The sequence below is a fragment of the Tetrao urogallus genome (assembly GCF_951394365.1).
Source record: "Tetrao urogallus genome assembly, chromosome: 6".
Classification (NCBI taxonomy): domain Eukaryota; kingdom Metazoa; phylum Chordata; class Aves; order Galliformes; family Phasianidae; genus Tetrao; species Tetrao urogallus.
In genome coordinates, this window is record NC_136819.1 from 28,054,918 (window position 1) to 28,117,782 (window position 62,865).

Here is a 62,865-nt window from a genome sequence, read left to right on the forward strand (position 1 = left end):
TACGTTCCTTGAGTCTCTGACGCATATGGAATGGGGAAGCCAGCACTGCACCAACCCCACTGGTGCATCCAGGAGGCAACCTGGCGACATCCTTTGGATCTTCAGCTGAGGGCATCTCTGCTTAGAGGTATCCAGGGCACAGCTCGCGAGGATGGGGAAGGCTGCACAGAGTGCTTCTGTCCTGAAGGCAGGGAGGGGAGAAGGAAGAAATCCAAGAGCGAGAAGGCTAGACACGTACAGCAGGCCTCATGCTTCCTTCAGTAAGGGAATATCTGAATGGTGGGGAGAGAAACAAAGTTAAAAAAAAGTCAAACTTCTGTCATTCAACACACACCATAAAAACTACTCTTGCAAGACAGGGTCCCATTTCCATTATGTGGTAACAGCACTCTTCTTGTCATTGTAGCATAGCAGAAGGGACCTCTGGAGGGCCAACCTGCCTATGCAAGCAGGACCATCATCACCTCCAGTCTTAAAAAATCTCAGATGTCTGGCCCTGCACTGCCCTCCTAGCAGGAAATATTTTCCTAGTGTCCAATCTGACTCTGTCAAGTTATACTTCATGTTTCACCAGATTAAACCCAGCTCCCTCCCAGCCTCAACTGTCTTGGCAGGCTTCCAGCAGTGCCTGTCCTGTTTCCTCCACCTCCCTCTCAAACTGGAAGTCCCACAAGAAGAAAAAAATATTCCCACTAAAGCCTCAGTATTGTGCAGGGAAGGGTAATAACTTCCTTCTCTTTTTTCCCCATGACCTCATCAAACTCTTAGTTTTTCAACATGTCTGAGACAAGTAGTTTCTTGCTATGTCTGGGGTGGCTGAGAATACACATATAACACCTGCCCTTATCTGACTCCTCCAGTAGCTGCAGCTTCCTTATCTTTGAACCATAAGCACAAGCTTTATGGCTTTTTGCTGTATAGGGCAACCTGTTATTGTGCAAGTTATATCAGAAGGAATATGCGTTTCCAGGCAGTGACAGAACATGACACAGCACAGAGGTAACACACTGTGATAAGTATGCTGTGGACTCTTTTGAGTAAGCACCACTTCTAGGTTTCACTGTTTACATACTGGAGGTTTAATGCCCATCTCGTTACATGTTGCCACTTCCATCCTTCAATGGAAATCTCCTTTAATTGTCTTCATTGCAAGGCTTCTGGATGGCATTACTAAGGCTGTAGGGCTTGACACCACAGAAATGAGTTCTATCCTGAGCTATCTACAAGCCAGTTACATCTTTTCTTGTCTGAAGACACAGCAGTCTCTGCAAAAGCAATCTTAGACTGCAGCTTCACACCAGCTCTGCCATTGTAAAGTAACAGCTTCAGGGTAGAACAGTGAAGTTAAGAACACAAGATCCTCTAACTATTAAAAAGATTTGCACCTCTGCTCTGTACAGTAAGTTCAAACACATTCCTTGTGTTTTCGTATGTTTTCCCACATGCTTGGGCTGCAGCACCCACTGTACTGTGACAGTAAGCTGCTAACTAAAATCATCTAAAAATGAAGAAGCTTAAACATTACAAGGGCTTTGTATTTCAAGCATACCCTCCCACTTCCACCCACTTGTTTTGCATAAATGCAGCTATTTTACTGCCTTTGCACAATGATGCTTGAGGTCAGCATTCCTCTGCAAATCGCTTGCTGAATCAAAACTGAGAAACAGAACCCACAGAGGGTGGTGACGCACTGGAACAGGTTGCCCAAGGAGGCTGTGGATGCCCCATCCCTGAAGGCATTCAAGGCCAGGCTGGATGTGGCTCTGGACAGCCTGATCTGGTGGTTGGCAACCCTGCACGTAGCAGGGGGATTGAAATTATTTGATCACTGTCTCCTTTTCAACCCAGGCCATTCTACGATTCTATGAACCCCAGCATACTCTTTTAAGAGTCTCATATAGCGCTCCTTGCCCAAGTCACGTACCATCTGTGTATTCCTCAGAGGAAGTGAGTGATAAAAGGCTCTGTATGTCACTGCTTTCTGAGTCTTGGAGTTCTTTCTGTACAGGTCTACTGCTAGCCATCCCAGCTACCCAGGAAGAGGTAGCAGCCTGATGCACAAGAACAGTTTCAGAACGCTGAGAACCACTAGCTTCACACAGTCCAGAGTGTCCAGGGGCTTCATCTTCTCTATCAAGGCTACTGCGAACCCCTTGGTCCTGTTGCTGCATCTCTCTGGTTCCGTTCTGCCCAGCTCCCTCTGACAGCACAATTTGCACCCGGGAGTCCGAGGGTGGAATGCAGTTCCCTGTGCTGCCATACACTGCTTCTTCATAAGATGGCAAGGCCACTTGGACACCATCCACCATGATAGAGACCTGATCTCCAGACACACCTTGGTCTCGCCTCAAAAAAAAAAAAAAGGGGAGAAAAGTTGAGCACTTATATTTTATATGTGTTTTCGTTACCAAGAACCCCGGTAGCCTCCCACCTTCACCACAGCAAAATTATAATGCTCACTACAAACATGAATGCTGGATTACTGAAGTTAAACAAGCATGGCTTTGAAGCTCTACTGTGAACTGCCATACACATGATTGGGGCTGTAATTCGAAGTGACGAAGGTTACACTGTCTCCCACCTCACCTGCCTCAATGGCTAAATCTGACAAAGATCATGAATCAGGGCCTCTGCTGTTGCAGTCTGCAGACAAAGAAAACTCTGACCACTGTTGATTTCAGTTTGTTATAGTGCTCTGCTCTGAAACACCAAATGCTGTTCTGCTACCTATGCTGCTGGTAAGATAACTGGCTAGCACAGGTAGGTCTGATAGCTCTTCAGTTGTCACAGTGTGGATAAACCTAGGTCAACGGGTGAGAGTCCTGAGACTGAATTTGTATTTTCCACGCTGGTTTAGACTTCTGCAGAAAAGGACAAATTCCTGTACCTGGCCCCTGAACCTCCCAGTGTTGGACAGGCACATCTCTGCTCCTATTTATGAAATATTATTCATCTGTTGTGAAGAAGGACTCCACAGTGACACTTTTGACATCAGCTGGCAGCAGTGTTACAGCTGGGTCCCTTCTCTCATCCACAGACTTAGGCCAGAAGGGCTCTCCTCCCTGCGCAAGCAACCATGGCATATTTGCACATGTACATCATCAGCAATACTGGCAGGATTCAGGACCATAGGACCACTTAGACAGACTTGGGGAGATGCATATATACCCAGACACCTACTTCAGTAACTACCCATGGCTAGAAGAGACAGGAGATTGATCAATAGTAGGATTTATAACTTTTAACATTTAAGGCCACAGAAAAAGGGAAAGAAACCACTAATTAGGTGGTATGATAGAAAAGTGAGTGCAGATGGGTATTGCTGGCCAGCGTTTTAGACTACTGCTGGAGGACCATGGGGCAGAGGTGCCAGTGATTTGAGGAATACAGCAGTGTGGGGTGCAGCATTCATACACAGGCACCTTATTTCTGGGAAAACAGAAGGGAGGCAGTGAGGCCAGGCTGTGAAACCCAGACAGCCCTCTGCCTACTCAGGTAGCTCACTGCAGCAGGCTAAAAGAAGTCAGCCATGGAGATCTACAGTCTATTAGAACAATAGCTTAGATATGACACAGGAACACTGCCTCTTCTTTCCTGGAAATTAGACTGTACTGTTGCCAGGCCTTGTCACCAACCTGCCCTTCATAATCCAAACATAGGTTCTAGTTTACCTGAAGTTTCTGACTGAAAATAGCCTCTCCTGGGAACTGCCCTGACTCACAGGGCAGAAGTAGGGCAGGGAAGTAAAATGAAGGCCCAAACCAAGCCCCTTGTTGAGTTTCTCTGCTGCAGAGAAACAAAATACCTGGAGCCTGTCTAAGCCCCAGCTACACTTACCTGCTGTGATGGAACGACTTCAGCTTTGGCTGCAACAACACAAACAGCACAACTAAGAGAAGAATCAGAGCGACAGAGCTCGCTGTGGAGGCTACTATGGATAGCGTGGGTACTCCAATCGTTGGCGGGGAGTCCTTTTCTGCAAAATCAAGAAGAACACTAAATGATTCACTCTCTTACATTACTACTGTAGGAAACGAGTAACATTCATGTTGCCTTCTTTCCAGAGCTATTTTTGGGGGCAAAGGTGAAGAGCACAAGTTTCTGGTAAATCAAGGCAGAGCAGTTACATCCTTCAGGGCTTAAACTGATCCCTCTCCATCAACTGCAAAGGAAACATGAAACAAAACATGCACATATAAGGGTATTTTGGAAAAACATATGGCACACACACAAAGAGGATGCAAGCTGGTCACATACAGACAGCAGGGGAGTGGTGGTAAGGGTCATGTTATATTTACATCTGATTGAGCAACAGCTAAACAAAAAAAATGTCCTGATGTCACCACCAAGGTCAGCAATTGTCTAGCACAAAAAGCAGGATATTCTAAGGCCAAACAATAGAAAAAGTTCCAAATAATGGATTTTCTTGACTAATTGAACAGTTTCCCAAAGAAAGGGAGTGGAATTCACCTGGCCTGCTATTATTTGAGATGCAGAAGTATTCGATTTCTTTCTCACACAAACACATACTGCAGGAAATGGAGAAGGAAGGGAGCTGTTGCTTTAAGACACTGAGTTTTCAGTATTAGATACACATACTCTGTCCACATTATCCCCCCCTTGCCCTTTCCTCATCTGTGCTGCGTGACTGTACAAGAAACATTTTGACTTTTAAAGGTCCATTGCAAGGCACAAATATATTAGGAGTTGGCAGAGAAGGGCCTGGAGCTGGCATAGCTGAGCACTGCATGTCATGCCTAGAATGTCACACTAGTTCTTTCACCTCCTTAGAACACATAATTGCCTGCACATGTGCTGTCTCTGTCCTTAATTTATGTCTCTGTTAGATGTCTACACACCTCAGAACTCCAGCAGCAAACATTACTGTCCATTTCAGGAAATTCCCACCTATGCAATTCCACAATTTCTTTTTGCTACACTTATCACATTCTCTGGGGAACAGTTGACAAACTGCAAAATAATTATCATACAGAGATAAAGAGGAAAGAGAGCAAACAAGAAGAAGAAAGCTGGAGGACCATTGTTTTTAAGCTATAGCCTGGGTATAGCCTGATTGGTATACCTGAAGCAGGCAATTTGGAAAGACTGTTAGCATTTTATCTTATTTTAGGACAAAACTTACGGATTCAGTTATTCTGAAAATTTTCTTGAAACAAGTTCAAAAGTAGCTTGAAGTGTCCCCAAGTCAAAACTGCACCTACTACATTTTTCCTTCTGGTAAACAAGACTAAGTATTTCCATTTTCAAGATTACTCAGGGCACTACAAATACACTGACAGGGAAGAAGGTAGGCAAACAGGAGTGCTCTACATTCAGAATTGATATACAATTCCGCAAGACTACTCACCACACAGAGTACAGCTCAGCATATTCACCACCTCAGATTTCAACAGGATGCTCACAAGAAGCTGTCAAAAGGCTGCGAGGCTGACAGGCTCAGAGCTACAGAAAATAGCTGATAATTGCCAGGGGTTTCATTTGTTGTGTATGGAACAAGAGAGATGCTACCCACCATCCATCATCTTAAGACCTATCCATTTTCTTTCCACAGTCTTCCTCCTTTTTGTTTTGCAGAGGACTCCTGTTCGTTAAACCTCAACTGACTGAGCAATTGTTTCAAAGCCAGTACTGTGAAAGCAATAGCTTTATCACTCAGCCAGGCTTTTGAAACCCCACACATTTTAAGGCCACCAAACCTACAGGATGTTAAAGAAATCTGAGGGACTGCATCTCATCACAACACAATTCCTTTAGCCCTGAGGTAAACCAAGCGCCATTGTGCCGGAACACCATTCAGAGCTCCACTTGCAAAGCTTTCTTCTGCCGCCTGGGTGCAGCAAGGGGAAAGGAAGCCTGTGCTGAATTTAAAAGCCTCTTCAGGATCCGGTTGCTGCCAGGTGAACTTCCAGTCCCACTTTCTTATACGTCACAGGAAGGAGCTGTTGGAGTGGCCGTGACAGATACTGATAGTGTGTTTGGGACAGGACAAGATGTTCTAGAGTTTTCAGATATGCAGCTAGCTCCAAAAGGACCTTGAACAAGCTTTTGTGTTTATTTCTGATTAAGTTAACACATTCTGCTTTGTGGATTACATGACATAACCTCAGACTGCACGCATCTTACTGACTCTAGATGACTGAGCAGTTAAATTCTAACAGCAGGCCAAACTTGAAGAGCAAAAGGATTTTCTCTTTATCCAGTACCCATGCTTTAAATCCAGAAAAGCAGGTGGCAGATAAGAGCTGTACAATGAATTTTCCTGCAAACCTTTCTACCTTTTTCCTTTCATGAAGGAAATCCCATTCAACTGGTAAAAACCATAAAACAAAAACTGCCCACATTGATTTGGAGAGAAGCAGACACCATTTGTCAGCAATGTCTTTTCCTGCCAGTACAGTGTAAAGTAGCACCATGAAGCTCTCTGCCACAGGAGGCCAACAGTTAGTTAATTTGCAAAGAAGGAGATCAGGTCTGTGTACTGACATGCATATACACGTGGACAGAAAGGTACACCACTGAGGAAGATGCACTGTCAAACCTATCAGGAGCAGGGAAAATGCTTCAGTTTCAAGGCCTCGCCTGTTTCTGAGATGAGAGCTGTCAAAGAAAGTGTCCACCTAAGTAACTTTATACTACTCTCCATAGGCTTTCTCTTTGCAGGAAGGACTCCAGAGTTAGCATCTGATGGGCAGCTAGAGAAGAGGCATTTCTGACAAAGAGCTATGATTGTGAGCAGCATTTAGAAAACTGCTGAAGCAGTAAGCACAGCAGTATGGGTTGCTTCAGCACAACACTGTCTAAAGTGAATCTGAAAAGCTAATGTAAAGGCCAGTGTAATTCTGAATGTCCCGCTGAATAAAATGAGTACTCACCCGGGCTGAGTCTGCAGCTAACTTCCATGGCAGGGTTCCACTCTCCATTCTTACAGGTCAGGTATTTATAGTCTCCTTTCAGCATGTAGCCTTCAACACATAGATACTCTATGACACTGCCTGAAGTCAGAGGGTCATTGCAGGGACTAGGATGGCATTTGTAGCCTCCATTCTCAGGTTGTGGTGGCTGGGGACAATCTGGAAATGAGAGAAAGCATCATAGTAGTTGTCTCAGAGGAAGATGTCTGCTGCATATTGCACATAGATTAACTTCCACTTAAGAACACTCGCTAAATTGAGAAGAAACTACTAAAAACAAGAAGAAAGACTGTCACACAACAGCAAAATATACTGCTTAGTTTCACCTCTGATATGTCTTTTGTGACTGCTAAGTAAGCTTATTATCCCAGCCATACAATCTAGTTGGCAGGCAATGAATGGATGATATTTTCACACAGTGACATTTAAGTTTGTTACAACAAGAATCCTGCATAAGAGAAGCCCAGAAAATCCTTGATGTTACCCTTTCCCCACAGCAGCTTCATGAGTGACTAGGGGTTGAAGTGAACAGCCAGGATCTCTGATTAGCCTTCCAAACCTCATATGGAAGAAGGGCAAGACCATCTTCTGAAATGAATGAGGAATGCGAAGACCTTGTTGTATACAGGTACAGTGTCAAGGTACAGAGCTGACCCAGAAGTTACAATCCCTGATTTTACATACCATCCCGCATTAGAGCCACATTTTCTAGCCCATTAAAAAAAAAAAAATCAACTAGTTACAAAGATATTTTTAACATAAACCACTCATTTATCTACATGAAGTCTGCAGTGCTGAAAGCGCTTTGCATTTCTCTTTGTATCCCCTCTATCCTAATAGACACAGACATACTAAGTGTGAGAAAGTTTCTCGTAGAATTTTCAATAGCTATTCAAATAAACTAAAAATGAGGAAACTGCACTAGAAACAGGAGGATTGTGCTTCTCAGAATTTCATCTCCTTTGGCAGCTCTTGATGATTGCAGAACAGCCTTAATACGTCTTCATGCCACACACCCATCTGACTATAAGGGAGAAATCTGTAAAATTGGATCAACTTCTCTAGCTTCACAAGAGAAAACACATGAAACACCCCTCCAGATGTATTCTGGGGCATGGAGAACCAAGCAACCCACCAACTCTATTCTACCACAGTGCAATTATCCAGGCTTGCCCCTAATCCTTGAATGTGAGAAACCAATTGGGCAAGCTTCAGTTAACTGGATTCAGTGCAGGGCCTAAAAAGACTGAGAAAACTTTGGAGGTACATTCCACTACAGAAAAATCTGCTACACTGCTGCAAGTGACCCTTGAACCTAATCACATGTGTGAAGGCATCATGGGCAATGCCTTGTAAATGCCAGTAAAACCCAAGACGAAGTGCTGAGTGAAGCCAAAAGCCCTGTGGTATGAGTTCTGCCAGCTTTATAACTGCAATTCAATTTACTTTTTGAGAGAAAACGTTAACAGGGGTCTAAGAAACAGCCTCTCAATAAAACTTTGTTCTCGATGAGATTTATTCTTAAATAAGCTTCAGAGAAGCCACTGTCCTGTCCCTCCTGAACACTGATTTGCAGCTTCTAAGTTTATTTTTTTTTCTGTGACCATTTCCAATGTTGTAAACCAAGGTTTTAACTCTTTGCCTTACACAGCTAAAACGTGCTTTCACTGAAAGCCCATCCAATGCAGCTGAGTGACAGATTCACCACACACTTCACATCTAAGCACTTTACAGGACAGAGGTGCTTCCTGCTAAATTGTAAGGACCGATTTGAGCACTAGAAATATTCTCAACCACACAGCAAGTACCTCTCCAAGCAATGGCAGAGAGCTGTGGGAAAAACCTCCGTTGCCACAGCAGCAGGGACAGCTTCCGCACATGTCTGATGCCACAGGAGGCATCTGGAATTGCTTAGGGGCCATCTGAGCCCCTTGCCACGCTGCCTCGCACCAGCAGTTACTTTCCCACACATGCACACAAGTTTCCCATTTCCGGAGGAGCCTAATAGGCTGTTGGCCCCTCTGTTTTAAGGCCTACATTAGCCAGCAGATGAGATAAGGAGACATGGCTAGCACAGCTTCCTGCAGGAGGCTTGTCCCTTTGGGTGCTGTAGAGGGTCACACAGAACAACACATTCTGTTGAGGACCCTAAAATCAAATCTTAAGCTGGTAGAGCCAGAGAGCTGCTGTTCAGAGGGCTGAGGAGCAACCAGCTCAGCCCAACCCGGCAAAGGAAGCTTGCTGTTTCTCAGCAGCATTCACATGGTCTCTGCTCTCCAGTTGCAGCCAGAGCTCCCTTTGTCACCCATGTGTGCTGAGTTATCTGCAAAAATCAGCTAGCAACCAAAAAGGGACTCACATACGCCCGTAGTGGAACTCTCAAAGGCCTGCAAATACCACGGCATAAGCAATCCCATGGGGCCCTAATTTGGCTTCGTTGTGCAGGTGCTTTAGGTTCAGATCTGCAGGTATGCCACTGCAGACTGGTCTGCTCCCCACCACCTCCACAGGCTGCTCAGCAGCAAAGGAGAGGGGCAGCTGCTCATTATGTGCTCAGCCCCTTGACCTAGAGCCATCTTCATCCATGAGTGCTTCAGAATCAGTCACCCCCTTTTCCTCCTACCTCTTCCTGAGGGCATTTGACACCAAAGAACACCACAAACACTTCAAAAAAAGACACCTTCACTCTGACAGAACAGGCCTCTCCTGGCCACACACATGGATGGACTACACAGGCAGAAGGGAAGTGCTGCCGATCAGCAGCCTGGAGCACGATCATGCTGTGAAGGGGCAGTGCAAGGTTTGGGAGCAAGGAACCTGCCCCAGTCCTTCTGCCAGCTCCCATTCCCATCCAGGCTTCGTGCTTTCAACCTTCAGTGAGGTTTGCATGCTGCTGCCCAGCCTCAAGCTAACATTACCTCGGCACACTGCCCAATGCTTTCTGAGCCACACCAACTAAACAACAGAGGAGAATTTTTCAGTACTTCAGCCCCAGCTGGGGCAGGACAGATTTCGAAGGACATTGCAAAACCAGCATACCCAGATACACTCTTTGCAAGTTTTCAAAGGAGGTGGCATACAGTGGATACATTGAAGCTTCCCAAAAGGTTACAAAAATTCCTCTTAAGTTGTGGGACACTTAAGAACAGATATTGTAACCACATACTCCCCAACATCGAGGGCTTACGTTCTCAATGGCATTAGCTTCTATTTGAAATACAAAGAAACACAGAGGAGCATCATCATCTCTCTCCCTGAAACACAGGGTTCTCGGAAGTACTCCAGAGTTTATGAAACTTCTTGAAACAAACACATGTGCCAGGCACCGAGGAAAAACAGAGACAAGTCAAGAAGTTATCAACTTCTTAGAGGATTACTGACATCCCAGGCTTGCAATTGTTCTCAGCAGCATCATTTGTCATGATCCAAGGATGCAAGGGGACAGTGGTTTTGAACATCACAGTCTTTTGCACAAAGAAGGGAGAATTCTACTGCCTGAAGCCCAGTTTCTAAGAGGTGCTGACGTTTGACCTCTCCTGAGAGCTGGTTCTCTGCCAACACACAGGGCTGGAAAGCAGGCAGGAGATAACTGATGAAAAGACCAAGCGTTTTCTGCATCACTGAATTCTGTTCAGAGAAAAAGCAACTGATTGATGGACAAAAATAAAATCATGTACTGAAGTTTCTGCAGATGCTATTCCAAAATATTAGGTATTTAATATATTGCCCACGAAAATGCAAGACAAGATTTTAATACGTGAATGAAAAAAACGCTGTGCCAGTATGAACCTCCATCCAGCTTCCTATCAAATCAAATGGTAAGCACCATTTCTGTGTCTACGTCACATGAGAAAATACCACCCTCCTTGAACGGAGCATTAACCTGTTCTTTGGATAACAGCGAGCAACTAGGCAACAACCAGTGTTGCGTTGTGCTGCAAGGAACTGCTTTTCTGTTGTAGCTACAAGCAGTGTCATCGCACTGGTACCTTCACAGGCCTCCTCACTCATGGCTTCAACAATACCCACTTGCTTCCTCTTAGACCAGACGTGTAGGCAGCTGCAATGGGTTGCAGGCAGCTGTGTTGGGCTTCATTTGGGAGACAAAAAAAAGGACGTCAGAAGGCCAAATTGATTAACCCAATCACCAAAGAATGAAATGGATCTTCCACAGCTTGGCTGCGCTGAAGCCAAGCCATAGTCCTGAACTCTGACCAGAGACAGCGCTACAAAGTGCTCTTTACGCTACAAAGTGCTCTTTACAACTTAAATGCTACACAGAACCAAACACAGGCAATACCACAGATGCAAGAAAATAACTTTGTGGGATGACAGTGAGGGAGTAATGTATACAAAACACAGAAGAGGCACAGCTGAGCCCTGATCTCTAAGAGCAGAATTCAGACATGAGCAGATTTCCCAAACCCACGCATGATCAGACTACCGTGTTAAGGAACAAGTGCAATACAGTCCACTTACACATACAATATAAAATTAAAATATACTTGAATATGACCAGACTATCACCACAGATGTATGAAAGCTCCACAGTAGCGACCTGCATAGCGCAGACTCTGTATACTCTGGCAGCATTGATAAAGGCATCTCACCAGAGCTGTGGGTCTTTGCACTCTTTTCATTTCTTTTTATAAGCATCATCTCTCAGATCCTAGCAGGGGTCTTACATCTCCTTCTGCACCAAACGCTCAAATTGTATTTCAGCCACTCACCTCCTTTGCTGAGCAGTCTGACCTCGCAGAGATGATGAAAACCAAAACCTCCTCAATGCAATACATTCTTACAAGAAGACAAATACTAATCATCATCTGCTGGAGTGCGTAACTAGGTTTGTAACTAAGCGATAACAAACCACTGCATTGCTCACCTTATGTGGGTGGACAGATTAGGAAAACATTGCTCAACAAAGGGATGTTATGCACTGAACGTAGTAAAATTTATTATACTTCTCCACAGCAAGGCACAAAAATCACTAAAGGTAGGACAGGAAGAGTTTTGACTAATCAAAGTTACTGTTCATATTACATCCAGTCCAAATTCCAATAACTTTAAGAGGAAGCAGGACTAGGCCTCATGTCAGCTCCTCACAGACTACGTGTGTTCCAGCATATTAATCCTCATAGTGGCATCTTAGAATACTTACCAGTCCATTGAGAAGCATTTTGGAAACAGCATGGGGGGAGACTACGTGACTTCTGCAATCCCCAGCAGGAAGCTAGTCCTTTTCTTAAGAGAGGTGGCTGAGATTGCTGCCCAGCCTTCAGATTCATATGCTGCAGTTCCCCACCCCCTTGATACCAGGCAAAACAAAACCCCACCGCCAGGGTAAAGACAACTCCTCAGCTGGCTCCTTTAACAAGTGCCCAGCTCAGATCTGTCAGCATCTCCTTGCCTTCCATAGGTAGACCAGGAGATGCTAAGCTGTTCTTTTTCCTCATATTCAAGATTTATTCCATTTAACTGATGTTATAAAGACTCAGAGGAAAAACATCCTCCAGACAAAAACCACTCTCCTGGTCTAACAAGATGCACACTCCCCTGGACAGTCTGGCTAAACCTGTTGTGATTGTTTCATACCAGTGCCTAGGTGTCCAACCTGGTGAGCAAACAGTTTTGTGAAGGAGAACACAGAAGCACCCAGTTAAAAACTGTTCCTGTACTAGAGGCCATATGATTGGCTTCAGCTGCTATTCTCTCTCTCAGAAGCCTTACACTAACTTTCTTGTGCTATACTGGCTTTCCTACAGTGGGATTTTCATCGAGCAGCTTAAGGAAGATTGCCTTCCCTTTTTGTCTCTGTTTATATCTCCTGTCACACAGATGAGTTTCCCTCCTGGCCTCAGTCTCTGCCTCTGCCTATTTACCTTATTTGCTACAGCAAATACTGCAGCAGCAGGAAGCGCCTCTCCACAAGCCTCTGGTTCTCTGAAACACGGCCATCATTATTCTCTCAGGCAGGACTCTCCACTAGCTATAGAAACTGCACTTCTAGTAAGGCATCCAAAATAAATACAAGATAGGGATATCATCCAATTACTTGCCCCGGCCGTAGAGGCCTCTGATTTTCAAATTGGATAATTTGTGTGTCCGCATCATTTCAGTAGGACAGAAGGAGCTGCAAAAGCTGTTACTAGCTGCTGGCAAGGATCTTCAAAAGCCCCAGTCTCAAGGGCACTCTTGAGAGTAATCCTCCTCTACTCCTCTCAACCTGGGTCCTGCCAGTTAAACGGGTGGGCAGAAACACCAGCTGAAGCCTTCTCCAGACGCTGCCCTTTTCCAGGACCTGAGACCTGAGGTTCAAGTTTAATTAACACCACACTGAAAATAACAGAGCCAGTTCACTGTTTCTCTCCAGTTAGTGCCCTGAATTGGCCTACAGCAATAGCTTTTCTTTTTTTCTTACAATTATTATTTAAGTTCATCCACAAGCTGCCTTTTTTACAGAACGCTTTTTATACAATACAAATGTGACAGCCTGATGCAGCCAGCCAGATGGAGGGCTGAGAGTGCAAGTCAGAGAGCAGCAGTTGTGCTGGTTTTGGCTTGTGGAGGGTCTGGTAATTCAGAGTGCTGGATCCTACTCAGGAGTGGCACCAAACATTAGTTTCGCCTTAGGAAGCCAATGAATGAATTTGCTAGCAAGAGCTCTGGCTGTATTTGCTATTTGCAGAAGAGACATTGTTTTCTCTCTTTTCAGAGTTTCAATTATTACCAGCAGGGCACTACCTGACCTCTGCACTAGTCTCCTGGTTGTTTGGTAAGCCAATAAGGAAACAATTTAACCCATCCTTTGCCCGTTCCTGGATCTCTTTATTTATTGGATGTATTCCCAACCTCTGTCACTGGTATTCAGAGAAGCATGAACGTGACCCAACCAGATAATAGTGTCACTGCTATCCTCAGCCACAGCAGTAGGTAACCAGTCAGAGTTGCCAAGCTCACTTAGCAGCTTCTTGAGCAACAACAAAGGCAACAAGCCTCTCAGAGCCTGCAACAGACTGCAGTGCCTCAGCCTCAGCTGATACCTAACTGGAGGAACTGCAAGTTCTCATGCAAGTCAAAACCTGTTGCTTTTTAAAATTTAAGCTCCCCCCCCTCCCCCCCCAGGATAAGTGATTGTTTCATACCCTCCCACATCACTGTGGTAGGGCAGACCCATACCTAACAATGTGATGAATTTAAAAAGCACAAAAACTAGCCTATGAACAGCAGAAAAAACTTGTAGAACCCTCTTCTGAAAGCTGCTGCTTAATTTCAGCAAGAAGCAAACCTGCATCAGTTCATACCCTCTTTACAGCTAGCTACGTCAATAAACACCATCTTATGCCAAAGCAAAACCGTGTCCCAGGCAGCTGGTTTGCAGAGATGAAGCACCTAGATAGGCTTTGATCACACTGCTGCATCTTGCTTCTTGTTGAGAAAGCAATGACAAGGAGATGTGTTTAGGAAAGGCATGAGACGGTAAATGCAAAAACCAGTCACCTCCACCCACACACTCCAGCAAGTCAGAGAACAGCTCCATTTCTGAGTGCTAAATACCTTCTCATATCCATCCAGTCATGTTTGCCTGAATGCACCGAAAAGCCTTCAGCAGTTTCCCCTTACACACTTGCTGCTCCAGCACTGTTCTCCACGTGTTCAGATTAATACCAATACTAGGCCAGGAAATGGCTCATCAAGAATTTGATGGATAAAAGCCACTGCAGGTAACAGCAGGTCTGTGCTGAACACAAGAGAGCCACGTGGTCTGGAGTGGAGTTTCCCCTGGCAGGCTGGCTCTAAGAAGCTCGGCAATGATCTGCTCTGTGGTTGCACTCAGGGACTTGTACTTGTGATGCAACCCTTTTCCAACATCCAGCATTTTGGGGACTGTTTTTAGCCCAAGTAAAATTAACTTCAACTGCAGTAGACAATTGTGTGTTATTAGAAAGTCTCTGCCCTAACAAATGGATAAGTCTTCCAGGTAGAGATAAAACATACTGTGCTGACCTCAAGAATTTGTTTTTTTCCACATTGCTCATAAGTGTGCTAGCCTGCATCTTTTAGCTATACACACAGAAGCTACAGCTACAACACCTGAAAAGAGACCCAGGCTCAAGCTAGCCTCTGCCCCTCAGAAATAGTAGCATTTCTAGCCGGAGGCTAAACATGCGCACCATAAAAGACAGACAATCAGATGGCCAAGACTTTCACTGATCTGCAATTTTTCTGACAGAGATGGGGCCAGGAACCAAGGCAACAGATTTTGAACCTTCTCCTTTCCAGCACACTGGCTCTCTCTAGCACATGAGCAGATGGGTCATTTCCCAGAGGGGCAAACCCGAGACAGCAGCTGCTGTCAGAGCCCAGTCACAACAGCTGAGGCTAAAGAACCCCTTTATATGCTACTTACAGGAAGCAGAAGTCAATAAAAAGCCTCTATTGTGAGCACACACATTTCTAGTCGACCCTGTCCCTAAAATATTTTAAGCCTTCCTAAAAACACACTGCAAAACATAACTCTCCTATGGGCTCAGTGCATTGAGCAGAGGCCAAAGCTCACTGAAAAAGTCAGCTCTCTGTCTTTACCAGCTGCACATGCTGCTTACTTTAAGTCAGTGATAGAATATCAAACTGAGCAGGACAGGAACCTTTACTGGGACAATACAGTTCCCCTAGCGAAGACACATTCTGAAGAAGAGGCTTATTTTTCTTAATGTCATAACGTGGCTAAATGAGAAAGAAACAAAGCAGAGATTATACATATACATGTATGTATACATAATCATACAGCCACACATCCATACAATTAGACAAGCGCTCACACAGCCATCCTGTATATGCCAAAGCCGCCTTTTACTTTTTTCCCCTCTTCTTCCTTCCCTGTTGCCCAAATGCCTTTTCTTCAGGGCAGGGGGAGAAAAAAGGAAGAAAGAAAAGACTAATTGCAGCCTTCCACCAATGCAGTCACCATCTGGTAACTCAAGAGACACATGGAGCCAAATTATCTTAATTAACATGTTACAACAGTATTTAAAAAAACTCTATGCTTATTAACACTCAGCTGTGATTAGTCAACCATGGAGGAAGCCTGCTAATGCCACATTAATTATGGGTCTTGTCTTCCTTTCCATTATAAATATGATTATATTTTTCCAGTGGCTCCTCTCTCTCCTAAAAAGAGCACCATTGGCATCAAATTTTGATCTCAAATGCAAATTCTATTTACATTCTACTAGAGTCAAAATGTTTAGGCTATGTGAAGCTTCCACTGGTGCTCTGAGGCTGCTACAGACTTTCTCAATACAAAATAGAGCTTTCTGTGTTTGCCCCTTGGACAGTTCTTCTTCATTTAGACAAATCCCCCAGTAAAATTCAAGCAAATAAAAAATTATTTTGTGTCATTCAAATTCATTTTTCCCTCCAAAACATGGGACTTCACTGCATGCTAGACCAGATAAAATAGGACAAAATCCAGAGCTAAAGAAGAACCAGCTGGCAACAACTTGCAGCTGGGGTGCAGTTGGAGACAGCAGCACAATGGCTCTGAGCAGTCAGTCTAACAAAGAGATCTGCTCTCCCAGTGGCACAATGGAGATTTCCAAGTGACATGCATTACTTTTTTTCAAATTTTCCAAGGCCACTTCCGGCCTCCCTGTGCCTTCTTCCAGCCACCCTATAATTATTGCCACATGTTAGGAGAAGGAAATTAAGGAAGTGCTGTAACAACCTTAGACGATCCGCAGAATCCACAGTTTTGATCTTGAAACCTCAACCCTCACAATTGCATGAGAAACACTCAGCTAGGTTCTATTTTCTTTCCTCTCTTTCTTGATTGAGGGGGAGCCCCTAAGAAAGCTACATAGGCTTTAGACTGAAGCTCTAAGAAATTTCACTAAGAAATGTGAGGAGCACAAAAGTGTTCACCACACTGGGCAAGGGCAGTTAACTTGCCAGGTGTCTCCTTTCCTCTCACTGGCAGCTCACTCAATTCTAAATCTTGTTTTACATTGCAAAAAGAAAAACATTATTTAAAAAAAGATAACAGAATTGTCAAAATAATTTGGTATCCTTTCAAAAAGGGAACAGGCAGTAATGGCACCTATTGCGCAGAGGCGATTTAGTAGAAAAGGCATTAGCATGGTACTTGAAGCCATGTAACATTCACTGTCCTCGATTACTGGGACTAATTTTAAACTCCAACTTAGATCTTCCCACAGCCTTGCTTTCTCACTTTGACCCTGCTTATTTCCTTCCAGAAATGTACAAACCTAAAACTTGCTCATAATTCAGACATAATCTGCACATTTACCCTGCTGTTTCCTTGGCAGTTCCTATGTGAGTTTTCCATCTGGGTATAGCAATGGTGCCTTCTTAGGATAAATGCCTGACAAACACTATGTTCTCTGGTGTCAGGAAAACCACCTGCAGAACCAATGAGAGACGATAACCTAGAAAAGAAAGTAACTGCCACGTGCTCATGCTGATTTTGAGGACTAGATTCTGAGACTGCAGAGACAACTGGTTTGTGCTGACCTGCCTGACTGATAAATAAATACCATTATTGATGCTTAGTGGGCAGTTCTTTGAAGGCAACACACCCTAACAACACAGCAAAGCAAAACTCATCTCAACCAGCACGTGACAAGAGACCTGCAATTAAGCCTCAGGAGGCACCCCAGATGAAATACGTCACATGGCTGGTAACACTAGCAGCTGTAGGACTACACTGCTCCCCTTTCAGCACAGGGTGAAATTCAGAAAGTCACTGCTAACCTACAGTACACAACACTGGGCTTCTCCTTACCCAGGCCTTCCTTCTAACCCCAATTCTGCCATAGCTCATTTTGTGACTTGGCACTGACTGAGGTAGTCCTTACCAGAGAGAAGGCAGAAACCCAGGATTTTAGAGTTTAGAGAGAAGCCCTGTCTTCCTATGCTTGCATGAGAAGATCCCTATGCTAGCCAAGTTGCTTTAAAGCTCTGTCCTGGTAGGCCTCCTTCGTTCACTAATCAGCCTTTTGCAGCAGATTCATTTTTCATCCTTTCAGCAGCAGCAGCTGTTGCCTCTGACTCAGCCTATCCAAAAAGTACTAATATGGAATTTTGGCCAAGGCAGATCTAGTAATGGCATGCACACAGAAGACTGCTTTGTGCTGTGTTGTTCTACTTTAATCTGCGTGGAAACCTAACAGGAAAGCCCAAAGCCTTAGGTGGCTGAAATTGCTCAAGTTGCTCTCTGCATTAGGTCTAGCTTTGCTATGGTGTGGTGGGTAAGGAGAGCAATCGTGAAACTTCAAGGTTGTTTTGTTTTTGTTTTTTAAACATCAAGGAACACTGGAGAATACTTTGTGATTCTGCCAAGCCATTTTTCTTCTGACTTTTGGATCTGTTCAGGACCGTTGAACAAATCAGAATCTAATATCTGGGCAGATCTGTTTATCCTCCAGGAATGACTCATCTCTGCCAGGGGACTTGTCAGAACAGGCACTCAAAATTTACCATTGGCTGGGTAGAACTGTAAAGAGTTATTAGTCCTGTCTCACTGGAAAGCCTCTCAAGCACACTTCATATTTTCACCCTAGATGTGGTTAGCTTAGTTGTAAATATTAGGTCATGTTTTCTACAGGCTTTACAGGAGCTCAATATCGCAAGCAAGTTCTCTGCACAGTCTGGCAGGAAAGCAAAGATAGCCCCACAGGGACATTCCCCAGGTCATTCCATTCAAAGCTGGAGGCACCTCAGAATACAGAGTGACTGAAGTACTATACGTGGCAAACCTAGCTTTCCCAAAGATGGGTGTCCTATAGCCTCCCAGCTACACTACAAGTTGAACCATTCTCATCTTGATTTTCTTACGCTTAGCTGAATCTCAAACTGGACTAGACTGTAATTCAAAAAGCTCCAAGAATGAAGTTGAAGAACCAAGCTTCAAAATACAGGAAGAATTTTCTTCTAGACAAGAGTTATGTACGACACACCTTTCTAAATTGCCCAACATTTTAACAATGTTGGACAACCTAAGTACTCACATGGTGGCAGCAGGAAAGGCGGTGTCAGGCCCCATATAACCTGCTCTGAAACTCAGCAGCTACCTAGTACCTGGGCTACTCTATATAGTAGCAATGCAAGTAACTGGAGAATATTTGGAAAGAGGGAAGATAACTCAGTGAAGCTATTGGTAAGTTACATGACCTAAGTTTGAACAGCTAAAGGCATCAAGGTCTGATGGGATGCTGCTGATGCTTTGATTTACAAGTCACAGAATGATGGTGGCCATCAATTCTCGCAGAGCATGCTAAGTCCCACACATTCCACACACTCAGATTCCGCTTGGGGTCAAACGGCATATCATTAAGTAAACAGCAACTTAGTATAACACTTACAAACAGAGCATATAGAAGAACTCATGTTTCCAGTTCTCCCCCTTGAGAAGATTATTTCATTATACAGACATAATAGCTTCAAAGTGTTTGGTTTATAGTTCCATTTACCCAGTACCTACCAACAGCTCCAAGCAAATCCAAGGATATGAATTTGCAAATTGCCTAACAACATGTATCAGGAAACTGTCAAAAATATACCTCGTAGCAAACACAAAGTCTTCCTTTCTGTTTTTCTGGCTCCTCATTCAAAACCCTTACATGATAAACAAAACTAAACTGAAACAAACCAGGCTTGGAAAAAAGGTTCGAAAACCAAGGTCCTTTCATAGCTGGCAACAAGTGTTCGGAAAAAGTGTGTAAGAAGAATTCTCACCCTCTGAGATACTACTGTCCTTTGACACTTCCACTGTAGCCACTGGAACTGAAGTACAGGCCAGTCAAAATACCCAGCTGAAAAAGCAGATAATAAGGCTACAGTAGGTCCTGCTCAGGGAGAATCTATTTGTAGCTCCACATATGACAAAAATTCAAGAAGAGATGAAAAACCATTCCTTTCATTTGACTAAAAGAGATGATAAAATACATAAACAAAATCCCATAGTATAACTATTTTTAAAATAAAATACTCATTAAAAGGGCATAGAGCCCACCAACCCCTTCCCCCACCCCAAACTCTGCTATACCTCAGACCTGCCCCTGGACAGCTCTGCTTGACATCTTGCTGCTTCTGAATGAGAAATACAAGGCTATAGATATTCTTTGCCCCTTATCTATATTCCTCAATCATAGACTGCAGTTTAGCGGATGGAACTAAAGCCAAGGCATAGGGGCACAGGCCTAGACACAAATTACACTGCTACGTAACTTGTTTTTGCCTCCTTGTCTTGGCTTTTCTTTTCACAGAGCTTTCCTGTTTGCCTTTGAGAATATAGAAGTTCCAGTAGTCTACAGAGCCCTGTGTAATGACTTAAGGATTCTGGTCAATGAAATTAATTACACTGGTGACAAAGATTTACAGATTAATTTGGCTGTTGTAATAGTTGGGTCTTTTTTCTTATGAAGAAAGTCAAGCCAGAAGCGGAATTTCACAGTTCAGTAGTTCTTTCACACAGGTCTCTCTGGCCAGGAATTTACTTCAGGCTTTACTGCAGTAAAGGAAACCAACACATGGCTAGGGACACATATGCTGCATTACTGTCTTGCAGCGTTACCGTCTGGTTTTAACTCAACAACATTCCCTTTTCTATTAGCTGGAGGGTTTTGTTGGTTGGTTGGTTTGTTTTGCTGCTTCTTGGAGGGGATTGGAGTTTTGGTTTTATGTGCATTTTGATGTTGTTTGTGACATTTCATTAAGTTTAGCTTATTATTTTGAGACACTTGTTTGCTCAGCTCTTTCTAGTGGCTTCTTTCATCTATGTATTATCTATACAGCACCATCCATCATGTCAGAGCAGTTACTAGAAGAGCAAGAGCATTTCTCAGTACAACATATAGTTAACAAGATAACAGTGTTGATAATAATAACAATGTTTGATTGAGCTTTTGCTGCATAAAGTAGCCAGATTCACACCTTGAGGTAAGCATTTCACTTGGATCGCTCTTGACTTGGACACCAAGTCTAAATCACCACTTCAAGGGACTAGATCTTGGGGTCAAGGACTTGCCTTATTGACATGGTTCTTCCTGGCAACTCAGCTGATTTGCAAACACTGTTATGAAATCTCGTTTCTTTGAACACCCTTGTTCCTTGCTGTCCTACACACTTTCCAGCCAGCGCTGGCATCAAGCTGCAGACATTTCAAGTCTCTCTTTAGCTTCTCACACTCACCATACTGTCATTTTTCTTCATAGCCATCTTCCATACTCCAGAAACCTCCTGCTAAGCTCCCTCACACCAGACAATAGTTTCTCCAGTTTCAACTGCCCACCTCCATAAAAAGAGATGGTGTGGTTACGTGGGTTTTTGGCACGCTTTTGTTGCTGTTGCAACTTTTTTTTTCCAAAGACAGTTTTTGTATCTTCCAGTTTCAATGATGTTTAGGCTAAAATATTAGTGGATACTAATACATGGACTACATTACTACTTACTGCATTTTCTCCAAGTTGTCAATCCAATCAGGACAACATTTTAAATTTGGTTCCAGTAGGTGTAGAACCACCTTACCTCTGCTGGGAGAGCCAGAAAACTTCTGAACAAAAGCCTAATTTTATGTTATAAAATTTATTATAATAACTCACTTCTACAATATTTTGAGAACTAAAATGAAGTGGGAGGACAGATTATTCTAAAATACAATTATCAGAGTATAAAGAAAAACTTTGGCGATTTTTTTTTTTTTTTTTTTTAAGCTCATAATTCCATAGAACATAAAAATCTTTTCCACTGCTCTGGTCAACAGAGAAAAGCTCATATCTATAGACACTGATCTAGCAGACAAAAGATTTCACAATCATCTTCTGACTCACTCTGAATGGGAAACATTAAGTAGGAACAATAAAGACAGTAGGACAAATTCAGTTAATTACATTTTTTTCCCCCCAAACCACACAAGAACAAAGCAGTTTCAAGAAATTCCTTACATACAAAAAAAGCTTTTAAACTGCTCCCCAGAGAAGGATACGAGAGAGGAAACTGTTTCAGCATGCCTCAGTGCCACCAGAAGTTCTGCACTGAGCACAGATTGGGAAAAATCCATGAGCATTTCCAACTTCTGCAGAGCTGGGGCTGGACCTCGGAAGAATGCCGAAAACATCCCAGAGAGACCTCAGACAAATACAGCAGGACCCAGATCTGCCTCCCACAACAGCACATGATTCACATGGTAGGAAGCAGTATCCAAATCCCAGTTCTTCACTAGCATCAGAGCTCCCATCTTACACTCCCCCAGTTTTAAAAACAAATGAACAACAACAAAAAAACAACAAACCACTCTGTTTCCCCCTAGCCCCCGTTAGAATGTTCACACTAACAAATCACTTCCCACACTAGCTACTGCAACATGCCCCCCTGCCATTCAGTTGTACTTCCTTGTCCCTTAAAGAACTATTCTCCATGAATTCTCTGCACCACAGTCTCCCTTCCCTGTTTAAACAGATGATTTACAAGTTAATGTATTTTTTTCTTTCTCCCTGAAGCAGATGTTCAATTTTCTCCCTCTAGATTATAGTCTGGTGGAGTCTATAAACCAAGCTTTAGGACCAGGAAGAGTCTATTAGTAGACCACTGAGAGAAAATCCCAAGAAATAGTATACACAAGTGCTACACACACAATCAGTGCCCCTATACCACTTGTAGGGGTGTAGTATCTCTATGACAAGCTGCACTACGCTGTCTCTTCAGCTGTTCTAGAGGTCTCAGTCTACCAGAAGGTTTGGTGAAAACACCCAGTGAGTGCTTACAGGTTTCTCAGTAGTGGAACAAGAGCTTCTCATGCAGCTTTGAATCCACTTAACTGTATGGTTCAACCTCTTGCCACTCTGTGAAGTTTCTCACAGAAAGGAAATGCAAGACTCAAATAAAAGACACTAAAAATAGCAGAAATGCTGGTTCCCTGGAGACACACTCTTGGGAACACTCCTAGCTGCAATGTGCAGATTCCTTGAGAACATTTGCATAGGCGATACGGATGTCTAACTTTTGAGATCTAGTGGGAAAAGCTGCAGGAAAGGAAGTTATTTTGATGCTGATAGATTAGTGTCCAGACAGTAAAACAGAACTCCACAGGAAAAAAAAAAAAACCCAATAGTCAATTTATTGGATGTCATCAATCACCGTTCTGTAACTCTTCTCTTTCACACCAACTCAGAATTTCAGAGAACAGTATATGCATTTAAACAGGAAGAATAAGTGTTCCAGAGGTCACAATGTAAACAGGAACGAGAGACCTCCAAACCCAGACTTCATCACTTTGGTCAAATTTGCCATGAACACATGATGTCTTTAACACCCATACCTAGGAGACCTACAGACCAACAGTAAATATAACAGAACTGTTCCACTATTAAAAGGTAGACATTATTACACAGTCTTCCTGGTTTTGTTCATCTGTTTCCTGTCTTCTCCATATTGGGATTTGAAGTCTTTTGGAGAGAGAGTTGGGAAATAGCAACAGATAACACATTAGTAAGACAAGAGGTGCTGCAGAGTCAAGACTAGCAGGTAGCATAGAGCTGCAAATGCAAGAGGAGTATAGAAATTCTATTGCTCTTTCTTTCAGACCTCTGGCCATTTTCCTTTCTCCCAGCTTCCTCCACTTCAGCCAGCTATATTCTGGCCATTAAAACAGAGAGCACAGGACAATACTATAAGGACACAGCTTACAATCAACAGAAGGCAGTTCAAGTTTGGGAAAGAAGGGAGGAATGTTACAGCATCGACTTTTCAACTGGATTTCCTCTTGTAATAATTTGTGTCTTTCACCAGGATATCAATGAACTACTGAACAGCCAATCTAAACTCAGTTCCCTCTGTGCCCACTCCTCCCCAGCAACCGTTCACTGGTTAGAGTATTCAGCTGGAGTTAGACAACACATCCTCAGGCTAACATCACATTCCAGCTGTGCAAACATGAAAGAGCCTTTCAAAACCTCACAAGAGCATATTACATTAGAGACTAAGTACAAGAGGCCTTTTTCCAAAAGGATTTCAAAGGTACTGTTCCTAAAACACAAGTTCAAGACCTAGTGCTGCCAAGAAATGGACCCATTGACAAACCTTAAAATAGCTCTCAGCTCTTAAAATGATGCTGCAATCGTGTAAAAGACCATTTTGCAGTTGAACACATTATAATGTGCCAATTTCTACCAGATGTAAAGGTGGTTTTTCAAGTAGAAGCAGGATTTAATGTCTGGAAACCAGGGGAGTTAACACACATATGACATCCTCCAGAAGCAACTCAGTCTCAGCTATTACCATAGAGGGTAAGAAACCCCTGTCTAATCTCAGATAAACAAAGATTTCAAATCATAACTTTATCTCTTTTCTACAGAGCTCTACAGCATCTTACTATGGTCCCATCACCCAGGCCATGAGAGGTTAAGATAAAGAGGGGAACAGTTCCTGTTCTTCCACATAACTGATCTAGAAAGCAGAACGTGGTTTCATCAAATGAGCTCTTTCCTTTTCCTACCCTTTTCCCCAACACATCTCCTAGATGAAAACACTTCTTACTCTTCTCAGAAAGGCAGTCCACATTTAAGCTCTTACCAGAATTGGCAGAAAAACTAATCCATCTGTTCCTCAAAAAACAAACCCATTGTTCTTCCCCACCCTCTTTTTCTTGATATCAAGCCTGAGGATGTAGCATACAAAGGCCTCCCAAGCACTAAGAAAGGTCACCTAGATTATAACAGTGGACTTTTTATTTTCTCTCCACACAGAAAGGCAGAAATTCTTACCGTTAATGAGGCAGGTGGAAGCATCTGTCTCATGTTAAACACCATGATCTACTTTTGTATCTTTGCCCCCCCTAGCATTAGAAAATAAAGCCATAAATGCAAATCACTGCAACCTAGTTACAGCACATCAAAGCTGTCACTGTCACTCTTATTCTCGGGGTGGAAGAGACAAGCAGACAGTTGACATTTTACTCTTTAGCTCACTGTGTAAACAGAAACCAAGTTGCAGTATCTACTCCTCTGCTGCAGAAGAGCACTGACCACACACTTCCCTGCAAAAACTCTGCCAGGCCTGATGTCCTTTCTGCAGCAACACCACAGGGAAGAGTGAGCTACCCAACTGTCATACTTCCTCTCAATACCTGTGGTTTTTGGAATTATCCTTCACTGTTCCTATTAAACTCTTCATCAACAATGAAAGTCTCCTGTAAGACACATTAGAATGGTGGGAAGTGGGTCATAATTGTACATCGTATTTCAGGGCACAAACCACAGTTACAGGAATTGCTTGCATTGAAAAGCAAAAACACATTTAAAACTTTATGTTAACATAATTAAAGAAGTTTGAAAGTAAGAAGCTATTATCATGCGGCAGGCAGAACTAAGGCATACTATTATTATGCATTCTGAAGACCACAATTTGGAAACATCTAATCTCAGTCTAGTATAGTTACTAGCAATGGATTTCTAGACCAGACCCTGCAAAAAGCTCCCAGAAATGCAATTTTCCATAATGCACTGTTCTGAGGGGAGGCCATGTGAGCACAGCTGCAAAATTAGTACATATTAGGGAACTGGCACTCCACAGCAAAAAGGATTAAACAAATTTCATTAACAAGGTTTGTGGCAATGGGAACATAACCTGGAAATACTCTTGAGCAATCACAAGCTAGCATACTGAAGTTCATGCCTAGAAGTAATATTAAGTGGCAAATACCTGCACAGACAATTATATTGCAGTCAAGGAGAATTCCAGAGCTGTAGCAGCCTACCGAGAGCGTGTTTTTATAGAATCACAGAATGACCAGGGTTAGAAGGGACCTCAAGGATCATGAATCTCCAACCCCCCTGCCACATACAGGGCCACCAACCTCCCCATTTAATACTAGGCCACAAGAATTTACAAGAGTTGCATCTAGGACATCAAGCATCTGCAATGGTTTCAGCCATGGAACGTCCTCATTCAGTTAGTACCCAATCAGACTGATCAAAATATGTCACATTCCCTTTAAATCCCTTTCCGAGTTTCAGCAAAAAGGTGACCAGTAAGAAAAAAATAAAGAAAAAAAATCAAGAAAAAAAAAAATCAAGAAAATTGTCTTGCCATTACTGCATAAACTTTATAAACATAAATATGCTTTATACAGCATATTATATTTCAATAAATGATGCCCATTTAGCTGGAAATGCATGATGAGAACTGAAGCCAACTTTCTTCAAAGGTCACCTGATTAATAAGTACACTGAGGCAGCATTTGGAAGAAGGCACAAACTCAATCCCTAAACAACCCATTGTGGCAGCGGCCCATTATTTGAGTTGTTTCAGAAAGGCAGGATAAAGCCATCCTTCCCTCACCCTCCCACTCCTTTCCCTCCTCCTCCCTTCTCCCCTCCATTTTTCCCTAGTGGGCATCTACTCCCAGACAATGGTAATCATCTCTATCAGAAGTTGACTAGCAATGTAAGAGAGCTTCATGTCTCCACTCTCCCCAGTTCCATGATGAGAGCACACACTATCAGAACTGCTTGAGCCGTGAATACTAATACTAATAGCTGCAATTCTAGCTGAAATAAAAGATGCTTCTGTCATCCCAGTTCATCCAGTAGCTGGTTAAGCTATTCTCTTTAGTACCAGGCATTTATTTGATTGGCATCTTCTGAACTGGCAGTCTTAGCAAGGAGGTCTTTCAGAATTCAAAGCATGCTAGCTGCATGACAGAAAGGAAGTATAACCCCTCAAGGGCACCCATTTCAAGTGGAATGTGAAGTGTCCCAGGTCTAGACAGCATTCTGAGAAACTTTTCTTTCTCATCTTGCTATTTATTATGACACAGCACTTCCACAATTTCAGTGCAGATGTAAACTTTTCTACAACTCCAATGCGTTTGGCAAATTGACATTTCAAACACTCTGAACTGTTACACCTCCATCAATTTTTCCAAGGATTTCCTTTCCAGTCAGTACAGTTGGTAAGAATAATTTAAGAGAAAAACCAGTCCCATGCTTTCACCAAACTGAATTCCATTTGATTTTATCTTCACACCTCTGGCTGCTTCATATTATTCAGTCTTTACAGGAATTATATATGTCTTTTTCAGTATTGTTTTGCCTGTAAATTTAAGCAGAAAGATACCAACTCCCTCCTTCAGATTGTTAGGTAACACTGGGCAAAACTTTCAGCAGTGCTTCTATGCCCTGAGATCTCCTCTCCCAGCTCTTAGTTTTCCCTTTTGCCTTTCGCGATGGTGGTGGTTCTGAGGAGGGCCCATGAGACCTCAGGTCATCAAGGGAGAGATGCAACATACAAATGGGCCAGAGACCGAGGGGTGGACTTAACTATGGATGCCATTGCACAGGTTATTCATAACTGTGAAACATGTGCCATCATCAAACAAGCCAAGAGAATGAAATCTCTCTGGGAGGAAGGGCGATGGCAAAAGTACAAATATGGGGAGACATGGCAGGTTGATTATATCACCTTGCCACGATCTCGCAATGGTAAGCATTATGTGCTTACTATGGTGGAGGCACCGCTGGGATTGGGGCAGTGACACTTTAATGCCCTGTACACTACATGATGTTTTGATGTGGAATACTGAAACCATAAAAACATAGAACCATGACATTTCCAAAGAGCTTGTCTCACTGCTAATATTCATTTGATTATGAATGACATCGTAGCCATCCCACCAGCTAGCTTCCCTAATTTAAAGGAGATGCATTGCTGTTTTTCTTTTTTCTTTTTTTAAATTTAGCTGCCATATCAATTTATTAGAAAGAGTTTCAGTTGATAAACAAGTACAAAATGTAGTAGAAACTAAACTAACCTATCAAGAAGGAATTTGATGAAGTTTTAGTGTGCAAAGATTTTTGTTCTGCCATTCTGCTCCATTCCTTTTTCTCCCAGTTCATGAACTCTTACTGCTGGTGACAATGAATCATATTAGTCTGTTTAGCCATTTTCTCTCCATATTCCTGTTTTATGCTGACAGGAACAGGAAAGTACAACTTTGTTATAAGGTTTTATTTGAAAGTCAGTCTCTCAGTTGGTTCACTGCATTTAGAATTGCATCTTCTTGTCCTGGGTTCTCTCCTCCTGGTACACTGGAAGCATAGCAATTGCAATTAAGTTCTCCCAACATCTACGGACACAGAGCACTAGTAATGTGGGATACAGTAGTTAAGTTCTTACATCTTTAATTATTTTGACTGAATTGCCTCTTCCTTTAAAATTCACAGTCTTGTCAAAAGTACATTTGAGAAAACCACAGGTTCACTACTAGCTACTTCCAAGTCGTTCAGTTCATTAATCCAAACAGGGAGCAAGGGAAAATAGAACTACTTTCTGCTTCATGTCCGTCCGTCCCCCCCCCCCACTTTTCTTAGTCCAAATTTTTAAATACTCTCATCCTACTGAATATTATAAGGCAGCAAAAAGTAGAATGAGTAAGTGCTGGTTATCTTTCTCTTCCACCCTTAAAACAACAACTGTCCTGAAATTGGTGAGGGCTTTCTCATCTGCTCTAGAAACCTGCAATTTGAACAGACCCTCAGAAACCAGACTGTTAGTTGTTTCCTTCTTTCTTCCTATGTTTTTAGTTCACAGCATTTAAATTTGCAGTTTTATTTTTTCTCCAACCTGCTCCCACCATTACACTGAACATTTGCTCATTTTTACTATCACTATCAGAAAAAGGTGTTTAGAAAAGAGAACAGACAAACTCATATATGTCCCAATCAGCCACATAAAGATACAGGGCAGCCAAGAGTAACTGTAGATTCAAAAATATGCTTCAGAATTGGTTGCAAAGTATTTCACTGAGTGACTCCACAATGAGAGAATTCGCACAGCAGTCTGCTGGCACACTTGCAGAACCAGAAAAAGAAGAGGACAGCATGACATGACAGTAGCAATTTGCATCTCTGCCATTCTGTGCTTTCTGCCCAGCTCACATGAGCCACAGGACGCTCAAAATTTTCATCTTCACTCAGTGCAATTCAGCTGAGCATCTAGATTCAAATCACTCCAGCCTTGTTTAAGCTTATGGATAGATCTGTGCTCTACAGAAATATGTAGATTTTTAAAGACCTGGAGATTGGTAGAGTTAAAAATATGCTCACTAAGTGCATGCATATACACCATGTCAGCAGGCACAGGCACCACGCTCCTGGAAGGCCTTCCATAGTTCCTGTTTTCACACAGAGAAATTAAATGCCTCCCTTCCTCAGCACAGTAAGTACTGTGTACTGTTTACAAAGGAAACCGTACTTTTACTCCTCCTTGATGCACTGAAGGACAGCCCAAGCTTTTTGTCTCATTCAAGAAGAGCTGAGCAGTTCCTCCACTCTGTTTGGAGCTGTTTGTCCAGGAGCAGCAGCCACGATACATCACAGAAGGCCCAGTCTGTGGTTGGCCCTAACAGTGCAGCTCCCTTCAGAGCAATGGGCAGCCCTGATTCAAGTCAGCATTGCTTTGGAGAATCACTTATTGAATTAAGCCCAGTGCAAACACACTTAGTAAGAAAAGTCCTTATGGGTACAAGCAAAGACTATGCTCCTGGACACTTCAAACTATGTATATAATCATGTCTATCTACTTACAACGTACCTTTGTCTGGCTGCTCAGCAGTTAAACACACTGCTAAGGACAAGGCTCCAGGCAACTATCTGCATTTACAGCCAAGTGCCTTCCAACCACACTGCCACATCATCAAGCCAAGGGGCTCCACTCCTGGATGCTGGGAGTCAGCTACTAATTTTAGGGTCCATAAATGGACAAGAGGTCGTACAAAGTACTCTTGCCTCTCTTAGCGTGCCATGAAGACAAATTCCCTTTGTTCTCTTGTCCCAGGAACCAGGAGGCTAATTTGCCTGGTCTCTTCATTTCTATATCTAGTGGAACTAGGGAGGACATAGTGACCACAATGATATTCCAATAGAGCCCAGTGTACACAAGGCCTTAATGTGAACTGCAAATAACAGCCAACATCAGAAAGGGGAACGTAAACTTAGCAAAAAGCTAAGATCAGTTGAATATTGAATCAAAGGGTCAGGAAGTAATTTTCTCTAAGGGAATTTTTTTGTTTTAAACAACAAATATATGAAATTCAGTCTCACCACCCCCAGTCCTCCCCAATTCCCCCAAGGAATTGCCCTGAAACCTGCAGGCTATGCACAGAATGCATTTTTAGTACCCCAGGAGGCCTAGAAGGCAGACAATGAATAGGTTGCAGGTGCTGCCTATTTCCACTGGTCAAAATATATGAGACAGGCTAATGTAACTATCTTAAATTATTCCTGCAAGCATAATTTAAGGATGCTTCCCTAGCATATCGCTGCAATCCCAATAGACTCTTTGTTTCAACTGTTCCACTACTAAGTTCTCAGTTGCTCTGAATTAGCAAGAAAGAAGGCTATCAACAATAAGAGCCTCGTATCTAACAATTCACATTTAGGCCAATAAATAACCAGCTTCCTCGCAACAGCAGCAATCCACTTTCAACACGGTACAGCCACCTTCACCAATCCTTCAGAACCCAGACACAGGGGAAAAAAACGGAGATGGCCACAAAGCAGCTTTTCAGTTATCAGCCAGAATACCCTCTCCTAAGAAGCTGGGGGCTGTGGTAATCCCCTTTTTGAAATGCTAATGTCATTACAACCATAGCACCAGAAGACAAGCGGTGAGGCCTGGGTGACAGAGCCTCGGCTGTGCCCTTACACAGATGATTTAAACTGGGCCTTTTGTAGCTCTCCTGCCCAAAGCTCCCTGCCCGGAATCATGCTTGACAGGAGATGCAGCTGCTGTCCAACCCCGCCGACAAGCAGGGGTGGAAAGATCAACACAATGAATTCATGCGCATGGGGTGAGGGTCTGGGGCACAGCAGCAGTGCGCCAGGGCATTGTGCTCTCAAAGCCTGTAGGAGCCCAAACATAGCCTTGGGAAGGCTTGGAAAAAAAAAAAAAAAAAGGCAAAGCTAAAGATTTCCAACCTCTCCCTTACTACTGCTTAACGACTGCATGAAAGTAAGAATCATTACAGCTGGTCCTTAGGCTCAGCAACAGCTACAACCATAGAAAAGCATGCGTGGCTAAAAGAAACTAATCAAGAAATTGATCTGTTCTCCAACCTCTGAGAAGAATCCCACCTACAGGGAAAGCTACTCCAAAGGGACAGAGAGATGTCAATTTTCCTGAAGAACCAACTGGAACTGCTTGCTGTAAGAAGACCAGAGACCAGACTGGGCACTACAGGTTTGATTCTACCACATGATATGTTACAAAGGATAAATGTTACTGGAGAGTTTTTCAGCATTGTTTTCTATGTATTTCATGTGTTCAGTGTATTTCACCAACTCCGGTACTACTCAGGGAATGACTAGAGAATAAAAACTTTTATAATGTTTCCATTCTAAATATTACAGGATTTGCAAAAAATAAAAATAAAAAAATTCCTACAACTTACTCTCTACTGCCACAGGAAGAAAGGTGATGGACCCCTCCGGGAGGATGCATTTGGTTTAATCTATGCAAGCTACGAACTGTAAAGCAGCTTTGAAATCCTGCTACCAAACCCAAATCATCTTTAAATGAAAAGCACAAAAGCCTCAGTTCTCCTGGTACTCTCCCTTGGTGCTAACTAACCAAACAATGACAGAAGACCAATGACAGGAAGACCATTTCCTCCATTTAAAGCTGCTAATTAAGTTAAGAGTTCAGGGAATGGAAACAGACTTAGTGATAGATGCTTGCCTGCTGTCAGAGGATGCAGAACAGACATCCATTTTCATCCTTTCAAATTGCCCTGCAGTACTTGATGTAGCCAACCATGAAATACTCCTAACCCGACTCAGACAAGTGGCAGGTGGCCAGAGGTATGTGGTAAAATAGTTAAGCTTTTGCTCATCTTGACCGTAGGCAGAGATTGAATCCCTAGAACACCCCTAATCAGCTGCAGATAATAAAACCTTTACAGTTTGTATCTTATGACTTAAGTCAATTATGTCCAAGAAGCACTTACAATGAAACGTGCAGGTTGTTCTAGAGGAGTATTCCAAGGTTACTTTTGCTAGGGAAATCAAAGCCAACAACAGAGTAGAAATGTCACCATCTTTAAAACAAACACAAAACATTAAGGATATAGTCCTTTGCTTGTGCTAAAGAGAAACAAAGATGTGCTGAAGCACAAGTTGCACTGCAGCACAACTCTGACAGTACCAGTCTTTTCAAGAAGTAAATGGAGTGGGAACTTGAACTACTGGAAACAAGCTACACAGCAGTCACATCCCCAGTTACTTTGAGTTTCAAGTATAGCCACTCTGATGATAAGAGTGGAACAGGCCAGAGGAAACATTAAAAGCACACTTTCCTCTTAGCCAAGGATAAATGAACATCTTTGGCATGACACAACAATTACTTTCCAAAATGCCTCTGCAGCAGGTGATCCAGAATGAACTGGCAGCACCAGAGGTCACATTACCTACTCTGATCTAACTTCATACCATACTGAATGCCACACAGGCCCCACATGGAAAACATCACCACCAGCAGGAGCGATACTTAGTCTTGACAAAGATCCAGCATCTAGAAGTTTTAATAGGTTTAATTTGTTTACACTAAGGATACCTCTCCAGTGGGTACAGCATACAACTGTAGCATGCAAAGGAGAAGAGCAAAGCTGGTTTTATCTATAAAACTGACAACAAACCAAGAAAAGCAGAACTTTCTCAGAAAGTTAAAGACTAATTTCTCCAAACACGGCAGCAACTCCCATTTGAAATTCCTCTTTGTTTTCTATTTCACACATAGCTGCTCTACCGTCCTTCAGTTTCTATCTCCACCAGATCCCCCAGCTGTAATGTCAGAGCACCCATGGGCAGCCAGCCAGCACTCCAGCATCATCTTCATCCTGCTCCGCTCCTGCCTTGAGGAAAGCTTCCCCAAAGCTCCAGCCCCTGGAGGGCACATACGTTTTGTAAGCTTGAGTTCTTAAGCTCTGCCAGTCTCATTAGTCAGTGCTGTCACATATAGAAAAGACTCAAAACAACTTGATGTTGTAAAGGCATATCCTTGCATTAAGACATTTGCCTAACAAAAAAAAATAAACACATGCATACATTTCTACCAGAGTCCTCTCTCTCAAGGCCATGCTATTCTCAACCATTCTAATCAGCTTGCATAGCTAAAATTAAAACACTACCTTCTTCCAGGACTTACACTACTTAATCACCAAGCCACTAATTGGCTTTTCAAACCAGCAGGAACTTTTCACAACTCCACTTGAGGAAATCTTCACCTTACTGCTTTCCTGAACTCCCCTGACTCTCTCCCTCTTCTGAGGATCTTCTCCTTCATTCACCTTCAGCCTATTCTGTCACCTTCCTACAAATCTCAATCTGTTTGTAGTCCTATTCCAATGCTCAGAGCCTTTCTCCAGAGATAACTAGAATAATTTGAAGGAAAGCACTACCTAAAGCAGCAAAACTTAGCTTACTATCTCAACAGCTGATATTTCCCAGACTACACAGTCGTCTAAACAGAACACTGGTAAGATCACAAAACAGTTTTACTCTTTCTAATGATGTATCAGACATAAAACTTTCTATATACCATGCAAGTCCTTTTCTCAGGACATGGAAAGCATTCCTCCAAGCTGTACAAGCAGCAGCAGCTTCTGGCTTTCTAGTTACAACTCTGTGTACATATCAGGCCTATTGTGTTCCTTCTTTGACCTTGGGCTGAGAATTCAAGAAATCCTCCATCAGATATATACTTCTCTCTAGACAGTATTTTTCAAATCAGACATTATTCTCCTTTCACTGGCTAAGAACAAAAACATATTTCAGAAAGCAGCAGCAGCATGGCTTTCTGCTCTTCAAGAGGAGAAAGATATCCCCCTCTGAAATACGCTGACTGGCTAGACAGTGAACACTGAGCACACAGGATTTAAAAACGTTATTGTCAGGCCAAGGTAGACAAGCATCCTCACAGCCTCTTCAGCACAGGAACTCCCAAAGCTCTGCTCCTCCTTCCTTCATAAGAAGATCCACACCAGACTGGGACAGAATGCTCATTTTATTCTTTAGTAGTTTAAGGAACAAACCCCTCTAGCCCAATCTACATGGCACGTCACACAACTCATCTAAACAGTCCTATATCTAAGGTGGTTTTTCAAATCCCTTGGAAGATTTCTCATCTGGAAGCCATTTGCCAGTTCAACACAACACTCTGCAAAAGCAGAGACTCACCTCAGGGAAATTCCTACTTGCAGAGGAAGAGAAACACTCTCCACAGACTTTCTTCTTTAAAAGGAAAATGCTTTTTTAGATGCAGATCAACACACACAGATAAGCATGTACAAATTCTTGAGACAAAGTCACAGTCCAGTCACCAGGTTCCAATTGCTCTAATGACAGTACGAACACGTTTGAGCTTGCTGTTCAAGTAAGTGCCTTTCAGCATCCTATCCTCATTCTCGACTCTCAGCAGCTTGTTACCAGCAGTTTCTTAGTAATCCTCAACAACGCACAGATTGCTTGGTTTAACACAGGGCCTGGGCAGATTCAGCTACAAAAGCTGAAGACTGCCTATAGCTACTCATGTTGCCCTAGTACCAGGGGATTAAGTGCACCGTTAGTAAGTCTGCAGATGACACCAACCTGCCTGGAGGTAGGAAGGTCCTACAGATGGGTCTGGACAGGCTGCATCACTTGACTGAGGTCAATGAGGTGAAGTTCAACAAGATCACATGTCAAGTTCTGCACTTTGGCCATAACCTCAGGCAACACTACAGGTTTGGGGCAGAGTGGCTGGAAGACTGTGTGGAAGAAATGGACCACAGCGTGTTGGTCAGCACTTGGCTAAACATGAGCCAGGAGTGTGCCCAGGTGACCAAAAAGGCCAATGGCATCCCAGCTTGTATAAGAAATAGTACTGCCAGCAGGAGCAGGGAGGTGATCATCCCTCTGTGCTCAGCACTGGTGAAGTCACACTTCGAGTGCGGTGTTCTGTTCTTGTCTCACTACAAGAAAGACATTGAGACCCTGAAGTGTGTCCAGAGAAAGACAATGAAGCTGGTGTGGGGTCTGGAGCACAGGTCTTATGAGGAGCAGCTGAGTGAACTGGGATTGTTCAGTCGAGAGAACAGGCTTAAGTGACACTTTATTGCTCTCTCCAACAACCTGAAAGGAAGTTGTGGCAAGATGAGTGTTGGCTTCTTCTCCCACGTAACAACAGTAGAACAAGAGGGGAATGCCCTCAAGTTGTCTCAGGGAAGATTCAGGTTTGATGTCAGGAAAAAGTTTCTTCTCAGACTGATCAGGTGCTGGCATAGGCTGCCCAGGGAGGTGGTTGAGTCACCATCCCTGAAGACATTCAAGAAGCATTTAGACGCTGTACTAAGGGACATGATTTAGTGGCAAATACTGGCAATAGGTGGATGGTTGGACTGGATAATCTTGGAGGTCTTTCCAACCTTCGTGATTCTATGATTCTACTTGTATTTGCCTCATCACCCATGTTAAGTACGCCATGGACATCACAGATTTGTATACTGCACACCAGCTATTTCAGCAGTAACTGCAGTAACAGTACAGGCTGAAGTTTGCTACAGTTTCAGAGTAAATTTACTTTTTGTTCTGTCATCATGCAGCAGGGTCAGTAATAGGTGGCAACAAAAACAGGAGGTGGTAACTGCTTGTGGTGCTACAGTTATAAATATAAGGGCCTGGAAGAGCAATGGCAAGAACAAATCGTACAGATGAAAGGGAGTAACACCAAGAAGTAGGGAAAAGCATTCCACATATCTGGAAAAAAAAAAATGCTTTCACTAGCACTGTAAGTAGGCGTAGAAATAACAAAAGAAATGTCAAATGGCACAAAGTAATTAATCACAAGCAAACTTTTCTGTCCTGCTGTCAGGCCATTTCCATGAGACTAGAAACAAAATCAAACTCTTCTGAAAAGATAGGCTCAAGTACAGAAAGAAGGAAGACTGACAGGAGGCAGCTGCATTAGAAGACAAACCACCCGTATCTTTAGTGTAGCAGGCACCAGACATCAGGGGACTCCAACATCTGGACTAAAGTTGCAAGTATTTTCTTTTGAAGAATGAAGCTCCCTTCCAGCTTTCTTTCTACAACGAAGCTCCTATCAGTTTCCACCTTTTTCACAATAGCCCAAGAAACTGAATTAGCTGGACCAGGCAGTTCTTGAGCTATTTCCTAAATTAGCTTGTTTTCCTGCTAGAAACCATGGCCAAGAACTGATGGCACATTCACACTAGGCTTGTGTTATATCAGTCTTGCCAAGAGTAAAATTCAGACCGATTAAAAATTCAGGATTCACAGAGCATTCCATCTGCTCTCCTCCTCCCTCCATCTGAAGATCAAAATTTGGTAGGCTGTATGATTACCCTTCCTCACCTTCAAATACTTAATTATGAATCCATTCCCAGACTTTGTTCCTGTCTTCCCTTTTCTTGAAGAAAATTGGAAGACTCAAATTAGGATGATCACATTTTGGACTTCAACAAATACCTACACATTTTTTAAAAATATATTTAGAACTAATCAAGACAGCCAAGTATGCTTCCCACTTCCTCCTAAAATTACATACCTCTGTAACACATACAGGAAAAGCTTCAGACTTTTTCCGAGAAGAGGAAATGAAAAGCTGAGTATTCAATACAATGTATCCAGAATCACATTCTGCGATGAGATATTCACTTTTCTTGATTAAAGGAAACAAAAGGGTTTTTCACCTCAGCTTGCCCTCTCCATCCTTCCAATCCTCTCCCTTTCAAAACTCTCACAACTAGCATAACTTTCTCTTTTTGTTTCAGTGAATATTCACTCCACATGGTTTTGAGTCATTTAAAACGAAATACTATCAAGACATATTGAGGTGCCTTCAAGCACAGTGGAACATATGAAGTTGATCTCTCTCAAACCAAAGGCAACCATCTCTCTCAAATATAAGGGATAAAAAGCAGAAACAGGACAGAGATGCATCACAGCACATGAGTAAAAACGTAAATCTTAGCTTGTATAACCACTTATGTTAATCAGTAAAACATCTCACTCATTTCTAATAGCACAGCAGGGAATAAGAGTTTACTTACATGTAGGTCCTTTGGATTTGCTGAGCAAACCTAAAAGACAAAAAAAAAATTAAGATTATTATTATGCTTGCTTTAATTCATTCCTTAACCATTCAAGCTGTTTAAAATTCAACAAGCTGTGTGACTACCTGAGATTCCTGTTACTGCCTTCAAGTCAGCTGCTTAAAAAGCACTACCCAGAGATCAGTGTAAGAGTGTAAGAACAGAGTGTTCCTTAACTAGACTGGTTCTGGGCCCATCTGCATCTACCTCTTGGCAGCCTCACCACTGCTCTACAGCTCCTCACCATGCTCTTCTGTGCCACTCTGCTTTCATGAAGCTCTACGAAGGGAATGGAAGAAGGACTCACACTGAAAACTGCATCCTTTCCTCACTATGAGCTGACAACAATTTATTCAAACCTGCATTATAGGAAGCACGCAGATCAGAACTCAGGTCCTATGTTTATGCACAACACCACCCCACATTTCTATCTAGCTATCCAGTACTACTGTCCTTGTTTTCATGCCCACTGAATTCATCCCCAGCAGTATTAAACTTCTTCCTTTCAACCACATAATTAGAAACAAAGGAACCCTCTGCTTCATACAGATTCCCAAGGAATAGGAACAAGTCTGAATCTGCTCAATGGCTGAAGTATGCTTTTACAAGCTGTTCTATGCAACGCAAACAAACACCAGTGGTATCCAAGAGCTTCTGTACAGAATAACCTTGGCATTGAAAAGATCTTAGAGCAGCATGCAGCAGATTGCCTGCGTTTGCATCAGAGACAATACACAGAAATGAAGTCGTTTCAGTTTATTCAAGCTCAATTTATCATTTTAATGGAACCCTAAAAATTAAAGGGATAGCTTCATAGCATTTTACATGTGATCAGTCAACAAAAATCAGGCTGTGTTTAAAATTAAGTAGACTTACATTTGCCAAGTCTGCATTATTAATTTTTAAAGGTTAATATTTAAACTCTCTCATTTATGTGTATTGCTGTTTGTTTAATTCAGGGTGTTAATACTCATAGTAACACCTTTAGTTGCATTTCTCAACATAGGTGATGCTCTTATCAGTAATGAAAAGCCCAACCTACATTTTGACAGAGCCAGCTAAGAATCTAAGAGAAGTTACAGTGCTGAGAGCACAGACAATAGGAAGCTTTCAGAATATTTTAGAGACTACAAGTTAAAATTTTATGAGTGATTCATTCTGATCCGCTGTTATCCTTTCAGAAACAGTCTGGTCAAATAGGAGGGCTGCTACAAATGTGATTACACACAAGGCCTTTGAGAGCTCGGGAATAACCTACAAAGGCCAGGGAGAGCAAGCAGGAAGAAAGAACCAGGACAACAAAGAAAGCACACAGAAGCATTACATTTTAACAAAGCAGCCCAAGCAGTTGTTATTCCTCCTCTCCAACACTTCCAACATTTCCCTGTCTCTACCTACTAAGCACCTAAGCACTTAGCTAAATCCCAGAAGAACCCTCAAAGAAAACAGAAGAGATGGAACAAGAACTAAGCCGCAGCATTTCAGAGCCTTGCTTTCCAAGGCTCTTCTTGGAAGAGAGCCTTTCCATTCTGCTAATTTTTTCATCATTTCCCTCAGTTAATCTTGGAGAACTTGCAAGAGGGGAAAAAGGCACAACAGTGATCAAGCTGAAGAAGAATTTCTGAAGAGCACTGAAGCCTTCCTAAATCCTCCACTTCTGGCATAGTTTCATTGTTTGCCCATCACCGAATGCTGCATTTGTTTTGTGTTACAACACGTGCAGCGGTTATTTTTACGGTTGTGACTAGCTTGCTGTGAGAAGGAATCAGCTCCCCCAAACTCTGCAGTAGGCTCTGTGATAAGCAACTTATCACATTCATCTCACAGCACTCTGGGATACTTGGACAGATTGCTTGAGACAAATTGCTGATGACTTTTGCTAAAAATCCATGCATAAATAAAATCAAATTATCAGCAGAAGAGAGACCAGAAGCTCAGTGACTGGAAATCAGTCTGCCCTCTGTATTCATCACATGTAAAAGCAAACACCTTCCTACTCAGAACACGAATATGTATCTAACCTCCTGAAAGACAAGCAGTAACATTTCCAAACAGTAAAACCATCGCAGTACAATATGCATTATATGGTTTTAAATGTACGAATAACAAGCTCCACTTTGTCACTCAGAGCTGAGCCAGTCCATTGTCTCCATGCTTGTCTGTCTTTTTATGAGAACATTGTTCATCTTTTGTAGCAATTGTGAACGTGTCACATTGGCCCTGTATTCAAGATAAGCATTACCACCAGGAGATTTAATGTAATCTCTTGCTTCATGTTAACATCGCTTTGTTCTGGTTGCTTTGAATGTTTTTGCTATGTAAACTAATAAAGTGAGGACAGGGGGGTGGCTGGGGACAAAGATGAGGGAAAGATGATTTTCCAAGCGTTTTTTCAGTGCTCTTTGTCTCTCCATCTGGGTCCCTGCTCCTCCGCTGGCTGACTGATTAATGTTACTCATAGTCAGAGCACTGCTGCAGGTGCAGCTCCCTGGGCCCACAACAGGCTGCCATGCACCCCCATCCCTCCCAGCCTCAGAGTTTATGGATGGAAGCCCATTCTACCCCCTCCCCCCCCGGGATTTCCCCCCTTTGTGCCTTGCCCTCTGCTATGATCCTGGGTTTCCCTTCACACGCTCTCACTTTCTCAGTTCTGCTGAAGGAAATGCTTCATGTCTTGCCACTCTAATCCTATTTAGCTGATGATCTGCCTTGATCAGTTTACCACAACAGGTTTCAGGTCCTGAATCAAAACGAACAGAGAAAGGGAAATGATGCAGAACCATTCTAGGGTCTTATGACATGCTTCACCAGTGCTTTTTCCATATGACATGAGATATATAAAAAACAATACTGAAAATGCTTGCCAGGATTGCAGTTGTCTTCCCCATTCAGCAGCCCTATGCAGCGCAAGGAATTTGCATACTGATTACAAAGCAACTACAGAGTGTTGCAGTACGTAACTGGGATTTTGTCCCAGCCTCAGGCTGCAGGGAATATCTCGCAGGCCTATATCTGAAGCAAGGCCGGGGTATTATCAACAACAGCTGGAAAAAACAAGGACAAAAAAAACTTTGTCCCTTTCACACACTACTTGTTCTTGCCAGTCAGTTACATTTGCAATGCCCCCACACATCCCTTTTTACCTACACAGCCAAAGCCAGGCCAGTAGAAAGACACAGAAGTCTGGGATCTCTCATTTCAGCAGCCTCTCCCTTCCAACTAGAGGAGTCAGAAATATTAGAAGATCAATTCCTCCTCCAGACTTTTCTACAGAAGCTACTCTCCTTTGAGTGCATCTGGCAATGAGCTTTTATTCTGCTCTACCACAGAGGCCAAACCAAGCTTCTCTGATGCCCAGAAATATTGGTCACCAGACATTTTCAGGTGCCATGATATCTCAAATAAACAGGACTTTTTAGAGCTATTGTTAAGAACTGATGCTTTGTTTTCAAAAGCAAGCTATTATCTGCAGTTGTGGAAGTCAAATCTATTTGACTTTTTGAGAATAAGTTCCTCCAGCGTTCTGTGCAAGAACTTGCACCTAAGGCACACATACAAACTTCATCCCACACCACTTACGATCAATCATCTCTCTACTGACAAGAAAATTACATCAGGTCTGTAAGAAGAGATCACGTTTCAGGGTATACTGTGTAAGAAAACAAACATTTCATGATGTACTACCTTGTGACCAATAAGTTTTCTTCTTACACTCATTTCTGACTGTTACTTGACTTTTTAATGTGTCATTCCATTCCACTGCTATTTACATTATTTACCACAGTTGGTCACCAGACATCAAAAAGCAAGCATGGGGAATGGGGAAAAACCCAAGACGCAGAAGAGATCTAACAAAGGAATACACTTTGTGAGTGCTCAAGTGCCAGAAGGTGCCACACAAGCAAACAGTGTACAGGCTCATCAGGTGTGCAAAGAGCAGAAGTCAGCCTGTGCTTCCAAAACTAATTCACATGAGCAGTTGCTACAGGACATATAAATAATAGTGCCTACATGAGAATATCACTTAACCAAAAAACAGTCCGTGCTTGCTCTTAAGACAGTCCTGGCATCCCCAGCTGCAGTAAAGAGATGAAAATAGAAGCAGAAAAAAAAGCTGGGGTAATCAAGATGATAGTGTAAAGGTATACAAGACTGGTTCAGTTCAGATACTGCCCTTTGCTTAACAAGCTATGATGGAATTTTTCATGCCAGTACTGAAATATGTATGCAAATGCATCAACCACCTCCAGCTTCCCCACAAATACATAAGGCCATTTTCAAACTTAGACATCTCTCCCCCTCTGCAGTACATGCAAGCAAAGATTTCACTTACCTGTGGCCTGTACTTCCAAAACAAAGTTACCAAAGATAACTAGCAGAAGAAACAGCCCATGGCTAGTCAAGGCAAGAGATGATCCAGTGTTGCTCTTTGGTGCTACCATTCCATGGCACATCTTTTACCCACCAAGGTTTCTTCTAAAAAAAAAAAAAAAAAATCCCAAAAGATCTGGCTGATTAGGAGCACCTCTATCTAGAAAAAAAAAAAACAAAGACAAAAGAACAGTAAGTACTGAACAAAACATTTACGACATCCAAGGGGATGGGAAGGGAAATTCAGAAACAGACAAGAACAAACTTTCGCGTTTTTCGGAATTCAGAAAACTTACTACGAAAGCATTCATGGTATCAAAGCAGAAAAGGCAACTCTGTGCATAGGAAACACCAAAAGGAGCTGCATTATGTTAGAGACCAGAACTTCTCACTCGACCTCCAATAGTTCAGGTGTAAAGATTGTCCAGCTTACAATGAGTTTTAGATCTTCCTTTCAAGACAACCACAGAGGATACAGTATCTGGAGAATTTGTTCCAGAGCGGTTTCAAGGAAGCCAGCCTTCCTACACTCCCCTCACCTTTCAGAAGACACAGCAGACTGTACTAGACAGCTAGGATAAATAAAATGCTTCCTCAGACACCTGGAGAGGCACAGCAAATCTGACAGCCAGCCAGCAGGCAGGCAAACACACACGAGGAGGAATGTAAAACAGCCTGAAAACCTCAGGTATAATGTGACAGTACATAGCACAGCAATTAAAATTGCAGGATGTGACACTGCTCATACCTGAGGACTGACAAATTCAGCCCATAGCCAATCTGACACTGTTGCACTGAAAGCACAAATCACAGCTGGGACATCAAGAAAGTACAGGCTGAACCCCAGCACAGGCTGAATCCTTGTTATTAGTGAAAAAAGGCTCTAAAGTATACAGTCCCACTGAGCTAGCCAGCAAGACTTCTGACAGTTTTGGATCTGGATGAATTACAATGTCACGCATGACTCCAAGGCCCCTGAAAAAGGCTAAAAATCTGTGTAGTGCTCATAGCTTAGAAAGAGAAAGGAGAAAACTTGTATAAATACATCTAGTCAATATTTGGTTAAAAGAAAAAAAAATACAGAGATTCACTTCAACACTTCTACTATGCTGTTCCTTACACAAACATCTAAAGCTATTGGGGAAAAAAATGTAATTTATTTTGCAGAAATCATCTTTTCTTTGCAGTTGACCAAGGGAACATTTTTAATTTTGAAAAAATCTCCCTCTTAGCCACAGCTTCTTCAGTTAAATGGATATTTCTACTGAAGGGAGATTTTCTGGGGAGGTCAAGTTTCAAAACTGCTGGATAACTCCAAATAAATCTAAGAGGAGTAGAGGCAGGTGTTGCACCATTTCATATCCTGTGTGATCAGATATGAAACCTGAAGAAGGCAGTATGACCTTGAGGTCCTTAAGTACTTCTTAAAGGGATTCAGCATGCCAGCACAGACACAATTCAAACAGCCACAATGTATATTTTCAATTACTTAGGAAAGAAAAAAAAAAAAAAAAACAACCACGAAGTAGCATTAATGGAAGGAATATGTGAATTTGATGATAAAAGTTTAGTGATCCTAGAGGGAGAGTTTTTCCCTAGTTCCATGTCACTGCTCTACTCATATCTAACTCACAAAAAGGCCATCTTTAGCATTTGGATCTTTCGTATGAATTAGTTTCTACCAAAGAGGATTTATTTGTCTGCACACATCCCCAGCTTGAAATAGCATTTCAAGATGATATTTAAAATGCCCTGTGGTAAGTCTGGAGATAATGCTACAATAAACTCTGCCTGCCCCATCAGTTTCCTGCTTAATTTGGAGAGGGAGAAAGAGAAATGAAGTTATCCCACTCTATACTTGTAGCAAAGTCAATACATTTCCAATATGTTTTACTGATGAAGACCTAATGTTTTGTTCACCATGTTCAGCCCTCCTACCAAGCAGAAAGGATTAAGGATGCTGCCACTTACCTGCTAAACTTCCTCCAGCAGCAATTAGACCACAGCATGAAAAACACTCCTCTGAAGAAAGCCAAGCCAGCTAGTTGGTACATCTGCCCATTCCATGCAAGTCAAATCTCTCACATGGATTTTAAGTTCCTATTCAGCTGGAACATGTCAGCATCTGGCCTGTACTGCAGGCCAACAGTTGGGTGCTTCCTTCTGAGTCACACAGAATTACAGCTCAATGCAGCACACAATTTTCAGTGAATGGATGTCTTATTACAGCAAGAAAGGTCTGCTCTTTCCAATCCAACTTAATGAAGCCTTATTAGCACATGAAACTTTGCAAGTCTTGCCAATTCAATGGCAGCCTTCCCTGCCCTGGGTCAGGGCTTAATGCATGACATCAGTGGGCAGGAGAAGTAGGGAATACAACACAATTATGACAGAATTCATTCACAGAGATGCCTGAGGTGTGCTGCTCTGTCTCAGAGGCATTTTCAACACCCAAAGATCATACATGAAAGCTAGTAGTCTAATTTTGGTCTCTCAACAATAAACAATAGATATCCAAATCAAGAATTTATTCTGGGGAAATCAATTACTGCTAGTTCTTGATTCACTAACAGATTGCTTTAAAGCACGCTGCTTTTTCCCCTCTACTAAAAAGCCAGGCGTGTTTTCCCCATCTCCTTTTAGCTCCAAGTTGCTTGAGTCCCACATTACCAGGAATAGTGCCTGTCAGATGGTAGGTTGCCCCACAAGGAATGCCTAAATTGATGCTGCCATGCCTACAGTAACATCCCACTAAGCTGATTTTGCTCAATGTGAGAACTGAAAGAGACAAAGGCAGCAAAACAATTTTGTTTTAGATAGCAATGATAACCCCTTCTGAATTGTTAAAAGACAATGGGCACAGGTACTGCCTGCAGGAGTCCTCCCCCTCAGGCTTCAGCCAAGTTACAAAACTTGTTCCTAGCTTGACTTTCCCTTGGCAAAATTAGAAGAGGAAAGAGATTCTGGCTAGATAAGAAGGTATCCTTTCTGCCCAGAGGGGAGCTGCTGGTTAGGAAGTTATTTAGACATTCAACTCTCTGAAAGCTGATTGTTGGTTTTAGCACATTCCTTATACCTACAGCTCATGGGGAAACAGCTTTAATAACAACTTTCCAGTCCTCCACCCCCAGAACTTAACTGGCAACACCCAAACAGCTCACTGAGGGTCTGTAGCACTGCAGGGGTAACCTCTTCTTCCCAACAGAAGCATCACACGTTTACACAGATAAGACTATCTTCAATTACCTGCTTCACACTAGTAAAATATTCCTTCTCTCTTCCCCATTTCCCCATCCTACTGCAACTGAACCACAGCCCATAGGAATTCTTACAATCTGGTCTGAGTGCTACCAATGAAAAATGAATAAATAAACACAGCACAAAGAACTGAAGTTTGCTAGACTGACAGCCCTTATCTCAGGGCACAGCTTGGTGTGCTATAGAGAGAAAACAGAAGCTAATAGGAAGAGAAAAATAAAGTGTTCTCCCTGTTCTAGCAGTGCCAACATATTGTACAGTGCACACTTTTATCAGTAGAAACATACTCTCAGGGAGAGAGCTTAACAATTCATGGGTTGGTGTAAATCAAAGCAGTTCCCCTGTTTACACACAGCAGCAAGGAACACACTGGCTTCATTACTGGATCCTAGCAGCAAGGCAGAAGCCTACATTTGCACGAGGATATGGAAGTGGAACGCTTCAAACCCGTTTCATGTGCCACAGCCTATGCTAAAGGGTTACAGGAGGATTAAAGTCCAAGCAGATGTTTTCAAAGACAATATTTAGTAAAGTCAGCAGTTCCCTTAAATAAAGTAAGAAGGGGAGAGGAGATTCTTCTTGGTTAACTGCTTCAAGCCATAGAGGTCATTTTGTTTTCATTTTAAATCTGGAGAATATAAACTGTCCTGCACGGCCACAAAGTCAACAGCCCACGCCCTCTCCGGGAATGCTCTGAACAAGGAAAGAGCTCCTTGCTTCCTGGTTCCAGCCACCCCTGGCTCCTGCAGGTACCGCAGGCTGAGGCCTGCACCAGCAGCCTTCCCAAGGACCCTCCACCCTGCTCCCAGTACCAGGAGCTGCTGGCCTGATAATAACAGCTTGCTCCTATGTGAATGCCCTGAAGTAGGCACTGCTTTCCCTGATAGCACACACACCAGACTTCCCACTCCCAATCCACGACGAGCCCTTTCCAAGATGACACGCTTGCTTTTGGCAGCAGCTTTCCTAAGCTAAGCTGCTTAGGGACCTCTGCCATTTTTCCTCCAGACCTTTAGAAGCTGCCAATTCAGACCCTTCAATACAAGATCACATCACAAGTATGCATACATCTTCTAGGATTATGACTAATTTTCTGTTTTTTTTCCCCTATTTCATCCTCGCAGCGCTCCTAAATTGCCATGGAAAAGTGATCTTTGGGGGAGGTCATATGATCAAAATGTGAAAAAGCAGCAGCTTCAGGCAGTTCAGGTGCACTGAGGACAAGGGATCAGAGGACAGTCTGAGGCACTATGGTTGCACGAGGTGCCTGGGGCAACAGTCAAGGCTACCTATGTCCTATGTCACTGTTGCTAGAGAACAGTCTTTAACCTGGATTCTATGCAGTGTGTCTTGGGAAGTGTTAAGTATGCTCGGAATGCTACTGGCTTACTTTTAAATACCATGCTGCAAACTTGCCAAAGGAAAATGAGTTAACCTCATGCACATCAGAAACCTTTCCTTTAACCGCTTAGTTTTTACCTCCTGCCTTGCAGAATAATATTCAGAAATAGCTTGCCATGCACACAGCAAAGACTGTGCCACGGAGCAGGACTGTTTTTCCTTATGTCCATATTGCAGGTAGAACTTGGCACTGGTTCAGAGGGTTTAACTTTCACCTTCATCTGCTGTTCATGTTTCTACTGCTGTTCCACTACATCTTATCCTTATTTTGCGTACCTTCGGTGAACGGTCAAACTTCAAAAACAAACCGAAAAATCCCTAAACTCTCATCCTCTTAACTGGCTGATGAGAAAAATCACAGAAAAAGTGACACTCGCGCACATCCAAGCAGCAACAGAAAACACAACACCTCAGATCCTTTCTGCCTTACCCTTGGTTGGTTTCCACACAGTTATCTTCTTGAGAACCACAAGACATCTGTGTATTCTGAAGAAATTTTCTGTAGAGGGCTTAAAACACAAATCAGCAAAGTGAGGGGCCCTGATGCTTCAAAGAAAACAAAGCGAAGTGTATTTTCACTGCACACTTTAAAAGTCCCTTGCTACTTCATTTTCAGCTGTAGTTCACAGATTTGCTATTTCACTGCTTATGCATGCTATATGAAAGATTTAAGAACCAGCCAGCCACATTATCCAGATCTTCTAAGTAAATCTGTGCACTGCAGCAGTAAATCCCATCTTGGCAAGCAGGCATCAGAGCAGGCCTCTGAAAAATGTACTTTATGTCAGGAGCTAATGCATCACCCATCTGGCTGCAGGGGACAGACCAGCAGCAAGGTGCTCTGATCTGTCAACATGCAGTAACTGAAACACCAGAGCTGCTGAGCAGCAAGATGTTTTCTATTTAATTGACTTGCTTTCCCATCCTGTGACAGTAAGCCAAGGCTTGCTTTGGAATCTGATCACAGTTAAAAACCTGATCATCCTTCCAAAAGAAGGAAAGAGAGGATACTTACAGGCAGCCCAATTGCTATGAACTTCCAAGCACCAGTAGGAGGAAAAGCAGAGTCATGAAGGGACAGTGTTGAGAGTTAGACAAGTTAATATACGCAACACTTCCAATGCACTGCAAACTTCTGTGCTATTACAAACAGGCTTATAGTGATGAAGTCATGGCACCAATGAATCACAAAAAATTGGCTAAGGAAATACTGTATACACTTTACTGATTATTTTTTTTGCAAGCATACTGACATTTATGTTATCTATGGCATCAAGTGGACACAAGGGAAAGCAGAAAATATATCATATGCAATCTTCCTCATCCGTTTTTGTTTTTCCTTTTTAGATATGCCTTTATTTGGAAGAGCATTCCCTTTGGAAACCATTGTTTCAGCATTTTTCCCCTGCCGCACTGCATCACAGAGGCAAGGTTTCATACTTTCGGCTTTAATCAGTACAACAGCACATTTATAGAGAACCATATGCACAAAATGTTCCAGAAAGCTTTCCAAAAATAATAAGTCCTAAAAAAGAAACCTCACAGTAAACTGAAATGGCTTCAGGGAAGGAGAATAAAGAAAAGCCATGCAAAGGCAGAACCTTTTGAAAGCACACACAAGCCTGAAATGATACATCTAGTAAGAACAGGATTCTCAAAGAGGCACTGTATTGGTTGGGTCACTTTTATATTCAAGAGGATTTTCTCATTTATGCAGCTGCGTTAATCTGGTTCAGGGAACACATCTCACAGCACACATACAGTAAAGGCTTATTTCATGAACCCTCACTACTAGAGTACGCTTTTCCCTATCCTACCACTTGTTGTGCTTATATTTCCACCGACAGGGCTAAGAACACCAGCCTGCTATACACACAGCTGCAACACTACCAGGCACACTCATTTTGAGAGGACATTCAGTTGGGAATTTCTTTTTCCTAAGCCTTCTATATAACTTCAGTGAATCAATCTGACATTTACATAATTATACTACAAGACAATTTTTTTTTTTTTTTTTACATTTGTCTTTTACATTTCTTCCTAAAAGCAGAGCTGTGAGGCACCATTCTCAAGAAATTTAGAAATTACCACCCAGACACGAGAACATGCACTCACCACTTACAAAGGATGGCAATACTTGCTATGTGGTGTTTATTAGTTGTGTCAAAGCTTAAACAGAAAGTTCTCCACAACAGACGTGCTCCAATACCAGACCCTTCCAGGTATCAACATCCAGACATCTGTTAGTGCAAAGCTGTTTTAAGATACACACACACACACACACAAAGCACTCTCTGTCCCTTTAGCACTTGGTAAGTTGAATCTTCCAGCAATCTAGTATTACCTTCAGAGAGAAGTATGCTTCCTAATTTTGTCAAGAGTCATTAGTTAGGGTAGTAAGGCTAGGTCGTGGTTGGACTTGATGATCTTCAAGGTCTTTTCCAACCTGTGCAATTCTATGATTCAGGTTCTACAGTTAAGCCTATTTTTCAGATCGTAACACAGAACTGCTTCAATAACTCTCAACGGGTGGAAAAAAAAAGCAGGACTTCAGTCATTCTCAGCACCATGGCTCAGGCATGGAAATATTAGCTCATTATGCCCCTGTACTTTTCTTCGTCATAACAGCAAAACAGTAAATATTTTTTGTTTAAGATGCACCACTCTAGTGCCACAGACGCACCTGCAATTGCTCCAGACCCTCCCTGTGACAGAGTGACAGAGGTCATCACAGTGCTATCAAACATTTCATTCTGTGGAACCCAGTCGTGTTTCTCTTTTGACAACATGTAATTTGAGAAGTAAAACTTGCTTTTGCATAGTCACTCAAAGCCCCCATAGCTCAAACCACAGGAGGAACAGGGCAGCGCTCACAGGTCACGCAGCCCCACAGGCTCCCAGCCGAGCGCCCTTCACCAACCAGAGCCAATCTGAGTGCCTCACTTGCAGCAGTCAGGCTCCAGGCAAGGCACCATCAATTAATATCTCAGAAATTAATACTCAAGGGCCACGAGAACAGACGTGGGAAATAGGAGTCCTAACAGCTTCCTTTGTTTTAAGTCACGTACTCACAAAGAACACACGCATCACTGAGCAAAAAGAACCCCACAGCCGTTTCTCTCTAACTGGTCTCCCCCAACAGGCTACACTTAATTTGATTTTCTAACAAGGGATCCATTTTCATTACGTTCCGATTTGAGCAGCACGAGCTGGGCACATCAAACCAGAGCAGCACTTAGAACTGCTGCTAACCTCTTTTTATGGGCAGCAGACATGCACAGAGCAGAGGCCAAGTGTTTAGAGCAGAATATCCAGCGCAGGTCACTTTGTAGCAGCATAACAAACTGGTGTCCTATGACCTGCAGGCACCAATCTAAGGTTGAGCAGTAACCATATGCGCCATTACGCTGGGGCTGGAGAGAAGGAACAAGCCAGAAGGGAGTAAGAACCCCCAGGACAAAACCTGTCATACACAAATGCTGTAAACTGCATTTCAATGGAAGGCCAGTATGATGCTCAGACTTCTCTCATCTGTGCAGGAGCAGCAGTTCACTGTCCTTTACTCCCCAGTCCTCTCATCTGCCCCTTGTACAGCTGCTTTCAGCACTTGAGCACTGACAGCCTTCGTGGCTACTACAGGGTGACCCTTCCACCAGGCCAGCTTCAGAGCTGCACCCCATGCTGCCACTGTCCCCTCCTCATATAGCCAACCAGCCCCTCCACAACACCAATCTGAATCTTCCTGGATCCGCTGGGGAAACCGGGTCCTTGTACCAGAAGAGCACTGTGACTGGTAGCAGAAGCTGGGGAAAGGCACGGGGCTCCCACCTCAGCTCTGCATGGAGCTGCTCTGACTCAAGTGAGCAGCTTGTACTGGCTGCTGGGCCAAGCAATCGCTCAGGCTTCTTACTCCTAAATCCAGCTCTGACTTCAATGCACATTAGAATGTAGCAGAGATGATTTACCACGCATTAAGATGCTCTTGATCAAAATCCTGTCCCTAAATCGGGGCTCTAAGCAGCCTGCTTTCTATGCAGATTGAGAAATGGAGAGCTGTGTGAGGGTGCTTTGCTATAGCCAAAGGCAACAGAGGCTTGCTCAGCTACAGGAAGTCAAATGAAATCAAAGTTGGAAGAAGGGGAAAAAAGGGGAAAAAGCCATACAAAGCAGGATGGCAAAAGTCAGTACTAGCTTGGGCAATCCATCCCACGTTTTCGTGCAACAGTGTGAAAAAGCTAGGAAGTGCTGCACACAGAGAGGAACCCACTTGTGCCAGCCCTGGGTCAGGAGGCAAGGCATCCAAAACTTGGAGGGCACAGGTTATTGAGCTCTCTGTCTTGCATCTCTGCCTTTTTGTTATTGTGTTTTTGGTGTTTTTTTTTTTTGGTGGTTTTTTTTAGGCATTTTGCAAGTAACTACGAAGCTACAGCCACATCCAAAAATCCTCCAGCAATTTCCTGTCTCTGGAAGAAAGGCTCCCTCACAGTGAATTGATTAAATATGAGTTACTAAAATTAGAATACAGCAAGCTACCTTAAGTCACCCACTTCATGTCTGTACCTGTAACACACAGCTCCAAGCACAGCACAAAGATCAGCTGCAAAAGCATACAGAATCACAAAACTAATACACAAAAATCAGCTGAACTGCACGACAATGGTTTACAATGCCTTTCCAAAGCAGATGATTTTCACTTTCATTTAACCAACTTTCAAGTGGGTTTTTCAAAAGGCATTCACTCAATCCCTTTATTACTGTACTCTTAAGGTTAAATTTGTTTCTCTGGCGTTGTGAGCCTGACATACAATTTAGCTTTCAGAGAATCAGCACTTCTCATCACAACCATTTGCAGCCCAAGACTTCACTGCAAAACTACAAGTTACATCTATCTGCTCCACCTCCCAGTATTACCAGTTCCCATTTCTTCTAAGGCCAAACGTTTTACATAAAAAAAACACCGTGATACAAATGTTAGTTCCTATAAATGCTCTGTGTGTGAGGGTAAGCAATCAGCTTGATGCACCATCAGAAACTTGCTCTGACGTCCTCTGGTATCTTTTCAGAGAAGTTGGTGGTTTACTATTTGCAGCTATGCAGGTTTTCAACAGAAGCCCTCAACATCTTTTAAAAGCCCACTTAACAAGCCTCACTTTGCCAAAAAGCTAGCTTCCACGTGCTTTATACACATACTAGCTCACCTAAAACTGCTTAACTGGGTGATCTGAGAATGACATTTACTAGGTGCAGCAAGACTGCTGCCTCTCAGCAGCAAATTATCTTCTTTGTCTCCCTTTGTGCTTCTGGGTCTCCTTTCCTCATGAAGCAGAGCCATTGTTTCACAGGCAGGGTTTGCCCAGAAGGAAGTGGGAGGAGGACAAAAAGAAGCCTGCATTGTTGAAAATAAATAGCTCCATTACAGCTCCACAGGATGCTGTAAGGCACATTTTTTTAGGAAACCACCCTCCTTACAGTACACCACGGAGCACAATAGCTATCAGAAACTTCTTCTCCAACAGCTACATCCCCTTTCCGGGCTAGAACAGTGCAGCAGCCAGCAGCACTCTCCAGCCCTCCCACCAGCTCCAAATCACACTCCTTGCAGAGGCACTCGAAGGTAGATGCTGGGAGTCATTGCAGGGGCTGCTTTACAACACCTCAGCAAATGGAAAGAGATGCCAGTGAAACTCTATCTGACCCTTGTCAAAGGAGGGACCATCAGCCAGTAAGGACTGAGCTGAACAACTTACTTCAGGGAGACCAAGGTTAAGTTTCAGCTTCACTGCCAAGCATGACCATGCTTTATTTACATTAAAGGCACCAAGAGTCTTCACAAGTTCCTCACAAATAAACAACAAATTCTGAAGAAGTCTAGAGACTAGGAAAGGCACACCATAGAAGGAAATCTTGATACAACGGGAAAGATGAAATATGGGAATGGGGAAAAGCAGCAGCCACATGAGGGCCCTGTCATTTCAGAGCATGGTAATGCTCAATCCCCACTGCACGTTCCTGAGTGCATATGAAGTTCAGCTTCAAGCCAGTCATCAAGAACTGGACGAAATACAGAGGGATCCCAGCTCACTTCTGCGAACGTCAGCTCAGGCCTACACAAAGTACAGAAGGTTTGAGATTGGTGAAGTAGGAACTGTGCTAGTAATGCAAAAAACACTATCATAAGAGAAAGATGCACCATCTACAATCAGGCTGCCAAACTTAGCAGAGTTCTCAGAAAGCTGACAAAAATACTGGAAAAGGGGAAAAAAAGGTATCAGGGGAACAAACCAGTCCTGAAGAGATTCAGAGAAGGAATCAAGCCAATCAACCCTTTCAAGACCACATATGAATTGCAGGCTGGTTTGTATAGGTGATTTGTACAAGAAACCATTTCTCAAGAATCAAACCAGAGCTCTGGAAACCTTCTGGAAAGATTTCAGCTAACCACCCAGCTAGGTAACAGTTTGTTGACTTGAGAGATGTCAGGTATATCCCAAGAAACACCAGGCTTGCTCTACTAACTTACAAGCAGTCCGCAGAGTTGAGACAAGCCTGTTACTTTGAGAAAATCAAGTTGGAAAAGATTTCTCCTGAAATTGAAAAAAAAAAAAAAAAAAAAAAAAAAAAAAAAAAAGGGGCAAAAAGACTAGATAGTCTTGTGGTAGCTCCCAGCTTGTAGTTCTGTGTTTGAATACTGACACACACTTTCCAAAAGAATTGAAAGCCACATTCTTCCTTAGAGCACAATCTCCTTTGCCTTACATGGATCACACTTATAGTGGGATAAACTGTCAAATATAACAACAAAAGGTTAGATGGCATTTTAGCTGCATAACTTTTTCACGCTGTGTGTAAAAGCCCTCAGTCTCTCATGCTCCTTCTTCCCCCTCTGCACATATCTCCCTCATCCCCCCCACCCAAAGGCAGACCCTTGACTGAAAAATCATTTGCTATCCCATTTTTTTTTAAGCACATGCTTTGTAATCTTCTTTTTTGACACATTACAGCTAATTGCTGAGACTCAGACTTGTGCCTCCCAGTATGTGCACTGGGAGAGACGCAAGCAGAAAGACTGATCTGAAGCACACATTTGCTTCAGATAGATGTGGCCAGGAGAGCAATACCTTCAGGAGCTCCTTCTGCCTCGTTAGCATTTGGAAGGCAATGGGAGGCACAAGTCTGAGCCTAGGAATCAGAGCACACTGTATTAGTTGCTGGATAAACTCAGGAAAAAAAAAAAAAAAGAAAAAAAGAAAAACAAAAAACAAAAAAACCCACCCAGCTCTGCTACAAAGACATCAAGAGCTCCCATTCCAGAACCTCTTGAATTCGAGTAATGACTGGATCCCTGTGGTCTTACTCTCACAACAGGTTCTTACGATTTAACCCCTGGAGAAAGCCAGAGCTTTTTGGTCTGCTACTAACACCCAATAAGATCCGCACCACGCCTGTTCTTAATGCTCTCTTTGTTCATTACAGTGGATTCAGAGGATTGAAAAGGAAATTAAAAGGTCACTTAGATACTTGAGCTATTTCTGTCTCAGAACATGCCAATAATTTGGCTCAGAAGCAAGAATCAGAAAGCAAGTCTGCTTGGAAACAGACTTCCTTCCCTCAACTTCACATCAGTAAATATTTAACTCCCTTTTTATTTCTGTACCTACAGACACTGACACTAGCTCGATCCTTGTTGATTTATGAAACCAGACTTATTCATAAGGTAAAGAGTAGGATTGCACATTCATTCACTGCCGTTGGCCCTTCCTCTTCACTTCCCAGCTCTTTCCCCACATCTTCAAGCTTTAACGTGGTCTCACCTCCGCTTTCCCTTCTCTTTTGTTCCTTCAGATTACTACCACATCCCTTTACCCTTTCTGCACACACTCCAATTCATGTCAGACACACCTGAGTGAACCTTCCATGTCCCTCCAGTTCCTTGTGCTACTTCCTCAGTAGAACTCATTAGCAGCATCTCCAGGACTGCTCGCGACTGAAAAACTCACCCCTGGGCATACAGAAATGAGTTTGTAAGGTTTTGAGGGCAGTTACTTTGTGGATTTTCAAGGGTGCTGCGTGGCTGCATGCAGAGGTGTGGACGCATTGCTCTGCTTCACAAGGGTTGAACCATGCTCTCTCTTCTCAGTGCAGGGCACAGAAGTGTTGCACCTCGGTAATGTAGGCTACTGTCCTCCATGGAAGGGGTCATTGCCACCCTACAGCTGTCTGCCTGACATTGTCCTAAACAACTGCAACTGGGAACATAGGAATCTCCTGCTCCAGGGAATAAGAAGCAGTCTGGCTCCTTTCCAGTGCCAGATGTACTTTCAGATTGCCTGCTGCTTCTCCTGTTGCCTTTTTTTTTTTTTTTTTTTTTTTTAAATTGTTCCCCATGTTGCTTTCAGAGGGGGAACCTATGAACAATCCTATACTTCTTGCCTGGGATCAGGAAATGCTGCTAAACATGCCTTTCAGGGCTTGACGCTAAGCCAAAACGTGGCTGCAATATGGGCAACAGGCTACTGCAATGGCTGTGAGAGCCAACTACACAGAGCAGTTGGACAGAGGACCCAAGTTCACTACTGAATTGCTCTGCCCTCAGCCCAATGTCCCCAGATGCACCTTTTCTCCCTCTGACAAATAGTTCTCTAGGTTTCAGTCTCTTACACAAATGGATATTTAACATAGTGTGGCCCACGGGCTGGCTCTGCATGACCAAATGGCCACCTTGTGGATGCCCTGTCCCTAGAGGTGTTCAAGACCCTGGGCAGCCTGGTATATATTAAATGGGGAGGTTGGTGGCCCTGAATGTGGCGGGGGGGGTGGAGATTCATGATCCTTGAGGTCCCTTCCAACCCTGGCCATTCTGTGATTCTGTGAACTGTCTGCAAGCCAGGATTTTTCCAACAGAAGCTGCTTGCAGGAATACCTTGTCAAAGAACACAGCACCCAAGGGCTTGCAGTTGCTAAGAAGCATAGCACAAACACACCAGTAGAAGCCCCCACTACAAGTTACTTATAGCCCCAACAGAAGACAGCTGGCCCCAGAGCAGTCAGTCTTCCAGAGAGGACTGCTGGTTTCTGAGCATGGATGGAAGGACAGCTTTGTATCACACCTTTCCATGGAAAGTGTTCTGCAGCAAAGCACTCAAACCCAGAGAGGATCATCCACCTGCCCCCACTTCCTTCACTGCAAGGATCAGACAGAATCGCTTCTCAACAAGTCCATGCTTTCCCAAAGGGGGAATATCAAACCACACATTGTTGTAAGCCTTGCAAAGTGAAGCAGCAGATGATGCATCAACACACTCAGCAGAAAATCCACGCTAGGGCCTTTCTGAAATTTTGACCAAGGTTAGATATACAGAAAAAGGGAAATAATTGTCTTACACCCAGGCAAGAAGGCAGCAGTTCACACCAGTTCCAGTAGCACAGGCAGAGTTCACACAGGTCAGCAAAGCAGCGCAGGCTCACAGAAAGCTTTGGATGCTGCCTCTTTCCAGTGAGGCCTCCCCAGGAATATAAAGAATGTCATTTCTGAGGAGATGAGTCATTCTCACCAGCAAGGACCAAAGTTTCTATTGGTGTTGTGTCAAGCACTTTAAACAAACAAAACTCCCATGCAAACAAAGAGAACAACTCTTCATAGTGCAATCTTCCAATCCCTGTGTGCCAGACTGAGGGATCCTGCAGTCTTTTGGTGCTCACAGATACTCGTATGCTGCAATCCATCACCATACACCTTCTCTCCCTTACTGAACTGCTACAGTACTCAGGTAAACAAGAGGAAAAACAATTATACTGGTTGGGAAGATATTAAAAAAGGTAGCCATTTACATCCAGAAATACCCCCACTCCCTTGATAAGGCAACACTGCTCTGGTATGTTAAGTTATGCAGATTTGGAAAGAAATTGCATTCACAAATAAAATCAAACTAAAACAAGCCACCAGGAGGAAAGCAGGGTGGACCACTGATTCATACTGAAGAACAAAGTTCAGAGGCCATAAGTAACAGCACAGCAGAAGGAGAAACCATTCAGCTGAGCACACTGACCCAGAATGCAGGGTTCAGTTACCATCTATGCACCCGTACACTTCAGAAACATGGCCCAAGAAGGACCATTATGCAGGTCCTTCTGTGCCCTTCATTTTTAAACGCACATTTAAAAATTCAGTGCAATTACCGATACACTGGATCTGCGCTCTTACAGCCTTCTGCAGAAAGGATAGAAAGAAAACAAAGAGAATTTATGTAACAAAAGAAAACAGAGCAAGAGAGAAACATCTGCGGCTTTTACCAGGAGCACCATATGGTCTGTATCTGAGGTACAGAGAATGAGTTCATTCATATTTAAAAGCAGAAGTAATAGGTCACTACTCCCAGGACATAAGGGAAAATGGCCATGCCCCTTCCACCATTCCAGCCCTATCCCCAAAACAGATTTGGCATTCTGAAGAACTGGTGCTGCCGGTACTCCTGCCCAGACAATCCAGCTCAGAGCACTTCATTACAAGACGCCAGAATGAGGAGATGAGAATGTCCCTTCTGAAGTTTTGTTCAGCCGCAACACAAGCCTGCTTTATCCAACCAGAGCTGCAGTGCTGAATGCCTGGTTTTGTCAGAGCACTGCTGTAATCTACTAATGGAGCTACGAGGTTCAGCAGCAGTACTGTGCTGACTCTCCTTACGTCTCAACTGCTACCCTGGACCCACTGTCAGTTCCCGAAGGCTCTGCTTGTAACAGCAAACCAATAAATGTCGTTTAGGTCTGAGCATCCAAGAACCTCTTTCTGCAACACATTAGCAGGATGTTAGAAAGCAATGCTGCTATAACACAGACAAATCAGCTGAGAAGGTTTCTTCTTCAACAATGCTATCCCTCTGCAAAGTTATAATACAGGATATGCAGGTCAAGCAGGACAATCTTAATGCAGTTTCACTTTAAAAAAAAATAGATTGGTAAATTTTGCCTTTGCTATGCTTTGCTTTTCTCTCTTTTTGAGCACTTAGTGATGGCTATCACATGACTGTGAAAGCCTTCAGCAAGCAGGTAAGACTGAAGATACTGGTAAAGTCCCTCAACAGCACACAAGCTAATTCAGCCATTGGAAGAGTTCCTTGTCCCAATTAGACCTTGCCATATTTGTTGCTTCTTTACTCTTTCTAAACCTGAATCCTCACTTGCTCTCTGAAATTCAAGTCATCACTTTGTCAATTGAGTTTTCACTGCAAGTGACGGATGGCAAAAAAGGATTAGAAGGATTTTGCAGCAGTGCTGAGCAGCCTAAGCCACAAAGAACAGCACATAAAAGCTTGCTCTGACAACTGAATGCCAGAAGTAAATAAAATGGAAAATGACAGGCCAGATTAACAAGTGCCAGCATTAGCTCCCAGGCTCATCCAGGTCACAACGCATCCCAGTGTCCCCCCTCCATCCCTTTAAAACACTCCAGTGTGAATCCTGTGCCGTCCTGAGCAATACATACCACTGTGTGCTAGCCTCTGTCCATGGAGGAGAACCTGGGCAAGAAACCCAGACGTGAGCACTCCTACAAAAAGAGCAACTAACAAGTGCCTACAGCAGAGCCAAGTATTTGCTTAGATAGCCCCACGTTCTCGGTGCAGAGCTCTCATACAGACTCAAGTCCGCTGCCAAGGCAGCAAGGCTGTTTCAGATCCCCTACAAGCAATAAGCGGAAAGCAATGCAGCAGAGCGGAGACACAGACAGCAACTGTCTGATTAACAGCCTCACTGCCAGAAAATACACGAGGGAAAAGGAATCTAATATCTGAATTTTAGCTTTTGCCAAGTCAAATGTTTACTTAGGGGTTGGTATCAGTCTCATCTTAGGACCAGAAACTTCAATCTTATGCTTACAAAAAACCCAGCTCTCGTATCATACTTGTTTTCTCCCACTATTTGCCTCCCCACACATACACATTTCCTTTACTGGTGATCTTGTTAGAAAAAGGTACACGCTGCATCAGAGGGCAATGGAAGCAGTGTACTCCTGTGATGCAGCAGCCTCCTAGGGAACCTGAAAACAGAATGCAGGCTTCTGACTTTAAGGCCTTCTGCAACACAGGAGGTCCGTGTTAAGTTATCCTTATATAAGATTTTCCATGCCATCAGAAGCCACCCACAATCGATTTTGAGCAAGATCCATAATCTAGGTTTCTTCTACGTCAAAAGGAACACCTATTGCCAGCAAAACCATCACAGAATTAAATGCATTTCCAAATTTGGGGGCGGGATGGGTAGGAGGGGTGCAGAAATCAATAGCCTTGGAAATCACAATGGCCATAGCACAGTTTTAAGCAAGTCAAAAGCCACTGGGAGAGATTAAATATAGATTTCTATAACAAACACTTCTACAGTCTCTTTCCTGCTTAGTATCATTAACTCTGCTTGTGGCTAACTGTGATCAAAACCACAGCAACCTTGCTACTCTTTTCAGAAAAGGAGGCTTTTATGGAGAAAAACAAAATTCAGGGCTTTGGGGTTTTCTGTTTGTTCATTTTTTACTATGCGGAACTTGGGATGTCCTATGCATTTTAGTATTACCTGAATCTATAGCTGCACAGTGTTCCCACTGCACTCTAGGGCACGAAAAAGCAAAACCCTGAGAACAAAGGAAGGTCAGAGCACACCAGCAGCTGTGTGAGTGACACCAATGCACGCACACAGGAGTGCAATGGCCAAAATGACTGCATATGACACCTGCCCTCTGCAAAGGGTAAAGAAGGCTGAGAGGGAGAGGCTAGTACTTTATAGGGCAGAAGTCAGCTTTCACATGTTCTCTTCTGAAGTCTGTTCTCAGCCCTGCAGTTCCAATATTAAATTTCACTAACAAGGGAGGAGAGGCACTATCCCTTCTTGCTTAAAAACCATTAAGTTTTGCCTCAGAAAGTCTCACTTTCGCCCTCATATTTGTCATATATATAATAATAAAAGGGTATTTTTTTCACTTGTAAATTAAAAAGGAGCTTCAGGCGTTAGAGATGCCCCCAAGCTGCTCTATCATGGTCTGAACTCATCTGAACTCCTCATTGCTTTATTATCACCGCATGTAGACTAGAAATGAAAAAGAGAAGCCAAAGCCTACAGCCCTGGAAGAAGCAGATCTATTCTGCAGGGTATCAAGAGGACTATATCTACGACAACAGGCATGCCGCCATCCACTAAAAGGAGAAAGAATCATTTATGTTCCAAATTTTTGTAATCTTGTATGAATAGATGTAAAGCAATTTTTCAGACATTGGTAGGATTTCCCAGGTAGTATTATCTACCTTGAAGTAGTTACTGCCCTTTAGGCATTCAGAAATCCCAGAGTAACAGCATTTTGGTTTGTTTTCTAAACATCAAGGGTTTGAGTTCTCCAGTCTGATGAAGTCTGAAGAGGAACCATTCCATTTGTTGCAAAAGCGGGTGAGGTCTCGCTCAGAGCTATATGGGAAGAAATGTTCAAATTCACCTTTCCCCAGAGATTCATGCAAATCTTGCTCTGTGGTATAGCTGTCACTACATGTTTTCCATCCCAGATAAATACAGTGGTTTATTTAACACCCACTATCACAAAGTAGCTTAGTTTTCCTTTCTAGGCCAGGTAGCAGCCCTGTATTCTCGAGTCTGGCTCCATCCCACCCTCCCACAGCCACCCACACACACAAGGTCACAGCCTCACCACACGTCACTCGGTGTGTCAGGGTGGCTGGCACAGCCCTACATAGACAGCTGAAAACTTGGCAACCTTGCAGACAAACAGTGGAAAAAACACAATATAATGAAATCGCACACCACAGTACAAGGCATGCAGCTGCCACACATTACACCCTATTACACTGGAAATAGCCATTAATTGTAGAAGTAAATCCACGTGCAATTTTTATGCAATTAACTTTCAGCTTCTGTAATTTAGCTCTCATTCCAGAGGACTTCAGAGAAGCTTATCCTACGTTACAGAGGGTTACCTATTAAAAAAAAAAAAACACAGCCAAGTAATCCAACTTTAAGGCTCACCACAGCAATGCCTTCTCCACAGAAATACCAGGGAAAAGAATGCACATAACCTTTTAAAACCTCAAAAGCCCAGACAGTAGCAGCCAGCTGAATATCACCTGAAACATGAAATTGAACAACAAAACTTTTGCAATCTTCTTCTGAGCCTCCTGTTGCTCTCTGGTCAGTAGCAGCGATATTTCACTGGTTAAGAACTCTGTTTCTCCTGGGGGAAGGCCTCATGAGGGACACTCACCTATTACACACAACCCAAACCATTATGGAAGACACCCAGATTCTCACCTCACAATCAGATCTCCAGAATTTGAGTGCTTGCTCTGCACAGGAAGTTGGACCTACAGTACCTCCAGAGGCCCAACTTTTCACAGCCAAAGGCATTCCTCCTCCCCAGGCAGCTAAGCAACATCACCTTTGCTGACAGCTATCACCTGGGCATCAGGAGACTGTTGAGAGTTTTGTCTTCTCCAAAGCACTCAAGACCATCATCTTCCCAAAAGTAGCTTCACATAGAAGAAACAGGCTAGTTTCAATTAATTACATTTTTCTGTGTTATTTTTTCCCCCCACATTCCTTCACCACACACTATTGACCTTCGACTGTGATTTGTGGTCCCACCTGAGAGCAGCACCTAGCACACTGCAGATTACATTTCAGCTACAGACACACAGCCCAGGAAACTGATCTGTGGTACACAACATCGATATGAGTTCATGCAGCATGCTGCTCTATTTCCTGAGGATGCCACAGGCTTTACTAGGCAGGAAGCACACAGAGAAGCTCAGGCAACTACTATACTATATTCATGGTACTGTATCAAGTTTCCATTAATGCTTTCTATACTAAGCACATTTCCTAGCCTTCCTCTGTTTTATTTTTCACTTGGAAGCAAGTAAAGACAGCTCTGGAGGCAGAGACTGCTTCTGTTTTCATAGGCACTATACTTAAAGTACTCAGCATCCAATCCCCGGGATGCAAGTGAAGCATCACACGCTGCTGAGCATACTTACCTTGTACTCTATTTGCAATATTGTTACCACCCTCCCCTGCAAAGGGGAGAGCATTTCCACAGTAGTCTTTCAAACATGACATAGAGCGTAAGAACAACCACCCTCACAGTGTAAATGTGAAATAGAGTACTGAATTCATGTGCTCATCCCATTATAATTAATGAGTTAAGCCAACTTCAAAAAGCCTGCTTGAAATATCTTATCAGCTGTTCTTCAGCCTCACCCTTCTCCAAAAAAACATTGCCTCAACTTGAAAAACAGGCTGCCTTCTATGCTTACACCAAATTCTACCATCATCACATAAAACAATTGTGGCTTTGTACCCAAAAGAGACAGAGAAGAACTCAAAGATGAGAAAGTCTAAGGTAATAATGAGTCCTAGAGGAAAAAAAAAAATCCATATAGAATTTAATTTTAAACTTAATATTGTTCTTTGTGTCTTGGAGGACAAAAAAAAAAAGCTGCACTACCCTATAAAATCCACCACCTGTGGGCATTAAACAAAATGAGCACACAGCATGAAGTTCTGAAAGTGAAGAAAGTAACTTTTCAAACTCCTTTGAGGAGCTACAGAGCACCCAGCTACAGCTGTGTAGAATTCAGGATACGCGCATATCCTTGTTAAGGCACCATGTTACACTGCCTAAACTGAGCAGCACAACTGCTCAACGTATGACTCCACAGAGGAATTCTGTATTCCTTTGCTGTAAGTACTAGGAGTCTACTTATTATGCCAGCTATTTAACAAACAAACAAACGTACACATGAAAGAGCAGGAATTGGATATGCTTCAATCAAATGCACAATGCAGGAGGACTATACAATACCAGCTTGCTTTAGCAAATATGATTGCTTGTCAGCAAGAACCTCACAGAAAGTATATCTTCACTTCAGTAAGGATTGACTGGAATCACATTTGGAAAGGCTGCAGTACATGCAGAATTTCATAAAAAGCAGCATTTCTGATTCAAGCCCTCTTCTTCAGTCAGCATCTACCAACGCACCAGTGCACTGCTGGAAATGGTACGAAGGACAGGGCACAGGTGTACACAACCAACAAGGCAACAGAGACTTACAAGAGGCAGCCTAGATCATTTTTGCACCCGGGCTGACAGAGTCCAGAAGAATGCAAGTGCCAACTGTTCAACATTCGGTGGCTCAAAAACTTCAATTTCTTACAACTTCAGTGTTGAGATTCTTTCAGAAGTCTTATGTTGTATACAGACTTTCTTTCCCATCCTCCTGCTTTACTGAAGACTTTATGCAGGGCAGCCTGGTTTTAGCTCAAAAAAACGAAGCTTTTCTGAAGAATCCAGGGATTCATTTAAACAAGGCAAGAGGCACTAACAGATTTCAGGTAACATACCTTTGAAACAGGAGACTTACTACAAGTTTCCACAACCAGCTGCTTCTGAGATGAGTATTTCAAATTGATGAGTTCCTCCCAGATTCTCACTGCCATAAAACTGCCACTCTGCCAACAAAGAGGTAAGTTCTTGTCCCAGAAAGCTCTCTATGTAAGTTACATATCAATAGGTACGATGCTTAAGACAACTGTTTGTTACTTCTTATGACAGATTTGCTGAACTAAAAACATGAACTTTTCATTGAAAAGGCAGACCAGAGAGGATTTGGACAAGTGAAATGAATGGCAGACCAGCTATATTGGTAATTTATTTGAACGGACACAGCAAGGACATTGCTAACACCCATTCACCAG

General features: G+C 42.9%; 1 protein-coding gene across 2 annotated transcripts; it reads right to left on the reverse strand.

Moving 5' to 3' along the window:
- Positions 1–246: 246 nt before the first annotated feature.
- On the reverse strand, positions 247–41,549 carry SUSD6 (sushi domain containing 6; the record flags this gene model as incomplete). 2 transcript variants are annotated; one of them, XM_079537194.1, is made up of 6 exons in its annotated part: positions 247–272; positions 1,925–2,346; positions 3,838–3,976; positions 6,894–7,091; positions 37,054–37,083; positions 41,429–41,549. In XM_079537194.1, the coding sequence occupies 6 exons, from the start codon at positions 41,547–41,549 to the stop codon at positions 247–249; spliced, it is 936 nt and encodes a 311-aa protein (XP_079393320.1). The 2 variants fall into 2 exon arrangements, with proteins under 2 accessions (XP_079393320.1, XP_079393321.1); XM_079537195.1 differs by lacking the exon at positions 37,054–37,083.
- Positions 41,550–62,865: the final 21,316 nt, after the last annotated feature.